The sequence below is a fragment of the Narcine bancroftii genome, chromosome 10 (assembly GCF_036971445.1).
Source record: "Narcine bancroftii isolate sNarBan1 chromosome 10, sNarBan1.hap1, whole genome shotgun sequence".
In the NCBI taxonomy this organism is placed as follows: Eukaryota; Metazoa; Chordata; class Chondrichthyes; order Torpediniformes; family Narcinidae; genus Narcine; species Narcine bancroftii.
In genome coordinates, this window is record NC_091478.1 from 76717146 (window position 1) to 76786328 (window position 69183).

Here is a 69183-nt window from a genome sequence, read left to right on the forward strand (position 1 = left end):
AGTAAAAGATCTCTTAATTCATGAAGCCCATCGGAAAGGAACTCTCTTCAATATCATGAACAACAGATCAAATTTGTAGATGATCTCTGTCCCGAAGTGATGAATCTGTGTTTAGAATATTAAAAGTCATGGCTGAAATGTATTAAAAAGGATTCAAGCCTGCTTTGTTATACCCAGCACTCCCATTTTGTCCAATCACCTTTTTCAGCCTTCCTTGCAGGATTCTGCTTTTACTAGTTGGAATAGATTGGATATTAAATGCTTTAAAGACCTTTTTATTGATAACTGTTTTGCATCTTTTCATCAATTGGTTGGAAAATTCAATTTACCAAACGCTCATTTTTTCCCCAGATATTTACAAATTAGGCATTTTTTTTCAATCTCAGATCGCCAATTTTCCTAGAGCTTCTGAGGTGAAGATTCTGGACACATTTTTTTTGGATCACAACCTTCCGGTAAAGGATTAATATCTATTATTTATGACAAGTTGACTGGTATAAGACATGCCCTGAACCACAGTCAATAATTCACGAGACAGGAGTTATGCGAATAACATGGGCTTTTATTAACAGGAACATGGGTGTGTTAACCATCTACAAGGCAAGGCCCAATCTGAGCTGAGAGCAGTGGACAGGAAAACATAAGCAAGCAAGGGGCCTATTTCCCCCTAGTCAGCCTATAGCACCGGTCCTCCATACCAGCTAGCAGCGAGCAACTACATTCTACATACAAGTATGCAATACCAAGGATCACCACACTCATCCTCCCTTTAAAAAATGAAAGCCAGCTGTGACAGACTGGTAAAATAATGAACAAAAAGCTAAATTAAGAGTACACAAGTGGAGTATTAGTAGTTACAATTACAGGTTGAGTCTGTCCGGCAGCTTGATGTGGCGTCTGGACCATCTCAGCTCTTGCAGTGGTGAGATTTGAGTTGGAGACTCTTGTAGTGGTGATACCCAAGTTGGAGAAGGTCCAATAGTCGGTGTCGTAGGGGATGGTGGAAATGATGGCGTCGTGGGTGGGTGTTTGGTGCTGTCTTTTGTAGGTGTAAGTTTAGATCTTGTGGAAGAAAATGGACATGGCAGGGTATAGAGCCCGTTAGTGGGGTCAACAATTGTTCATCCCTATGGCCACAAGAGTTAGGTGGATGGGTACCATTCGGTACTTGCGTGGGTGGGCTGGGTGTTTGAGGTAGTGGAGACTCAGGCACTCTAGCTAGTACGAGCTATCAGACAGACATTGTGTCCTCCCTCAAGTCTGGAAAAATGACAAGGCATAATGTGGGTTAGCATGAAGGAGTTGAACTCGTTTGACTAATGGATCTAATTTGCAGGTTCTCCCATGACACTTGAGTAGCACATTTCCAAGGGTTGTGAGCCAGCTAGGCATAGTCATTCCAGAAGTCAATTTTCTTGGGAAAGAAAACATGCATTCATGAGGTATCACATTGGTGGCTGTGCAAAGGATGGAGTGGATGGAATGTAACGCGGTGGGGAGAAGTTCCTACCAGCGGGAGACAGGGAGTCATTTAGTTTTGAGAGCAAGGAGTATGGCCTTCCAGATCGTGTTCTCTTTTTCTATTCGTCCGTTACCTTGTGGGTTGTATCTAGTGGTATGGCTGCTGGCGATGCCTCTGGCCATTAGGTAGTGGCAGAGTTCATCACTCATGAAGGAGGATCTCTGTCACTGTGTATATATTCTGGATAACCGAAGAGGGAGAAGAGGTGATTGAGGTACTTGATCACCGTAGCGGAGGATGTGTCTTTGCAGGGAATTGTGAAAGGGAAACAGGAAAATTCATCAATAATGGTGAGGATGTATATGTTGGCGTTGGTGGAAGGTAGGAGCTCTTTGAAGTCGATACTCAGGTGTTCGAAAGGACGGGTGCATTTGATGAGGTTGGTGCAAGGTGGTCAGTAAAACTGTGATTTGGATTTTGCACAGATTTGGCAAATTGCGAGTGACCACACGATCCTCCTGAACAGATTAAGAGAGGTTGCGCGTTTTCACAAAGTGGTAGAGCCTTGTCACTACAGAGTGGCATAATTGATTGTGCAATGTTTGGAGTTGAGTGAAATTTACAGAGGCACAAGTACTTCTAAATAGAGCGTCAGAGGGTTCATCGAATTTGCCCAGGCAATACAGAGCGTCATAGTTGAAGGTGGGTAGTTCCAATTTCCAGCATTTTGTCATTTCTAATTTTGCTACGAGCCTGGTTGTTGAATATGAAGACCACTGATCGTTGGTCAGGGACTAGGGTGAACCGTCTACCTGCTAGATAATGTTGCCAGTGTCTAATAGATTCGACAATTGCCTGAGCCTCTTTCTCAACTAACGAGTGTCAGCCACACGAGGATACATAAAACTTTCGGTGCTTCCACTGTCAAACAAGCAGTTCGTAGGGTGCCCACTTACTTCTATATTCACTGCGGAACAGCTTAAATCATGGCTGATTTAGTTCCAACAAGGCCAGTGTTGTCAATGTTGCATCATCCCGTTCTTCGTGTTGCTCGTCTCCAGAGGGCGCTGTCCAACTAGATTCGCATAAAGCATTGTGAGCTGGCGGGAGATTTTGAGATAAGCAGGCAGAAGGGATTGATGGCTTTCCTGCTCTTCTCCAGAGATAACAGCAGTTTTGGTGGTCCTTTTAGAGAGCCCTCTGCAGACCTTTTCATAGTGACCCCTCTCGCCACATTTAACACACACAGCCTCTCTAGCAGCGCATCGGGATCTCAGATGCTTAGCTTGTCCACAGAAGTAGCATTTCAGTTGATTTCATGAAGCCACAGCAACGACAGGGTTAATGGCCGAGTCTTGATTCAGGCATTCTCTTTCAGGCGGTTCGGAAAAGTATCGAGTAGGGGCACGCAGCCATAATTCAGCAGCCAGTTCAGACAAGTTCTTCTGTAGACACCACTCTCCTTCAGCATGGTCTCCCCAGTTCACAAAGGGTCATGATAAAGTCACTGATCAACTTCCCTGGCTGCTGTTAGCGTGTAGCCAGCAAGTGACTGGCATACATTTCATTCCACTGGCCCACATATTTTTAGCTGAACATCAATAGTAGCTAAATAAGTCTCTTTGTTCCTTATCAGTAAGAAGGCCTTGGTGCGCTATGCGGGACAGAAGTAGGAGTAGCTTCTGCTCGCTGTCTACTATCCCAGCCACATTTAAAAATGCTTCCAGGCACCGCAGCTAATCCTCAATGTGAGTTGCACCCTCTGGGTCTCGTGGGTCTAGCTCGAGCCTGTCAGGCTCCATTCTTATTCGAGGTCAAGTTCTGGGTGCAGAAATCTGTTCCAGCGGTGCGGCTTGAACCGGCTGTGGGGCTTGAATGTGCACCAGTGCTCCAGCCCCCAGAGATGGGAAGAGGCGGAGCAGGTTTTTGTTGAGCCTCTGGTTGGCGAGCCCGTGCTCTATCGACTACTCCATTGTCTTCATCCCCCAACTCTGTTTTCAGATCGGTCACTACTTTTGAAGTCATCTCAAATGAACTTTGCTAATAAAATTGAAATGCAGTCAATAACTCACGAGACAGGAGTTATGCGAAAATCATAGGTTTTTATTAGCAGGAACATGGTAGTGCTAGCTATCTACGAAGCTAATCCCAATCCGAGCTGAGAGCAGTGGACAGGAACACTTGTATGAAAGCAAAGGGGCTACTTCCCCCCGGTCAGCCTACAGCGCCAGTCCTCCATACCAGTTAGCAGTGAGCAACTACATTCTACATACAAGCATGCAATACTAAGGATCACCACATGCCTCTTTAGTCCAAATTAAGAAAGCCTGGGAGCAGGATTTGCCCAGTGAGGTTTGGGACCCTATTTTTAAATTGATTAAATCTCTCTGTGATCGCCACTGCCTGCTGCAATAGGGCTCACATATCTAAAGTCAAATCATCTCATTTTTACTTAGATACAAATCCTCATAGTGATAAATGCAAAATAAGTGATGTTTCTTTAATTCATGTGTTCTGGACGTGCCCCAGTTTGTAAAAATATTGAAGAGAAGTTTTTCCAAATATTATCAATGATTCTCAATTTAAAATCCTCTAGTTGCTCTGTTTGGAACTCAGAGTAGATGAGGTTTTATTAAATTAAATGTTGCAATTTATCCTTTACTTCATTGCTGGCCAGATGTGCTAATTTCATTAAGTGGAAAGATAATACCCCACCTATTCATGCACAATGGCTAAGGGACATAATCCTGTATAAATTTGGAAAAAAATTAGGAATGCAATTAATGATTCAGACATGAGATTCCATAGGTTTTGAGGCCTGTTCATGGGCTATTACCATAATCTCCAGATTCAGTGTTAATACAGAATTTTGTCCCACTTCAGAGTGAGCTACTTTGTTTCATTAACATTATCTTTCAACCTTGTTTAGGGTCAGGAGTTGGGAAAATTTAAATTTATTAAAATTATTATGTCCTTTTTTATTGTTATGGCTGTGCTTTGGGAATTCATATGTATGATTATTCTCGCAGTGATTTTCTGTCTTTTTTTCCTGTAGCACATTCCATAATTGTATTGCACAACTGTATTATTACTGAAAATCATAAAAAATATTTTAAAAATAAAAGAGAGGGACAAGATCCAGTTGAAAACTATTTGATTGCCAATTTGATTAGCAGACAGCAAGCTAGCATGCAAAGGTTATTGGTCACATCAGGCTAAATGTTTTTCAGTATTACTTCTACAATAAAACTGGGAAGACATTCAAGCATTACTCCAAAACAAAAGTTGAACTCCCATTATGTCCTTGAATACACAAAAATATTTTTCTTGTTAATCAGGATCATTAAGAAAGACATAAGATGGGGGGGGGGGGGGGGCATGCCAATCAAGGGTTGGGCACGCAAAGCAAGGCAGGATGCACCAAGGGAAGGTGGTGGATAAACAACTACAGATGTTCTTCAATGAAGAATTCAGAAGACATTTATATATTCACTAATTTTTCCCCACAATGTCATTCACATTTCTGGTTCAAAACAGACCAGTACAATAGGCAATAGGTGCTGGAGTAGGCCATTCAGCCCATCAAGCCAGCAACATTCATTTAAATCATGGCTAATCTTCCACTATCAGTACCCTGTCCCTGCTTTCTCCCCATAACCCTCAATTCCCCTCTCCACAAGAATCTTATCTCACTCCCTCTTGAATTTATCCTGAGAATCGACCGCTACCATCTCTGCGGCAGAGCATTCCACAGACCAACAACTCTGGGTAAAAAAAAAAATTCTCATCTGTCCTAAAGGACCTTCCCTGCATTCTATGACCTCTAGTCCTGATCTCCCCCAACATCAGGAACATGTAATCAGTTTCTATTGTGCCCAATCCCTTATTAATCTTATATACCTCAATCATATTTCCCTTCATCCTTCTAAATTCTAACGTATACAACCCCAGTTTATCCAATCTTTTGGCATACGTCAATCCCACCATCCCGGGAACGAACCTCGTGAATCTACACTGTAGATTCAATAGCGAGAATGTCCTTCCTCAAATTAGGAGACCAGAACTGGATACAATACTCCAGGTGTTGTCTCACCAGGGCCTGTACAACTGCAGGACATCTTTACTCTATTCCCCTTTTTATGAAGGCCAACATGCCATTTGCCTTTTTCCAGTTTGTTGAACCTTTAGAGACTGAAGTACTAGTACACCTAGACCACATTGCACTTCCCCACTCCCAACTTGACTCCATTTAAATAGTAATCTGCCTTGTTGTTCCTGCCACCAAAGTGGATAACCTCACATTTATCCACATTAAACTGTATCTTTCATGCATCCACCCACTCACCTAACCTATCCAAGTCCCCCTGTATTTTCCTGACATCCATATTGCCACCCAGTTTCATGTCATCTGCAAATTTGCTAATGCTATTTATAATCCCCTTATCTAAATCATTAATATATATGATAAACAACTGAGGGCCCAGCACCGAGCTCTGTGGGACCAAACTTGTCACATCCTGCCATCCCGTAAGTGACCCGTTAATCCCAACTCTTCGTTTCCTGTGTGTCAACCAATTTTCTATCCATGTCAGCACCCTACCCCCAATACCGTGCTCTCTGATTTTGCCTACTAATCTCCTGTGCAGGACCTTATCAAAAGCCTTCTGAAAGTCCAAATACACCACATCCACTGGCTCTCCCATGTCCACCCTCCTCGTCACATCCTCGAATAATTTCAGAAAATTATGCCGACTTGTAATGATACTATTATTTGTCTAAGTGTTCTGTTATTTCTTCTTTTATAATAGATTTTAATAACTTCCCTACTATTGACATCAGGCTAACCAATCTGTATTTGCCCATTCTCTCCCTCCCTCCCTTCTTGAAAAGCAGCACATTAGCCACCCTCCAATCCACAGGCACCTCTTCTGTATCTATAGAACATTGGAAAATGTTGAGCAATGCGTCCACAATTTAGAGAGCAACCTCCCTAAGACCCCTGGGATGCAGTCCATCAGGCCCTGGGGACTTATCAGCCTTCAGTCCATTCAATCTACTTAAGACCACATGCTTCCAAATCTGGATTTCCATCAATTCTTCCATTACCATTTGAATTTCTATCAATTCCTTCGATACCGCAGGACCTCTACCCCCTATCTGACCTTTACCTGAATCTTCCCTGGTGAAGACAGATTCAAAGTATCTGTTGAACTCGGCAGCCATTTCCTTGCTTCCCGTAATAATTTCGCCCGTTTCTGTTTTTAAGGGCCCAATTTTGGTTCTAATTTTTTCCGCTTTACATACCTCGAGAAGCTTTCACTATCTCCTTTTATATTATTAGCTAGTTTACTCTCATGTCTCTTTTTTTCTCCTATATAACTTTCTTAGTTATCTTCTGTTGCTCTTTGAAGGTTTCCCAATCCTCTAGCTTCCCACTCCTTTTTGCAATATTCTATTTCCTTTTCTTGGACTCGCTACTGTTCTTGGTTTCCTTTGTCAGCTACAGTTGCCCTTTGCTTACCTTTCTTCCTCTTTGGAATGAACTAGTCCTGTACCTTCTAAAAATTGCCCAGAAATATCCACCATTTTTGTTCCACAGTTCTCCCAGCTGGGTTATTGTATTTTGGTGAGCTCCACTCTCATGGCTGCATAATCCCCTTTATTCAACAGTAATACTGATACTTCAGATTTTCTTTCCTTCTCCCTTTCAAATTGCAAATTAAAACTCACCATATCAGGGTCATTATTACTTAATGGCTCCCCAACTTCAAGGTCCACATCGTTACACCACACCAAATCCAGTAGTGAATAAGTAATTCAATGTCACATCATATACAGAAGGCAGAAGGCACAAGTAAATACAAATGAAATGGAGGGCAAGAAATTAAAATCCAAAGGAATGAAAGCACTTTAGTGAGAAAATAAAGCTTTGGACATCAGCCATTTTACAAGCCCACTTCATGAATACCTAAGAGTAAAAGATTTGCTTTTCAGAAGTACAAGTTTCACAGAAATCATTTAAGCCACAGAGTTGAGAGCACAATTGCTGACAGGCTGGCCACCTCAGACTGGAGACAAATTTCCCCCAAGAGTTGTGAAACTCCAGAGTTTTGTTTTGCTCAAGTAGGTTGTGGATTGTAATTAACACTGAAGTAAAAAGATCAAAAGTAAATGCTGCTGGTGTGAACATCTAAAATAAATCCAATGGCTAAAAGTAATTAGCAGTGGTTTTGTAGAATTAAAAAATATCATCGCTGGAGATAAATGTTTGAACTCCAGGTGAATAACATGGCAGGACAATTGGCAGGAAAATGGACGAGGGCAAGGATCAACGACACAGCACTATGGCAGTGACTTTACTCCCATTTTTTATATATGTACACATTATTCAATGTGATTTACAGAAGACAAAGAATCAAATTAGTAGTTTAATTCAAGTGAATGGGATGGATGAACATCATGCACATAAATCGGAAACTTTCATAGACTCCAAGCTACAAATTTTTAACTGCAACATTCAAAAATGTTGCTTCAATAAATGCAAAGCCATAACATCTACAATAATTAGGAAAGATTTATTGACCTGCCTTCAGAGAAGCACATTTAAAATAACAAAGTGAAATGAAAAATATTACTGAACCAAATCTGGAACTGTTCAATGCACTTTTGAGCATCATGACCCAAATTGGTTTTACATTAAAATATTTAATTTTAACTAAATACATCTGAAATACAGCTATTGTTTTGTTAAAGGACTTCATCACATATACAATATATAGCCATCAACAAATCACAGGTTTAACTCTTAATTCCAGGTTAATCAGAATGCATCCTAATCATTACACAAAATACAGTTAGCACATGAATTAACAAACAGCACAGAAAGTACAAGTGTATAATCAAGAAGTTACCATTCATTTTCAAAATTTTCATTTTATACTTTGACATGAAAGTTGTTTGTGAACGCAAGTCAATCTAACAATTCTCTCTCAATGTAAACAGATTTGTGTGAATGCTGGGGTAATACTACAGTATCACATGCAGAAACAAGAGTCTGATGAACAATTCTGGAAAAACAAGATCACTCAATTGTCTTGAACAAAACAAAAAGATTTTAGTTCCCAAATGCTATTTAAGAGTATTTGCTAGAAATAGCACATTGCTCTACCATAGATCACAGGGAATTGGTCATGACTGAAATATTTAAAAAGGCATTGCTGACCTTCTGATCCTCTGTTCACCTTGATTTCACTGCAAGTAAGACACACAAATATTACTCCCACAAAGATTTTATGCATTCCAAGAGAACAGAAATATTGCCAGAAGATCAAAGCTAATTTGCCACATTTTGGGGGAAATTATGTTTTAAAAATCACTATAATTAAACAGAGAAAATAACAATAATCTTAAAATGTAGCAAATAAACTGCAAATGCTGCAGAAAGTACATTAACATTTGTGAACTATTAACTAGGATCTGGAGTTTCACTACCTTAATGTTATACAAAGGAGGAGATTTCATGTTAGATTGTCAGCAATGCCTTAAATAAAACTGAAATATGTGGAATTCATCCAGGAAACAATGTATGCTTTACAAATGAAAACATTCTCATCTGGAAACAGTGCAGGGATGTAGCAGCATCTGATCAGGATTTCAGAAGATAGGAATATAATTATCAATCTTGGCCCTGTGTCTCTGTGCAATGCACTCTGCAATCCATACAATATTCCTGCATTCCTGTTCTTTCAGTTTCACATATGCATAGAAGACCCCAAAGTGAAATTGGTTCAGGAATGCCAACTTATTCAGTTTAACCTGAAAAACATACCAAAAGTTAATGTCAGTCTTGTACAGGGGTTAGAATTCTTAAATGTTTCCCCCTCCATATTTTGTGAATGCAGAGCTGGAAGAAAGGCGACAGCCACTCCCCTCCTCCAATCAATTTGCACTTTTCCTCTCTTGTCCTATCCATGTTCAATGATCACCTTTTGCCTGTTGTTCTGTGCTCCTCCCCCTGCCCTTTCCTCCCTCCTCACCCAGCCATTTTATTTAGATGCCTGCTTGCTTTTTTCTCATAGTTTGAGGAAGGCCACAGGCCCTAAACATTAGTTATCAGACTTTACCTCCCATGGATGCTGCTGGCCTGCAGAGTTCTTCCAGCATTTTTGGGTTTTTACTACAATCATAGCATCTACAAACTTTTGTGTTTCACTCCTCTCTTAAGCTTTAAATTTCCACTTGAGTTATAAGCATTGTTTTTTTTTTGCATTACACATTTTGAACATCTGTAACAAGAGAAAGCCCTTTGCCCATCTCCAATAAATTTGACTGCAAATTATTCCTGTAGAGAATGTGTATTCAAAGCACCTTAGCCCTGACATGGATACACAATGACTCTGCAGGAGTCTCTCATGCCATTTTGATGTCAAATCCACATTTAGAAACCATGGACAGGATGATGCATTTGACACAAATTTTTTACTTATATTCAGGGCCATCCAGCAGGGAGGCAAGGCCTTTGGATTCATATCTGTGACAGCCACTAAGATTTTCATTTTTTCAACATGAAGCTTGTGGATCAGGGGAAGAGACTCACGACGAATGCCACAATTGGCAAAAAGCACATGTCTCCTTCATTGCAAGAGCATAACAGTGCAGAAGAACCTGACATGATGGATCTTGACTGGGTGGGGGGAGGGGGAGGGAGAGAGGAAAGTGAGTCAAGAATGACTGTCTCAAACTTTTCAAACCCATGTGTTTTCCTAAAGCATGCTTAGAGTCATGTATAAACTAAGATAACAGAGGAAAACACCATTTTCAAAATTTCAATGCCTGTCTCAACCCAGCAATAATTTGCATTCCATACCAAGCATTTTGTTTTAACAAAAGTGGTGCATTCACATCTTGCAAAGGAACTCAAGAATACAAAGAGTTCAATATATTCCACCACCATACACAACAATATTTTCTCTCAATAGTATTAACTTAGAGATAGAAGCCATCCAATAACTTTAATAATTTTATTTGGACCTCCAGTGATACCTTGCATGGTTTTATTTAAAAATTAAACTCATGATAAACACTGTGGGTCTTTTATACAAAAATTGATGAATTTATCAAATGATTGGGAACCTACCATAGATATTTCTTCTAAATGCATCAGTGCTGATTCACTTAATATGTACTACCAAAATAACTAAACTTATTGATTCTACTTCACTAGATCAATGTGCCGAAAACAAATGTGGAACAAGATCAACTGATTTCCAGAGTCTGGGTTAAGAACTCAAGGGAGCACCTCATGCAGTTCTCCACTTCTGAACCAGCATTTATTAAATAAAGTACCTCATGTTCAAAAAACCTATCCTCGAGGGTTTTGTCTCCAGGATTGCTGCCAGCTCCTTCAAAAAGTAGCTTGTATTCCTGAGGAACAGACAACAGTGCAGTCAGGAATCAGACACTCATCTACAGGAAAAGTACAGCCAAAGAATTTATTACTTCAATTAGCTATAAAAGTGGATCAATGTTACTTGTTAAATATTCTATACCCAAGACAATTTGGAAGTCATTGATTACAAGCTATGTATCATTCAAAAAAAAAATGAACATGTGCAACCCAAAAGTAACTGTGCTGTAAAACAATAGGACATGTTTCTTAAGAGAATATCAAAAGATGAAATTAATTGCATTCAACTGTAGAAATCAAAACTGTTAAAAAGGTACCAAATATTTATTAGAAAAATTATTTCCAATGAGGCAATTTTCACATGAATTATTCTAGACTTCTTCACAGCACAACTTCCCCACCAATACTTACTGGATAATAGTCTGCCACAGTCTTCACCTGTTCATAATCATCAGCTCTAGCTAATTGAGCAAGTCCTTCAGGATATAGTTTTCCACAATGAGGAAACAGTTTAGCTCTATCTTCTTTAGATAGTTCTGTCCCAAAAGAGTTTATGGTAATGATGAAAGCGCGTCTATCTGCTTCAAACTAAATGTTACAGGAAAGAAATTAATCCAATCAATTCTTATTCTACAAAGCGTCTTTTCAAAATTCTGCACATTTTTGAAATGTGTATAATGCACATTGATATAGTTAAATTAATAGGGTTCCAGCATTGAGAAATGTATTCAGATTCCCCAAATGTCATTATACAGCATTTCAAAATACTTCAACATCAGGTTAAACAAACAGCAGGATAATGGCAATAGAAATGAAGTTTCATTATTTAGATATTTTAACCATACAAATATCATTACATACTTTTATTGGACCTCCAGAAGCAGGGCAATGTATTGTCCGTAATGACCAGGAAAAGACACTTTCGAAGTGGACTTACAATATTTTGCTTGTAAACTTGAGTTAATATTGAAACTACAAAAACATTGCAGAACGTTGAGCAATGAATTCTGAAATCTTACCTCCAAAATCAGACACATCGCATCAGCAGTTGTGCCACCCAATGTCTTGCAGAATTTGTAAAATGATTCAAGATATGCCTTAAGGGTTTGGTGGTGGAAGGGAAAGAAAAGCAACCAAGTTGATTACACAGTACAAAACAACAAATGCTATGCAGAAAATGCTAATCATTTTCATCTTCTTTGAATTATAACAATCCCAATATAATCAGACAAAATGCCAGTAAAATGAAACTTTCTCATCAAAAGAAGTGTGACCAACAACAATCTTTTCAGTTGGCACTCAGTCACACACCAAATCACTCAAGATTTAGCACAATTGGCATCAAAACTGCTGGTGCAGAACTTTAGTTTGATATTTATGGCATGGTAGCCAACTGCTACAAAGAAACACATACACACTTGCAGTGTGGGAGGTTAAGATCTGAGATTTATTGAGGCTGGCAGGCTCCTTTTATATAGTTGGAGTTCCCGCCATTTGATTGGCTGACCTCAGCCGCATGAATAACAATAGTGGGCAGGAACATTCTTGCATGTGAATACCCTTCTTCCCCAGCCTGTTATTCATCTTGGCCAGCGCCATTTTAGGGCTGCTGGTCTTTTAATGCTCCAGCTTTCAACCGCACCGATTCGCTGTGTTAAGGGACATGTTATAGTGCGTTATGCTATTGTTTACTACCGTACGCGTCGCGCAATGATCTCCGTGGGCAGGCTGCTACAGAATATTATTAATGTTTTTGTTGATCTTGATTAATGGGGACTTTAGAGACTTTGTATGCTAACACTGGCCATGTCATGACACTTTTTAATGTGTTAAGCCCATTTAAGTTTTCAGAATAAGTGATTTCGCAATTACCTTGTAAAGTGTATTACGAATAATTTCAATATTCATTTCATCAAGGTCCTGTTCAGATATACAATCCTGGAAAAATGCAGCTGAAATGAAGACAAAAACTTTATAACGTTGATTATTTTACATTCTAAGTTGAAAATGCTCAATCAAATGCAATTTTCTTCTAAACAAAATTCTAAAAGACAGTCCGACAGCTATGTATTGGATTGATTTTAAAATACACAAACATTTCAACTGTATATTCTAATCCTTAGGATCCTACAGCAAACAAAAAAGTGGAATTTACAAGATATTTTCTGTATTCTGTCTCTATTCCCTGTTCCTTTCTTATTGGATGCACATTTAGAAACTAGTTCAGGATGGGAAGCAAATGAGTATTTGTACTAAAGCAAGAATATGATCAGTATCAACACCCAATTTACAGGTTAATTGGGTTTCAAAGATACACAGGGATTCAGTAGCTTTACAAAGAAAAAATGTATCATGTAATCCAGCACCTTGCTGGATTTAAACCTCCAGTTTGACAACAAAATAAAAATTTCAAAGCTTGTTGTTATGTGTACCCTCAGCAACAGCAAATCTCAAAGCTCTTGGCTTCATACTGCACAGATTGAAGTTTGCACATCTTCTGGGCTGATAGCATAGCAACAAAGATTTCATGGATTCAAGGATTAAGGAGGTCAACAGCCTTGCAAGTTTCAATGCAGCAAGTAGGATTCTTAAATACTGTCAATTTATCATTATTGTTCAATGGTTTCCAAGGATATTTTAAAATATAGCATTTTCTTGTAAGATTTTTTTAAAAATATACAATCAGCCAATCTTTGATCACCTAAACATTAACCTTAGCTTTGCAGCGGCGGCCCCGGCCCTGGTCCGGGCAGAGGGTAGGCGGCAGCGGCCCCGTTCCGGGTAGGAGCAAGGGGGAGGCGGCAGCGACCCCGGCCTCGGTCGAGTGAGGTAGGCGGAGGCCCCGGTCGGGCGGAAAGTTGGGGGCGGCGGCCCCGGTCCGGCCACAGGAAAAGCAGCAGCGGAGCCAGCCCCGGCCCGGGCAGAGGGTCGGCGGCGGCGGCCCCGATCCGGGCACGAGCAAGGGGGAGGCGGCGGCCCCGGCCTCGGTCGAGTGAGGGAGGCGGCGGCCCAGGTCCGGGCACAGGGAGAGGGGCGGCGGCCCCGGTCCGGGCAGTATGGACCGACCTAGGGGGGGGGGCAGTATGGACCGACCTAGGGGGGGGGGCAGTATGGACCGACCTAGGGGGGGGGCAGTATGGACCGACCTAGGAGGGGGGGCAGTATGGACCGACCTAGGAGGGGGGGCAGTATGGACCGACCTTGGAGGGGGGGCAGTATGGACCGACCTAGGAGGGGGGGGCAGTATGGACCGACCTAGCAGGGGGAGCAGTATGGACCGACCTAGCAGGGGGAGCAGTATGGACCGACCTAGGAGAGGGGGCAGTATGGACCGACCTAGGAGGGGGGGCAGTATGGACCGACCTAGGAGGGGGGGGCAGTATGGACCGACCTAGGAGGGGGGGGCAGTATGGACCGACCTAGGAGGGGGGGCAGTATGGACCGACCTAGGAGGGGGGGCAGTATGGACCGACCTAGGAGGGGGGGCAGTATGGACCGACCTAGGAGGGGGGGCAGTATGGACCGACCTAGGAGGGGGGGGAGTATGGACCGACCTAGGAGGGGGGGCAGTATGGACCGACCTAGGAGGGGGGGGGAAGTATGGACCGACCTAGGAGGGGGGGGGCAGTATGGACCGACCTAGGAGGGGGGGGCAGTATGGACCGACCTAGGAGGGGGGGCAGTATGGACCGACCTAGGAGGGGGGGCAGTATGGACCGACCTAGGAGGGGGGGCAGTATGGACCGACCTAGGAGGGGGGGCAGTATGGACCGACCTAGGAGGGGGGGGCAGTATGGACCGACCTAGGAGGGGGGGGCAGTATGGACCGACCTAGGAGGGGGGGCAGTATGGACCGACCTAGGAGGGGGGGCAGTATGGACCGACCTAGGAGGGGGGGCAGTATGGACCGACCTAGGAGGGGGGGCAGTATGGACCGACCTAGGAGGGGGGGCAGTATGGACCGGCCTAGGAGGGGGGGCAGTATGGACCGGCCTAGGAGGGGGGGCAGTATGGACCGACCTAGGAGGGGGGGCAGTATGGACCGACCTAGGAGGGGGGGCAGTATGGACCGACCTAGGAGGGGGGGCAGTATGGACCGACCTAGGAGGGGGGGCAGTATGGACCGACCTAGGAGGGGGGGCAGTATGGACCGACCTAGGAGGGGGGGCAGTATGGACCGACCTAGGAGGGGGGGGCAGTATGGACCGACCTAGGAGGGGGGGCAGTATGGACCGACCTAGGAGGGGGGGCAGGCCCCTCCAGCCCGGGTAAGAAACCTGCATAGGAGAAGGCCACTCCGATATAAAACCTACGACCCAAGGACCTCGCTGCCACGTCCCAGCTTGCTTGGCCACGGCACACGAACCATGGGTGTAAAGGGTGGGGCCAGTACTGCGCACACTGCATTCCACCTAAAAGCTCCTTTGCGCAGGCCCGAGGACAGGTCCACGTCCCCCCCCTCCACGTCCCCCCCCCTCCACGTCCCCCCCCCTCCACGTCCCCCCCCCTCCACGTCCCCCCCCTCCACGTCCCCCCCCCTCCACGTCCCCCCCCTCCACGTCCCCCCCCTCCACGTCCCCCCCCTCCACGTCCCCCCCCCTCCACGTCCCCCCCCTCCACGTCCCCCCCCCTCCACGTCCCCCCCCTCCACGTCCCCCCCCTCCACGTCCCCCCCCTCCACGTCCCCCCCCTCCACGTCCCCCCCCTCCACGTCCCCCCCCTCCACGTCCCCCCCCTCCACGTCCCCCCCCTCCACGTCCCCCCCCTCCACGTCCCCCCCCTCCACGTCCCCCCCCTCCACGTCCCCCCCCTCCACGTCCCCCCCCTCCACGTCCCCCCCCTCCACGTCCCCCCCCTCCACGTCCCCCCCCTCCACGTCCCCCCCTCCACGTCCCCCCCCTCCACGTCCCCCCCCTCCACGTCCCCCCCCTCCACGTCCCCCCCCTCCACGTCCCCCCCCTCCACGTCCCCCCCCTCCACGTCCCCCCCCTCCACGTCCCCCCCCTCCACGTCCCCCCCCTCCACGTCCCCCCCCTCCACGTCCCCCCCCTCCACGTCCCCCCCCTCCACGTCCCCCCCCTCCACGTCCCCCCCCTCCACGTCCCCCCCCTCCACGTCCCCCCCCTCCACGTCCTCCCCCTCCACGGCAAAAGATGCTCACAAACTCAAGCTAGCATGCTGGAACATCAGAACCATGCTAGACAAGGCTGACAGCCACCGACCTGAACGTCGGTCTGCCCTCATTGCACATGAACTCCTCAGACTTGACATCCTGGCAGATGTAGGCTGCCTCCAAGAACGCGGCGCGGGCTACACACTCTACGCCTATCTGGCGTAGGCTTCATGGTCAAGAACTCCATTGCCTCCAAACTCGAAAACCTCCCGACAGGCCACTCGGACCGAATCATGTCCATGCGACTCCCCCTTCAAAACAAGCGTCACATCACCCTCATCAGTGTCTATGCTCCAACCCTCCAGGCGGAACCAGCAGAAAAGGACAAGTTCTACACTGACCTGCGCAACCTCATTCAACGCACCCCTACAGCTGACAAGGTTGTCATCCTTGGCGACTTCAATGCTCGCGTCAGCAAAGACTCAGAAACCTGGCCAGGAATCCTGGGCAAGCATGGTGTCGGCAAGTGCAACGACAATGGGCGCCTCCTGTTGGAGCTCTGCGCAGAACAGCGGCTTGTCATTACAAACACCCTTTTTCAGCAGAGGGACAGCCTGAAGACTACCTGTATGCATCCCCGATCCAAACACTGGCACCTCCTGGACTACGTCCTGGTGCGAGAAAGAGACAAACGAGATGTGCTCCACACCAGGGTCATGTCCAGCGCGGAATGCCACACTGACCACCGGCTGGTTCGCTGCAAGCTCAACCTTCACTTCAAGCCAAAGCCCAGGAACAGTAAAGCCCCCAGAAAGAGGTTCAATGTTGGAAACCTGCAGTCAGACGAAGTGAGAGGAAACTTCCAGGCAAACCTCAAAGCAAAGCTCGACGGTGCAATCCGCCTCACGGACTCGTCCCCTGAAACCCTCTGGGATCAGCTGAAGACTACCATACTGCAATCCACTGAAGAGGTACTGGGCTTCTCCTCCAGGAAAAACAAGGACTGGTTCAACGATAACAGCCAGGAAATCCAGGAGCTGCTGGCAAAGAAGCGAGCTGCCCACCAGGCTCACCTTACAAAGCTGTCCTGTCCAGAGAAGAAACAAGCCTTCCGTCGCGCATGCAGCCATCTTCAGTGCAAACTCTGGGAGATCTAAAATGAGTGGTGGACTAGCCTCGCCAAGCGAACCCAGCTCAGTGCGGACATTGGCGACTTCAGGGGTTTCTACGAGGCTCTAAAGGCTGTGTACGGCCCCTCACCCCAAGTCCAAAGCCCGCTGCGCAGCTCAGATGGCAAAGTCCTCCTCAGCGACAAGATCTCCATCCTCAACCGATGGTCAAAACACTTCCAATCTCTTTTCAGTGCCAACCGCTCAGTCCAAGATTCCGCCCTGCTCCAGCTCCCTTAACAGCCCCTAAGGCTAGAGCTGGATGAGGTCCTCACCCAGGATGAGACATATAAGGCAATTGAACAACTGAAAAGTGGCAAAGCAGCAGGTATGGATGGAATCCCCCCAGAGGTCTGGAAGGCTGGCGGCAAAACTCTACATGTCAAACTGCATGAGTTTTTCAAGCTTTGTTGGGACCAAGGAAAACTGCCTCAGGACCTTTGTGATGCCATCATCATCACCCTGTACAAAAACAAAGGCGAGAAGTCAGACTGCTCAAACTACAGGGGAATCACGCTGCTCTCCATTGCAGGCAAAATCTTCGCTAGGATTCTCCTAAATAGATTAATATCTAGTGTCGCCGAGAATATTCTCCCAGAATCACAGTGCGGCTTTCGCGCAAACAGAGGAACTACTGACATGGTCTTTGCCCTCAGACAGCTCCAAGAAAAGTGCAGAGAACAAAACAAAGGACTCTACATCACCTTTGTTGACCTCACCAAAGCCTTCGACACCGTGAGCAGGAAAGGGCTTTCATACTAGAGCGCATCGGATGCCCCCCAAAGTTCCTCAACATGGTTATCCAACTGCACGAAAACCAACAAGGTCGGGTCAGATACAGCAATGAGCTCTCTGAACCCTTCTCCATTAACAATGGCGTGAAGCAAGGCTGTGTTCTCGCACCAACCCTCTTTTCAATCTTCTTCAGCATGATGCTGAACCAAGCCATGAAAGACCTCAACAATGAAGACGCTGTTTACATCCGGTACCGCACGGATGGCAGTCTCTTCAATCTGAGGCGCCTGCAAGCTCACACCAAGGCACAAGAGAAACTTGTCCGTGAACTATTCTTTGCAGACGATGCCGCTTTAGTTGCCCATTCAGAGCCAGCTTGACGTCCTGTTTTGCGGAAACTGCCAAAATGTTTGGCCTGGAAGTCAGCCTGAAGAAAACGGAGGTCCTCCATCAGCCAGCTCCCCACCATGACTACCAGCCCCACCACATCTCCATCGGGCACACAAAACTCAAAATGGTCAACCAGTTTACCTATCTCGGCTGCACCATTTCATTAGATGCAAGGATCGACAACGAGATAGACAACAGACTCGCCAAGGCAAATAGCGCCTTTGGAAGAGTCTGGAAAAACAACCAACTGAAAAACCTCACAAAGATAAGCGTATACAGAGCCATTGTCATACCCACACTCCTGTTTGGCTCCGAATTATGGGTCCTCAACTGGCATCACCTACGGCTCCTAGAACGCTTCCACCAGCGTTGTCTCCGCTCCATCCTCAACATCCATTGGAGCGCCTTCATCCCTAACATCGAAGTACTCGAGATGGCAGAGGCTGACAGCATCGAGTCCACGCTGCTGAAGATCCAGCTGCGCTGGGTGGGTCACGTCTCCAGAATGGAGGACCATCGCCTTCCAAAGATCGTGTTATATGGCGAGCTCTCCACTGGCCACCGTGACAGAGGTGCACCAAAGAAGAGGTACAATGACTGCCTAAAGAAATCTCTTGGTGCCTGCCACATTGACCACCGCCAGTGGGCTGATATCGCCTCAAACCGTGCATCTTGGCGCCTCACAGTTCGGCGGGCAGCAACCTCCTTTGAAGAAGACCGCAGAGCCCACCTCACTGACAAAGGACAAAGGAGGAAAAACCCAACACCCAACCCCGACCAACCAGTTTTCCCCTGCAACCGCTGCAACCGTGTCTGCCTGTCCCACATCGGACTTGTCAGCCACAAACGAGCCTGCAGCTGACGTGGACATTTACCCCCTCCATAAATCTTCGTCCGCGAAGCCAAGCCAAAGAGAAGAGATTCATGAGGGACAGACATGCCATACTCCTCTTTCAGAAAACACTGGAGAGTACATGGGTATGTGTTGATCCTCTGAAGGTAACCTGCTGACATATTGCAAGCCAAAGTGAACAATTTTTATTCAAAAGTAATTTCCAATCTACACTGCCAATCTATACACCCAACCATTAAAATTTAGGCTTCATCAATTGAAACTGAACCATTTTCTCTCCTCAGAACATGGTTGGCATAGCGATTAGCGCAATGCCTTTACAGTACCAGCAATTGGACCAGGGGTTTGAATTCCATGCTGTCTGTAAGGAGTTTGTACATTATCCCTGTGTATGTGTGTCAGGGAACTCTGGTTTCCCCCCACCGTTTGAAATGTACCAAGGTTTCAAGATTCAATTTATTGTCATAGTAATAAAACTGTAAATAAAATATCTTTTTGCCTGCTACAAGACAGACAGATTCACCACTGGCAAGAATTGCCTGTGCCTCTTACAGTCAGACTTCTTCAGAGAGATAGATAAGCAAGAGAGTCCCCCCCCCCCCAGAGTCACCAAGTGTCTGTAGATTCACCTCCAATGCTTCTGCAGCCCCCGCAGCCACACAGAGTCCAGTCACTGGCAACCCGAGCTCCAGATCCAAACCTCCAACTCGGTCAGGGACCTTCAACGCCCTCGGCACCTCCTTGCATCCCGGTTCCAATATCTGGTACCCCTCCAGCCAATTCGAGCTAGTCTCCAGCAGTCCGCAGCCCAGTGCGAATCTCCCGAGAGTAATCTCCAGCAGGCTGCAGCTTCCATGGATTCTTCGCCTCGAGTTGCCAGCAGCCTGCTGCATGCTCTGGCCCCTCAGTCGCAAAGCCCCCTCACTGGTTTGCCTCCATGGTCACCACCCCCACGGGTTGTCTCCTCTGCTTCTCCCTCTCAGGTGGCGAGTGATCCCATCCTCTGGTGCCCTGCTCCAGTCCTCTGCTTCCCCATAGTCTCCAGCCCCTCATACCTGTTGCTGATTAATAGGTGCTGGCATCTTGGGACACAGACCTGCAGTCGTGGGATTGCAAATAAAACCACCGTCGTCTCCCTCAACATAAAGCCTGCAAGGAGCTAAAGGCAGTTGACTGGACAGCTAGACCCCACGGGAGTGCTGCATCTCCACTCTGTTGCTCCCCTCGGATCCCCACTAGCAGCACCGCTGCCGCTATAGCAGTGCTGCCATCTTCACAAGCATAGAATACAGGTTAATTGGGTGTAAATTTGGCAGCATGGACTCATAGGCCAAAATGGCCCATTACCATGCTGTATATCTAAATTTAAAATTTAAAATACTGCCTGAATTGATGAATATTTCCAGCGTTATTTCCTTTAAATTTAAAATTAGAGAGTCTAATCACATAGTATCCAAGAAACGCAGCCATCTTTCCAGTTTCTGCAAGGCTAAAAATGAAAAAAGTATGTGGTTGTTGCTTTGAGTGGCCTAATTTATGCAATTTCTCTGAAAAGGTGAACCTGTTACCATATCCAATTGGATTGAAGATTACTGAACCCTTCAGAGAATCAAGATTCTAATCCCAGCCAAGTTTTTTAAATATTTGGGAAGTAATAAAAATAATCGCCTCACCTTTCCTATTCAAAGAGATCGCATAAAACAGAAGACTACATAAAGACCAAAAACCATAGTTTTCAGTTACTCCTTTCATTCTGATTAGCTTAGGTTGGCTGGATTTCAAAGACAGCTCCTTCATTATCAACAATCTTATTTTGATCTGTATTCATCACCTCTTTCCTAGCTCCAGTCTGTTAAAAGAATCCAGAAGAGATTTTCATAACAAACACCACCTTGGGCGGTCAAAACTTGAAATTGAGGAACTTGAATCATGGGCAAAACTTCAAAGATAAACAGGATTGGATCAATCATGTTAGAAAATGCAAAATGTGAGTGCTGGAGAAACTTAGCACTTCAAGGGCTTGATGAAGAGCTCAGGCCCAAAACATTGGTTATACATCTTTGCTGAGTTTCTCCGGACTTTTTGCATGAACTACAATCACAGTGTGTGCAAACTTCCTGGTTTTGTTTCATTTAGAAAGGCAAAACATTCTTTATTAGAACTAAAAACTCTTTAATGCTCACTGACGCATACCTTACCTAAGGGAGTGTCAACCAAGATGGCGTTATAAAGTTCTGCCGGTGTCTGAGCAATATTTACAGCCTCCATTTGCTCAAAGCTGCCCAAGGGATGACACTTTGGAACTAGTTCAGAAATGGATCGCTGGTGTAACGTTCCAGTAATCAGGAGAATTACATTATCAATCATGTAGCTGTACCTACACAAAATGAAAATGTATATTAAAATCTTAATAGAGATTAGTACTCAGCTGCACATCACAATCACAATATTAGAGCACACCATTATATTGCTGTAAAGTCTAAATGTAGCATCTTACTCAGCATGTTTTAACAGCATTATTTCAAGGCAGTAAAACAAAGAGCTTGCTCTCCAAAGATGCTGCTTTAACTGATGAGTACATCCAACATTTCATGTGCTTTTTACTTGCATTAAAAACTGGTATTTTCCCCCAATTTAGAACACTTTTTAGAACATTAAACTGAAAAGAACCGTATGTTTCTAAATTGAAATGAGTGCATTTTAAGTTCTCACTATTGCAGCTGGGACAAAACACAATGAAAGGATCATCTGTGCTCTGATGGACTACAAAAAATTAGATATTTACAGAATAAGCAACTTTTTTTGTGTCCAAAACATTTTAAAAGTAATTAGATGTGTAAATTTCATTATAATTTAGGACTTCAGTCATGGATTCACAGTTTTTATTTTTTTTTAAATTTAGACATACAGCACAGTAACAGTCCCTGCTGCTCAACTTATACCCAATTAACCTACATCCCTGGTACATTTCGAAAGGTGGGAAGAAACCGGAGACCCTGGGGAAAACCCACGCAGACACGGGAAGAACATACAAACTCCTTAATGACAGCGCAGGATTCAAACCTGATCGCTTGTGCTGTAAAGCCAATGCGCTAACCGTTACGCCAACCGAACCGCTCTCATCAAAAGTTGAAGATGCTCATCAAACAAGATGATGGTGATCTGGGGCAAGCCAGTAAGTAGGGAAGCAAGGGGCACAGGCAGAATTAGAAATTATTGAGCTACTCCAGCCACTAAAGGATATAACTAACAAAGTTATTGATAAAGTGAACAATGACAAAGATGTTGTCTGTACATCTTCTTGTCAGTAGTCCTACAACTAGAAGACCGTGGAGTCCCAAATTGGATATCAGACAACCACAACTGGGATCCCACTCTAACCATGTCCTGAGAGACTATGAAAAAGAGAGGAATCCACTGTACATTGCTGCAATCCTCCACATTCCCTGGACATACCCAGAAAATACCACGAGGAAACAAGGATATCTCTAAGCAACCCGTCGGCTTATGCAATTGAACTACATGGGGGGGGGGGGTGTGTGAACCTGATGCAATGTCAACAGAAGGGGCAATCATTAGGTGTTTCCAAAGGAGATTGCACATAAAGACCTGACTGAATGTGACAGGACTTGCCTAGCCATCTGCTGTATGGCCATTGGAGCTGGAGTTGACGGTTTGTGGTAGTGACACAAAAGATTCCACAAGCACGTCATTACAGGACTATCATCCATCCCACACTTTATTGCCGACTGGCAAAGAAATGAAACGCACTGTGAAAAAGGATCATTGATTATGAACATGGGGTCGAAGTGGCTCTGCAGCACTCTTCCTTTTGGGACAGTATTTGGAATTGGGGTTTGAACATACAAATTTATCCCTGGATCCAACTTATCTCTCACATAATCATTGATGTACTATTATTTTAGTGTGTGTATTGCAACAGCAGATAAAACCATATAACAATTACAGCACAGAAACAGGCCAGTTTGGCCCTTCTAGTCCATGCCAAACACCTTCTCCCACCAAATTCCATTGATCTGCACCCTGCCATAACCCTCCACACCTCCCTCATCCACATACCTATAAAACTTTTCCTTAAATATTAAAATTGAACCCATATCTACCACTTCGGCCGGAAGCTCATTCCTCATTCCCACCACCCTCTGAGCGAAGAAATTCCCCCTCATGTTTCCCCTAAACTTTTCCCCGTCAATCTCAATCCACGTCCTCTTGTTTGAATCTCCCCCACTCTCAATGGAAAAAGCACCTGTCCCTCCTCATAATTTTAAACACCTCTATCAAATCATCCCTCAATCTTCCACACTCCAATTGAAATATGGATGGTCAATAAGAGGCCAAACAAGATACCAATAGGGAACTAATCTTTAGGCCTAAAGGGGGGGGGGAGGGAACTGTTGTGGGGGAAAGAATTATGATGGTTATACCTAGTAAAGAGAAATCTGGATTGTTCTAAAGTGGTAACAGGGAACCAAAGACAGGCCCAAGAAAAGAGCCGTGAAATACAGCAGCGACGGCACCCAAGATTCAGAATCACAATTCTAGAACATGCACTCTTTGCTGTTAATAGGAAATTGGATTTCTTGTTGAGTAAGTTACAATCATAACATGTATTATTGTTGTAAACAGAAACTTAAATCCATTGTTATCCAAGTTAAACTTATAGATAAATAAGCATCTTATTTTGTAATCAACCTTCATCTTATCAGTCACTAATCTTTATAACTCCCTGATGTGCCAGATAATGAAGAGATCAAATGCAGTGTAGTTAAACACATATTAGTAGAAACTCAGTAGTACAATAATGAATGATAATGGGTGCGTACACAGTTATGGTCAAGGGGAGTGCCCTTGGTGGTAGAGTTAATCCATGTCCAATGCCAGTAGTACAGACTAAGCATAGTGAGAGATTGACAGCATGACAAAGATTTACAACACTCCCTTTCTGTAATCGAAGCAGTGAAACTGAGTTAATCAAGTTTCTATAATTGTGTTCATTGACACAAGAGCCATGTACAATAAACTTCTGGTGTTTGAGGGTCCCATGACATGAAAAAATAAATATACATTTTTACTCTTATGTGCACATTGTTACAAATTTTTAAGGACATTAAGAAATACATAGATGTAATAATATTTATTAATGTATGTCATTTTTAAACTGCAAATCTGTATTAGTTTCAATATTCAAAAAGTACACATATGCATACCAAATATTTTGTTTATATTGGTAAGTCCGCATTCAGGGCATTGGGAGCTCAGATGGGAGGCAGTTGGGGCATCAGGAGTTCAGATGGCTAGGCAGCTAGGGCCGAGGCAAGAGTCCGCGGTTGGGGTGTCGGGAGCTCTGGATGGCAGGTGGGAGGCGGCCAGCTGGGCCCAAAAATTGGGGGGGGGGTGGGGGGTGGGGGTGACTATTACACGTCCATATACGATATATATAGATCTCAAATATTTTAAATTGAAAACTGCACCCGCTAAAATTACCATTGTGAGCACCGGCTCATACGATTCCTGTCTCAGCCAATGTATTTCTGCGAGTCGCACATTATACGTCAAGACCCACATGTGGCCACCCCAGTATAATACCTATACCAAAATAATGCTCGGGAGATCAGCTTTAACTGGTCTGATGCACTTTAATTTTAATAAATCGCCCATTGTTTCAAACATCTACTCCACGTGATATTTCTATTTTGCTCCTCCAGTTAAAAAGGATACTGGTCAGATCCAAAAATGTTTAAATACAACCCAGCAAGATATAGATTATTTAATAGATTGTAAGGGTAGAATAAAGGAACTGGAGAATAATTTGCGACTCACGTGATAAAGTCAAGAAAGCTGGCCAGTGGCTCATATGCATGGTTCCTCATATGCCTGAATTCCACCACCATCTTTTCCTTCAATTTGTCATCAATTACAGACACAGTAAGTGGGGAGGCCTCATTTGCCAGAAAATTGCCATAGTCTGTGCTCTGGAGATGGAGCTTCAGATCTGTAAGATACAATTTGAGAAGGAAGCATAATGAACAAATAGTAGGAGGTAAACTGTCCTACCCTCAGTGCTACCGCACAATAAACAAGCTATAGCACATTCCAGTGTATTCTCCCACTGCTTTCCCCCACAATTCAGAGATTGTGAGCAGGTATCCCCAGATAAATATTGATCCTACTCCTGCCATTGAACTAAATCAAACTTTGCATTCAATTGGGAAAACCCAATTTGTAACCTCCGCTATTCAGAAAGGTTATAATATGCATCATTTATGGGTAATGTCTCTATTGGTTCCAACATTGGCTTCAGGTAAAATTTACTATGATTTAATCATTCAGTATATCCAAACATGTCAGCATGTACAGCTCTAGCGTAGCAGGGTGTGTTTTAATTTTCTACAAACAGTGCATTGAAAATGCCACAAAAGTGTGCATCAAACTCCACTGGCAGCAGAGGTCAGGAGTGAATCAGGTGTGCCACTGTGCTAGCCCAAATTCAGGTAGATTCCTCAACAAGGGCTCAAGGAACATCAATTTGGATTATTTACTCATCCTCCAACAAGTCTTCATTTATTAAACCTTGCTTTTTTCTCCTGGCCAAACTTTTTTTAAAAAGCCAAAAATAGACTTTATTCACAATAAATTATTTACAAAAATGAAAACCGTTTAATGTCTCTTCAAAACCTTACATTCCCATTAATATACATTTTAAAAACACTCTCTAATTTCACCATTGCCACCACTGTGGCACCTTGTCATTATTTCCATCCCCCCCCCCTATTGTTTGAGAGGCTCTCCCTCAGTCTCAGCCCCTCGATGCTTGGACTCTAGACAGTGATCTATCCCCACACTGTCCTTGTGTTAGCTGTGCCAAGCTTCAATGCATCCCTCAGCACATACTCCTGCAGCCTGGAATGTGCTGGTTGGCAGCATTCCCTCAGTAACACTTCCACATGCAATAACTCATGGGACCACCATCACAACCACATCCAATAGTTCCTGAGGTAATGGCAGCCCAAATTCTTGTACAAAAGTCACATCTGCCTTGATTTTGGCAAGGTAGTACAAGGAGTTTACACACCACCTGGTGCATTTTACACTGCACACATTGAGAGCAGCTCTTTTAATCTTCACTGTGATTTATTGGGGTTGCCAGTTCACAGCTTTACAGTCCAGTGTCAGTCAGCCTAAGCCCTCATGCACACCGCTTTGGTGAACTCCAGCACAGTTTTCAACTCAGGAACAGGAAGGCATCTTCCTCTGGGAGTGGGGTCTCCTCAGGTAAAGCTGATGGTGTCGCTGAGGGTAGATCCATCTGCTCTTGCTTCTTCACCTCTTGGCTGGCTTTATTTTCCTTCTCCGGGGTGGGGGTGACAGCCTCAGCACTGCTCCTGGTCTCCTAGAGATATGGGGCAATAGCCTTGGTGTTGCTTGGGCACTACTGTCAAAGATGTGTTGCATGCAAACTGATATGATTGTGCACGCTCTCAATGAAATGCAAAATAGTGTAATGTTTTCACTGGGAACTGCTGAAGGTTTTTAAGCTATTCACTTTGCTCTACTCTTCTAAAAGCACTTTCTGTAAACACTGAATTGTTATGGAAAACTCTTATCCATTCCTTCCAGCATCTGATGAAATCCACAAACTTATACTGTCCAATATAAACAGAATCTTTAAAGAGTGTAATGGTCAGAATAGAGAAATTTGGAAATATTTCAGCTGAACTATGTTGAGGACAATAGACAATAGAAGTTGAGGACAATAGTCAATAGAAGTTGAGGACAATAGACAATAGAAGTTGAGGACAATAGAAGATGAGGACAATAGAAGATGAGGACAATAGAAGTTGAGGACAATAGAAGATGAGGACAATAGAAGATGAGGACAATAGAAGATGAGGACAATAGAAGATGAGGACAATAGAAGATGAGGACAATAGACAATAGAAGATGAGGACAACAGACAATAGAAGTTGAGGACAACAGACAATAGAAGTTGAGGACAACAGACAATAGAAGTTGAGGACAATAGACAATAGAATATTGCCAGGCTAGTTACGATTGACACATTGAAATAAATTTGAGAGTCTCAAAAAAGTACAACTAGGGAATTTCACACCCCAGTGTTACTCGCGATTCTTCTAAAACACAAAAGTGATTTTCCAGTGACTTGTCTCATGGAGTCGTCACCAGTGCTCACACTGTTTTTTCCTCGCCTCCCTCAGCTTCTTCAATCCATCTTTATTTCTTTATTCATTAAATTTCATACACAAGTATCGTTACTGACAAAGGTTTCAACTTAAATATTTATGATTTCCAAGGCTTCAAAATAATAGCTATTCCATATAAACTTTTTCATTTATCAGAAAACAATTTAATGTTTGTATTCTATTGCCTTCTTACTGGAACTAGAATCAGAACAGGAGAACCAAACCCCTGTGGCCAGAGATGAGCAACTTTCAGTGTGAATTCAGCAGGATCCCAATAGCACAATGTACACTAATTGGAATCTCGAATAAGAAAGCTCATCTACATTTTTGTATGGATGTAGTAATTTTAATATAGTACTATTACATATCATGGAAAAGAAGAAATTGCTACACAATGACTAGGAAGTATCATATGGTCTTAGTTTCATGTGGAGATCAGTCTAGCCACAACTATTTCTGTGGGGCTGAAATTTTCAATAGGGCCTCATCTCTTTCCAGCCCTTTGCTTTCCTCAGCTCCATTTTGTATGTTCATTGCTGATATCTACTACAGAAAATATCTGAATCCAGATGCCAGAAATCCAGACTTCTCAAACTCTCAACCGTTTTAAATTTAGCAGGCTTTTGTGTGGGTGCGTGGGTCAGTGCCACAGATGCACAGAAGTCGCAGAAATGAACAAATAAATATGGTTTTTTGTACTTTGTATTTTATATGAAAAAAATGTCTCAATAATAAAGTATCAAAATTTACTTGTTCATCTCTTCTTTATTCTTCTTAATTTGAATTTTAAAAAATACTACCCGGCCCAATCCCCAATCAGCTGGATTTTAGGACTTTACTGAACAATCTGTACTGTGAGGCATACAGGTGGATCAGAAAGTCTCCACACTGCTGTTTAGTGTTAACTACTTGTTGGTAGATTCCAGGAAAACAGGTTCATAAACCAAATACTTTGAACTTATGCAAGCAAAGCACACTCTTTCATCCCAGCAACAGACCAAAATTAAGATAAGGTGCATGAACTTGGTTGAAATGGTAGTCTTCACATGTTAAACCAAAAGGTTCAGATTTAGTTTAGCCAGAATACATTTCCAAATTCATTTGCTGCGAGATGATATACTGCCTCATTTCCTCAGATGCAGGTTTGCCAGTTCAGTCATAAAAATCTGTTTAATATGTACATCTGATGTCTATGCAACATTATCATAGGTCAGTTTAGGCAATTATCAACAAATAATTGTAGTGAAGCAACAGCATTTAACTAAGTTAATGTATCCAATGTGGATTAAAGTTCAAATGGTAAATTGCATCACGGAATTGACCAGAAAATTTAAGCCAACATTCCAGTAATCCACAGAACACTATACACTGTTGGGAGTACTATACATAAAATGAGAGAAAGCGATGGCCTTTGTACCCTTTTCAAACAGATCTTAACAATCCTTTGCCATTAATTTGGAGAAAAGGAGAGTCTTCTATTTCCCAGCAAAATTATGGAAGTTTCCTTCACCAGCACTGCAATTATCGTTAAAATAATAAATATGTGCAAATATGTACTTTTAAAAACTTTTTTTAAAATCCTGGAATCTATAAAACTTTTGATTGTTGTAATTTTAAAGCCCCAAACATTATACTGCAATCCCTCACTGGACCATCAATTACTCTCACTTCTTGATCTTAATTTTGCTTGTAACATCCTTGTGCTGGAAATAATTAATAAATGCAGAGCCTTCAAGTTCAAGATTAGTCTTCATGCTCTCGAGCTGTGAACAGCATCAAATATCTACACAAGTTAAATGCAAGATTTCCATTAGTCTTGTTCCATGTTACAGTCAACTCAAATTCTAGGTTATAAGACACAAGATTTTTTTTAAATAAACATTTTTGAAAAGAGAACTTACAGAACATCTGGATAGCGTTTTTACTGGAAATGCATAACCATCTTCAGAGACTTCCACCTTAATTTCCATCATGCATTTTGAAATGAGAACATTAAATAAGAACAGAATGTTCTTCACATGTTAGTACTTTGCTTGATTGAATCCTCAGGGAAATAAGTTAAGGGAACTTGCAAATGATAACCTACAATTTGTTTTAAACTCCAAAATCAAATCACTTTCTCTCTTTAATAACAGCTTGTAAGCAAAACTCTCATTTGGCTGCCAGTCAATTAAATAATGACAAGCAACGTTCTACTGAGGCAACACAACTTACCAAAATGTAATATTAGTAATAAACTACATGCACCACTGCACAAAATCCCATTTTTTTAAAAAAAAAGAGTGAATTAGGCTAGATCAAAAACTGAAGAATTCCTACAGCTGTGTATCTTTCAATAGCTTTAGATGATGGTCCATACAATTTAGTGGCCACAATAAATTTACAATAAATAAAAAGTAAATACATCTGAACTACATCTTGAAAAGCAATGTCTTACTAACCAGCAGAATTCAAGATTTGGAAGACCAAGACAAGGCTATGAATAGGGAGGACAGATGGAGAGGCAAAATTGCTGAATATTCTACTCTGAATTATTTGTCACAAGACTGACACAGATAGACTTGTCAATAAAGCAGTTAACAGCTTCATTTTTACCCATTCAGCAAGAAAAGGTAATGTTATCTAGAATGGCATGCGGTGAGGATAGGTCAGAGTTGATTCACATAAACTTACTTGCAGTTTATGCACAAAATAGTGAAGAATTCTTTGGTCAGCTGAACAGGACAATGTTCATGACAATAAATTCTGATTCTGACAGGAGTTCAAGAATCACCCATCAACTATCTGTGCCAACATGCAAAACAAAAATTCAGTTAAGAATCCAATGCTGCCAATATCAGGACAATGCTCACACAAATGGCCAGCACAGTTCGCACTACGCTGTTACAGCGCCAGCAATCAGACCTGGGTTCGAACCCCGCGATGTAAGGAGTTTGTATATTCTCTGAGTTTGAGTAGGTTTTCCCTGACAGCTCCAGTTTCCTCCCACCATTAAAAACGTAGGTTGTAGGTTAATTAGATGTAATTGGGTAGCACAGACTCAAAGACCAAAATGGCCTGCTACCATGCTTTATGTCTACATTTTTTTTTAAAATAATTTTAAAGTTTGAAACGTTAGAAGGCTCTAGCCAACAATATACAATAAAGGATGGTTCACTGGGCTACGAATCCAGAGGCCCCCAAAACCCAGCAGCAATAGATATTCACCAAGACAAATGGTTACTTAAACAAAAGTTGTTTTTAATTATCTTTAAACATGAAAACAGGATCAAACTTTAACTTATTACTATTAACTTAACCCCCTTCTAATTCCAAGTGCACGTGTATGTAATATGTAAGTTCAGAAAAGTTCTTTGATTTACAGTCCAATCTCACTTCTCATTCCTCCAAGTTTACTGGTTGCATGCAATTCTAATATTGTGCACAGAATTTAACATATATGAAGTTCACCAGGCTTTGGTGCTAGAAAGGTAAATGGTTACCACTCAGGAAGGTTCTTGTCGGTTTTCAGAGAGAGATTTGTTGTTCGCTGGACACCCACAACTGATTCTTTTTTTTTAAAAAATCAGCCACTTCAGCGTCTTGCCGAAGAAACTTGCCCCCCTCAGGGTTCTCCAGATGATAACCTTTCTTTCAGATCACCACCGAGTTCCTTTTTGTTTCTCTTATTTCAAGTGAAATATTAGGCAGCCAGTCCTCTCCTCTTGCATGAGCCACAAGGGCTTTAACCAGGCTGAACTAAGCACTCACAATCCATCTTCCAAATGTTTTTTTTCCCCACAAGCCTGCCAACTTTTCCTGTTCCAGTCCCAGCTGCTGCTGCTAAATAAATTCTCTCTCTCTCTCTCTCTCTCTCTCTAGCTGCTTTCAGGTGTTCTGATAGAAGATTAGGCGCCTGCAGGCGTAGCTAGAAGAGTTCAGCTAACATGTTCAGCTAGCCTGCTGCCAGTCTCCCCCAACCCCGTCTGCCCGACTCCCGCTGCCGTGACGTCTCTTGGACACTCTCCAAAGCTTTTGCAAAGGCTCTTTGCGCCGGACTGTCTAACATGAGCAGAGCTCCAGTATTTTAAATAAGATCTGTTTTAAAGTGTTTGTATGTGACCTACACGAAAAAACCTGCCCAATTTACTCCCAAAAACATATCTATATACAATACAAACACAACATAATCTGTCACAACTGATAGATAAATGCTGTTTTAATTGTCCATCTAAGGGTGATGCCACAACACATGTACAATAGATCAATCTCTTTCTTGCCAATTGGCAAAATTGCACTTTATAAAACTGTCAAGTTTAATGTGAAGGAGGAATCATTCAACACGGCACATTTAGCAGAATAAATGCAAATAACTGACATATTTATATTTTTTTAAAAAACAGATGGTGAATCTTCAATAAAAGTAGTGAATGAATACTTCACCCAAGCAGCATTTACAGAAAGAATCAGTGGAGGTCATGATTCTGGAAAAGTGGGGGAATAAATAAACTTTAAAAGTGAAAATTCAGATTCAGAGTACATACATAGGAAAACATACATAATTGGCAAAAAATTAAAAATAGGGTTTTAGTGATATTAGAAGAGATCAAACGCGCTACAGTCAGGACAAATCAAAAACATGGTTAGATGCAGAGGTTCTTAGATTGCTCAGCACTCTTTTAGGTCAGGAGACAAGGTGGCATTAAGAACAATAAAGCCTGAACTCTCCCGTGCAATCAGGAAGATAAAATGTGGACACAAACAGAGAATCCACAGACACCTGTGTGATACCAGCAACAGGAGGCACACGTTATAGGGTATTCAAACCATTACTGACTACAAGTCAACCTTGCGGATCACTGACAATGATACATCCGTTCCCAACAGGTTAAATAACTTCCACATATGGCTTGATAAGAAAAACACTGTGACACCAAAGAAAGCGGAGGTGCCAGAGGATTGGAGGGTAGCTCATGTTAAAAAAGCCTTCAAAAGTAAACCAGGAAAATATAGGCCGGTGAGCCTGATGTCAGAAGTAGGTAAATTATTGCAGGGTGTTCTGAGAGATCGGATATACAAGCATTTGGACAGCCATAAGCTGATTAAGGATGGTCAGTGTGGTTTTGTGCGTGGTAGATCGTGTTAAATAAATAAATCTTATAAAGTTTTGAGGTTACCAAGAAAGTAGACGAAGTAAAGGCTATGGATGTTGTTTACATGCACTTTAGTAAGGCCTTCCCAAGATCGTGTTATATGGCGAGTTCTCCACTGGCCACCGTGACAGAGGTGCACCAGAGAAGAGGTACAAGGACTGCCTAAAGAAATCTCTTGGTGCCTGCCACATTGACCACCGCCAGTAGGCTGATATCGCCTCAAACCGTGCATCTTGGCGCCTCAGTTTGGCGGGCAGCAACCTCCTATGAAGAAGACCGCAGAGCCCACCTCACTGACAAAAGACAAAGGAGGAAAAACCCAACACCCAACCCCAACCAACCAATTTTCCCCTGCAACCGCTGCAACCGTGTCTGCCTGTCCCGCATCAGACTTGTCAGCCACAAACGAGCCTGCAGCTGACGTGGACATTTACCTCTCCATAAATCTTCGTCCGCGAAGCCAAGCCAAAGAAGAAGAGTAAGGCCTTTGATAAAGTCCCACAAGGTCAGAAGGTTCAGACACTAGGTATCCATGGAGAGGATGTAAAATGGATTTGAAATTGGCTGACTGGGAAAAGACAGAGAGTGGTAGTGGATGATGCTTCTCAGACTGGAGGCCTGTGATTAGTGGTGTGTCTCAAGGATCAGTACTGGGACCATTGTTGTTTGTTGATTATATCACTGATCTGGATGATAATATGGTGAATTGGATCAGCAAGTTTGCTGATGACACTAAGATTGGAGGTGTTGTGGACAGCGAGAAAGGCTTTTAAAGCTTGCAGAGAAATTTGACCAACTGGAAAAATGGGGCAGAAAATGGCAGATGAAATTCAAAGCAGACAAATGTGGGGTGTTGCATTTAGGAAGGACAAATTAAGGTAGGGTATACACAGTAAATGATAGGGTACTGAACTGAGAAGTGTGGAGGAACAAAGGGATTTGGAAATACAAATACACAATTCCCTGAAAGTGGTGTCACAGATAGATAGGGTTGTAAAGAGTGCTTTTGGCATTTTGGCCTTCATAAATCAAAGTACCAGTATTGAATATAGGAGTTGGGATGTTAAAGTGGTATAAGACATTGGTGAGGCCAAAATCGGAGTATTGCAAGTTATGACCTTGACCAGCGGTACAAACAATTGTAAAAAGAATCAATTTTTTTACAGTCAGTCAGTTTTGTCTTAAAACCAGATTCTTTACATTGTTGGTCAAAAGTAATTATGGAGTAGGTGTGAGGCACCAAACTTTTCAAAACTCACAAAATTCTTGTAGAGTTGTTTTTCAGAGAATTGTTTCTTCATATGAATGATTTCCCTCTCTTGCATGGAGGTTTTAGTAATTGTGATCTCTGCGCCATGATTTCAACAAACCCAGGCAAGGGTTACAGGAAGTGGTCATTTAAAAATGGACACAGTGAAACTGTCCTCTTTTCAAAGAGACAGCTGAAGTGGCTCTTCCTTACCACTGATTTTGTAAATCTCCCATGATAAAGTGAATACAAATAAGAACAGTACCTCTTTTTAAGAGGCTAATGTATTTCTAACTTCAGATGAAAACAAGTACAACATTAAAGAGGTCTCCTTGAAGTGTCTTTAATTACATGACCTCACTGCTAACTTTGTTTGAAGTTCTCCTCTTCCAAGAGTTAATGAGAAAATGCTTCCAAGTTGCCTGCCCAGGTCAAAAGCAGATGGTTTTGTGTGTACACAGATTATTGAAGCAAAAGCCTGCTTTGTGTACACAGGAGTAAACAACATTGTCTGCAATATTTCAATGGACAATCACCAGATTTTTTATTTTAATTTTTATATTTATTTATGTATTAAGATTGAAAGAGTGCAGATAAAATTTACTAGGATGTTGCCAGGTCTTCAGTTGAGTTACAGGAAAAGATTAAACAGGTTAGGATTTGCATAGAAGAATGAGGGGGAGATTTGATTGAGGTTAACAAAATTATAAGGGGAATAGACAGAGTGCATGCGAGTAGGCTTTTTCCACTAAGATTAGGATAGATAAATACGAGAGGAGATGGTTTTAGGGTGAAAGGGGAAAGGTTTAGGGGAAAATTAGGGGAACTTCTTCACTCAGAATGGTGAGAGTGTAGAACAAGCTGCCATCTGATGTGGTAAATGTGGGCTCACTCTTAAGTTTTAAGAATAAATTGGGTAGATACAAGGATTGGAGAGGTCTGGAGAGTAATGGACTGGGTGCAGATCAATGGGACTAGTGGAATAATATTTTGGCACAGACTAGAAGGACCAAGTGGCCTGTTTTCTGTGCTGTAGTGTTTGATAGTGAATCCACGCAAAGCAGTAGGACCAGAAAACGTACCTGGTCAGGTACTGAAGGACTGTGCAGCCCAGCTGACAGAGATCCTAACTGACATCTTCAACATCTCACTGCAGCAGTCCATTGTTCCCACAGGTTTCAAGGCAGCCACCATCATCCTGGTGCACAAGAGAGCTACGCTAACTGGACAAAGTGACGACCGCCCAGTGCCACCAACTTCTAAGATCATGAAGTGCATTGAACGACTGTTAAGTGAATGCATCAAGTCCCACCTTGTGACATTGGACCTGTTCCAGTTTGCCTACCATGCAAACCGGTCCACAGATGATGCAATAGCCTTGACCCTCCACCTCTGTTCTGACCCATGAGAGAATGATGCCTCAGACACCAGGCTGTTGTTTATTAACTTCAGCTCAGCATTGAACATGATTTTACCTCAGAGGCAGTGAATGAACTGTCCTCATGGGGAATCAACTATTTGCAACTGGATTCTGGACTTCTTGATGGAATGATCACAGTCTGTCTGGGTTGGTAGAAAATCCTCAAGCCCCATATACTGATCACTGATGCATCTCAGGGCTTGGTGTTCAGTTCACTACTGTTCACACTGCTGACTCGGGACTGCACTGCCAGATTCAGTTTGAGAATGATACAACAGCAACAACATCACCTTACCAAGAGAGAGGCTGAAAGACTTGTAAAATGGTGCAAGAATAGTATCCTGAATCTCAATATGGTCAAGATAAAGGAGATGACTGTAGATTTCAGGAGGACGTAGGTCAATCATTCTTCACTATACATCAATGGTTCTATTGTGAAGAGAATGGAGAGTGATGAAGTAAGAGTTTGCCTAGTATAGAATAATGTAGACTGATCAATTTTAATTAAGATCCACATGTGGTTTGCTGCTTTGTGAGAGAATGCAGGGAGGATTCTAAATACCTTGAGAGTAGTGTTGGGCCTCACAATGGGTAATCAAGCAAGCCTTTGCCTGCTAGTAAGTCTCCTATTAGCTTTGAGTTCCCCAGATTATGTGACTTGCAAAAACAGAGCTCAGGAAGATGAAATATACAAGCCAAATGTTGAGGAATGTGTCCCCTTAATGTCAAGAGTACATACATGACATCACATGCAACCCGAGATTCCCTTTTCCTGCAGGTACGGCAGAATTACCACTAAGTGATAGTGCAAAAATAAACAGTACACAGCATAAAACATGTAAACTTAACAAATGTAAGCAAACTGACTGCGCAATAAAGAGAGAACAAAAAGAAAAAAAAAATCACTGAAGGGTACAAGTAAGAGTCCTTAAATGAGTCTCTGATTGAGTTTTTCCATTGAGGAGTCTGATGGTGGAGGGATTGCAGCTGTTCCTGAACCCGGTGGTCCAAGTCTTATGGCACCTATAACTCTTTCCTGATGGGAGCAGTGAGAACAGAGCATGTGATGGGTGGCGAGGCTCTTCAATGATTGTTGCTGCCCTCTAACGGCAGTGTTCCCTGTAGATGTACTCAATAGTGGGGAGGGTTTTGCTTGTGATGTCCTTGGCTGTGTCCACTACCGTTTGGAGGACTTTATGCTCAGGGGTATTGGTGTTCCCATACCAGACTGTGATGCAGCTGGTCAGCACACTTTCCACCAGACTTCTGTAGAAATTTGCCAGAGTTTCTGGTGTGATACCAAACCTCCACAAACTCCTGAGGAGTAGAGGTACTATCGTGCTTTCTTCACAATGTCATTAGTGTGTTGGGTCCAGGAAAGATCCTCCAAGATAATGACTTCCAAAAACTTAAATTTGCTCACCCTCTCCACCTCTGATCCCCCCAATGATTTCTGGCTTTCCTTTCCTGAAATCAACAATCAGCTCCTTAGTTTGGTGACCATGAGTGCAAGGTTGTTGTGGGTGCACCATTCAGCCAGGTTTTCAATCTCCATCCTGAATACTGACTCTTCCTCTTCTTTTATACAACCTACTACCATGGTATCGTCAGTATATTTGTAGATGGTGTTATTTGTCGTACCAAGCTTCACAGTCGTAGGTGTAAAGTAAGTAGAGAAAGGAGTTAAGAACACAGCCCTGTGGTGCTGATGGAAATGGTGGAGGAGAAGTTCTTACCAATCTTTACTGCTTGTGGTCTGGAGGAGAGGAAATCCATGATCCAATTTCACAGTGGAGTGTTAACTCCCAAGTCTTGGGGGTTTGCTGAGTTTTGAGAAGATGATGGCCTTAATTGCTGAACTGTCGTCGATAAAGAGCATCCTGATCTATGCATCTTTGCTGTTCAGGTGTTCCAGGGCTTTGTGTAAAGCCTTTGAGATGGCATTTGCCGTAGACCTGTTACTACAATAGGCAAACTGGAAGGCATCCATGTCACTGCTCAAACAGGAGCTGATGAGTTTTATCACCAGCCTTTCAAAAAATTTCATCACTCTTGATGTAAGTGCTACTGGTTGACAGTCATTAAGGCAGGTCACTACACAGGTGACGTTCTATCTTTGGATCTCACAAGTCATTTCTTGGGCACAATGTAGTAGTGTGAAACTTGAGCATGACTCAATTTTACCAGGTTCCAAATGTTAATTTCTTATCCTATAGTAGTAAAAAGCTCACAGTGAACAGGAATTCTTCATCAAAACAAATGGTTTCAGAATGTTGGTGCCAGAGTTAGAGAAAAAAGGACAAAGGGACAGGAACCAGCCTGACCACTGACTGTGATCAAGGACAGAGAACTGGATAGAAGCAGAAGATTCTGACTGGGTGGCAAACTCTAACTGCACAACCAGCTGCTCGGTAGCAGTGTACCCTGTATTAACTAAGTTCCAAGTTCCTTGCTACATATACAAAGGACCACCAAATCAAAATTAATTGACATGAACAAGTCACAAAATTTGTTTTGCAGCAACATTCATACAAACCACCTTACAACAATAAAAGGTCAAAGTAAGGCAGTGTCTTGGTTCAATGATCATTCAGAAATCTGATGGCAGCAGGGCTGAAACTGCCCTTGTGCTGCTGGATGCTTGTCTTAAGGCTCCTGTACTTTTTTCCCCCGATAGTAGCAGAGTGAAGAGGGCATGGCCTGGGTGGTGGGGTCCTTGAGGATAGAGGCTGGCTTCTTAAAACACTGCCTCTTGTAGATATCCTCAACGAAGTGAAGTCTGGTGACCATGATATCGCAGGCTAAGTTAACAACCTTCTCGGTTTTTTTCTTATCCTGAGCATTGGCACCTCTGTACCAGTGATGTCACAAGAATGATCTCCACGGTACACCTGTAGAAGTTTTCAAAAGTCTTTGGTGACATACCGAATCTCCTCAAATACCTCACGAAGGGAAGACTCAGATAAACCTTCTTCGTGATCCAAACAGATCCTCAGAGATGTCGACACCCAGGAATTTGAAGTTCTTGACCATCATCACTACTGAGCCCTCAATGAGCACTATCCTGGACCCACAGCACCTCCTCATTAGTCAGAAAGGCACAGCAGCATCTACACTTCCAAACGAAGGCAAGGCTACCGGCCACCATCTTGACAACTTATTAAGGAGCATATTTGAGAGCATCTTGTCTGGCTACAGCATTGCGTGGCATGGTAACTACAAAGCATTGAACCGGAAGTCAATACAGAGGATCATCAGAATAGCTGAGATCACTGGAGTCTCCCTTTCCTCAATTTATGACATTTACCAGGTATGTTGTTTAAATAGTGCTCAAAATAATTAGGGAAGACCCTTTCATTCAGCACACAGTATATTTGACCCACTACCATCAAAGAAGTGATACAAGAGTATGAAAAATCAGGACTGCCAGGTTGGGAAATAGCTTCTTCCCTCAGGCTACGGGCGAACGAGAGCACAAGAACAAGATGTTTATTTTTGTAGGGCGTGTGAGTGCGCGAGGGATTGGGAGCGAGTGTGTGTGAATGTGAACTCACAAGGTCTCACAAATAAATTTTATAATATGGTAAATAAGTAATTGGAGAGAGAAATCCTCTGCTCTTTGAATTAATGGCAGTGGATTTTTAAACATTAATCTGGTTTAATATTTCATCCATGTAGTATTTTCAATATGGTAACTTTCCCTCAATACTGTATAGGGGTGTCAGTCATTTTGTGCTCATGTTTTCTAAGTGATAACTACATTCAGTGTCAAAATTGACAAGGTTAGCAAAGCCATGAGCTGACTTTGGGACAATTAATACTAATAAAAATGTTTCATACCAAACACGCTTTACTGCCTTTACAGATTGGTCTACCTGCATGCCACATGAGCAATGATAGCACACAAAACAGTATAGATCAGAAACAATTTATTTTCTGATTTTGTACTGAGCTGCAGTACTCCTGACCTCTGGAGGAAGGACAGTGAATTTGACATCTTGGAATTCAGTGACAGACTAACACAGATAAAATGTATTTCTTTGATTAAGAAAATGCTACCTCAATGATCAGCAAAATTATCATATTTCAGTTCTCAAGAAATTTCACTACACAAAAACATGCCCTATTTCTATTGCACATTTTGTATCTAAACAGGTTTTGACCCGAATGGACTTGGTTAAATGAAAATTGTCAACTGAATAAAAAATACTGTACTTTCAGTTCTATAAAACACATGAACTTGAGCAAGCCATATTTTCACATGGATAGTATTAATCAATGCACAAACGTAAACACATTTGAACATGTGTCAAGCATTTTACAGAATTCTTTTAAAATACCCCTCAAATGAAATAAACAACAAGACTGAGATCACAATTTAAAATGAAGCACAGATGTACTACCATATAAAATGCAAACCAAACCATGTTTAAAGCATTTGGTTCACAGTCTGCCAAAAGAGTGAAAACATATTTTTCAACTGAAAGTGAAAAAAATCCTTAATATATCCTTTATAGGTACAATGGAGACCAACCAGTATTCTAGTTTTTCTGCAATTTTTGTGACATCGCAGAATCAGAACCTTTTTGTTCCCAGCCAAGGTTCTTCTCAAACTATTAGGGACCCATTGAAGTTACAGGGAACAAAAACAAATATCACTTTTAGTGCACTGTTCAAGAATTTCGCAATGGATTGTTTTCCAACCAAACTTCAAATTATACTGCAAAATAAATACTAAACTCAGCAAGATTGGTCTCTTCATCACAGAGCAGCATTGAGATGTTCAATCTGACATAAATGCAAGTGGTATTGCAGCCCTCACTGTTTTCCAATGTTAGCATTATTTGCACCTCTTCCATTCACAGGAATTTGATCTTATTTTGTACTGTTGTTTGCTTTCTCCTTTCATTTCTTGCTGCTGCTGACCTTGTCAGGTATGCATACCTGTAGGTCAATCTGAATCACCCTTACAATCCAAAGTCATCTCAAAATAAATTAGCTGAACAATCAGGTCCCTTCAGTTGCTGAATTGCAATTACTATCGCCTTACTTTAAAAATCTGCTCCATTTCCCAGGATGTCAATTACTGAAAAATCTCATCGCAATGTGCAACTAATTGCATATCTGGTAGGGACAGTTCATTACAACATTTGACTCATCATCTATAGAATGGGTTCTCAATCACTTTTACTTGTAAATCATTCTTATGGTTTCAACAATGGCATTTTTAAACTTTTTTTTTTATTTTATTTTTCACACTGTGAATCATGTCAACCGAAAAATGTACAAACGTTTCTCATTAAATTTACAGTGACCTTTTCTCCCTTTTCCCCCCCACCTTTCTCTCCCTTCCCTCTACCCACCCCCCCAAAACCCATTAGTATTCAACATATACAATAAAACCATAAAACAATACCTTCACACAAAGGAAAATAAACAAGAAAAATGTGTCGTCTATTTATTACACACTAAATCTAGTCATTTTGTCTTCTTATCATTTTCATTTTAGGGGATGGAGGTCATAAGCAAGCTCTCTCTGATATGTTCCATGTATGGTTCCCAAATTTGTTCAAACATTGTGACTTTGTTTTTTAAATATGTTAATTTTTCCAATGGAATACATTTATTAATTTCCATGTGCCATTGGTGTATACTCATGCTCTCTTCCATTTTCCAAGTTGACATTATACATTTTTTTGCTACTACTAAGGCTATCATAATTAATTTTTTTGTGCTTTATTCAATTTAAGGCCTAATTCTTTACTTCTTATGTTATTTAAAAGAAATATCTCTGGTTCTTTTGGTATGTTATTTTTTATAATTTTATTTAGTATCTGATTTAGTTCTTCCCAAAACGTATTTACCTTCACGCATGTCTAAGTTCCCACAACAAAAACATCTATCTGACAATGTTGAGTCCCATTTTTTTAATTTTTGAGGAGCAATATATACCGTGTAACCAATTATACTGTATCATGCGTAACCTTGTGTTTATTGTATTCTTCATAGTTCCAGAACATAACTTTTCCCATACTTCATTTTTTATCTTTATGTTTAAATCCTTTTCCCATTTTTGTTTGGGTTTATAGCTTATTTCATCATTTTCCTTCTTTTGCAGCTTAATGTACATGTTCGTTATAAATCTTTTAATTATCATTGTGTCTGTAATCACATATTCAAAGTTGCTTCCTTCAGGTAATCTCGTTTCCCAATTTATCCTTTAAATAAGCTTTCAATTGATGATATGCAAACATTGTACCATGAGTTATTCCATATTTGTACTTCAACTGTTCAAACATTAATAAATTATTTCCCAAAAAACAATTTTCTATTCCTTTGATTCCTTTTATCTCCCATTCTCTAAAGGAAAGGTTATCTATTGTAAAAGGAATTAGTAGATTTTGCGTCAATAATAATTTTGTTATTTGGTAATTCGTTTTTTTTCTTTCTAAGTGGATCTTCTTCCATGTATTAAGTAAATGATGCAATACTGGTGAGTTTTTATATTGTACCGGTTTATCATCCCACTTATAAAGTATATGTTCTGGTACCTTCTCGCCTATTTTATCTAGTTCTATCTTAGTCCAGTCTGGTTTTTCCCTTGTCTGGTAAATATCTTAATTGGGCAGCTCTATAATAATTTCTAAAATTTGGTAACTGCAAGCACCTTGATTATACCTCTCTGTTAATTTATCTAACACTACCCTTGGTTCTTCCCTTTCCACAAGAATTTCGTTATTGTTCTCTTTAGTTCATTAAAAAAAAATTCTGTTAAGGGAATTGGTAACGTTTGAAATAAGTATTCTATGCTTGGAAACAAGTTCATTTTAATGCAGCTCACCCTCCCTATCAACGTTAACGGCAGTTCTTTCCAATGTTCTAAGTCTTCCTGCAATTTCTTTATTAGTGGCTGATAATTTAGTTTGTACAAATGGCTTAAATTATTATCTAACCTGATCCCTAGGTATCGGATTGTTGTGCTTGCCATTCTTTTTTTAAATTCTGTATAATCTGCATTACTCATTGGCATCACTTCACTTTTATTTGCGTTGATCTTGTACCCCGATATTTCTCCATATTCCTTCAATTTCTTATGTAATTCTTTTACTGATATCTCTGGTTCTGTTAAGTATACTATAATGTCATCTACAAACAAGCTAATTTTATACTCCTTCTCCTTTATTTTTATTCCTTTTATTTTATTTTCTATTCTTATCAGTTCTGCCAAACGTTCTATTGATAAGGCGAACAATAAGGGGGATAGTGGACATCCCTGTCTAGTTGAACTACTTAATTTAAATTGGTTCAATACATATCCATTTACTCCTAATTTCATCAACGGTCCATTATACAATACTTTAATCCAATTTATATATTTCTCTGGTTTACTGAACTTCTGTAATACTTTAAATAAGTAGTTCCACTCTACTCTGTCAAAAGCTTTTTCTGCGTTAAAAGCAACAGCCACTGTTGGTTTCTTATTTCCTTGACCTGCATGAATTAGATTAGTAAATTTAGATATTGTCTGCTGTTCGTCTTTTCTTAATAAATCCAGTTTGATCTTGTTTTACTATTTTTGGTACACAATCGGCCAATCTGTTTGCTAATAATTTCACTATAGTCTTATAATCTGAGTTGAGTAGAGATATTGGTCTATATGATGCTGGTGTTAATGGATCCAGTGGGCTGATATCGCCTCAAACCGTGCATCTTGGCGCCTCACAGTTTGGCGGGCAGCAACCTCCTTTGAAGAAGACTGCAGAGCCCACCTCACTGACAAAAGGCAAAGGAGGAAAAACCCAACACCCAACCCCAACCAACCAATTTTCCCTTGCAACCGCTGCAATCGTGTCTGCCTGTCCCGCATCGGACTTGTCAGCCACAAACGAGCCTGCAGCTGACGTGGTCTTTTACCCCCAGCATAAATCTTCGTCCGCGAAGCCAAGCCAAAGAATTATTGCTGTCTTACATGAATCTGGGAAGTTTTGTGTTTCTTCTACTTGGTTCATTACTTCCAGGAGAGGAGGAATTAATAATTCATTAAATGTTTTATAAAATTCTATTGTAAATCTATCCTCTCCTCGTGTTTTATTGTTCGGCAGCTTTTTTAATATATCTTGTACTTCCTCTATTTCAAATGGTTTTATCAGATTGTTTTTTTCCTCTTCTTGCAATTTCGGCAGTTCAATTTAGGTAAAAATTCCTCTTTTTTGTCATCTTTTCCCTCATTCTGAGTTTGGTAAAATTGTTCATAAAATTCCTTAAAGTTCTCATTAATCTCCATTGGATTATATGTAATTTGTTTGTCTTTTATCCTTGATGCCAATACCATTCTTTTAGCTTGTTCTGTTTTAAGTTGCCAGGCTATTATTTTGTTTTTTCTCTCAGTTCATAATACTTTTGCTTTGTTTTCATTATGTTCTTCTCCACCTTATACATTTGTAATGTTTCGTATTTTATTTTTTTGTCCGCCAATTCTCTCCTTTACGTTATATCATCCCTTATTACTAATTCCTTTTCTGTACTTACCATCTCCCTTTTCAACTGCTCTGTTTTCCGATTGTAATGCTTTTCCATTTTAGTCACATAACTTATTATCTGCCCTCTAATGAAGGCTTTCATTGCATCCCATAATATAAATTTATTTTTCACTAATCCTGTGTTTATTTCAAAATATGTTTTAATTTGGTGTTCAATAAACCCCCTAAATTCCTGCCTTTTAATTAGCATGGAGTTTAACCTCCATCTATATGTTCTTGGTGGGATGTCCTCCAGTTCTATTGCTAATAACAAGGGTGAATGATCTGATAGTAATCTAGCTTTATACTCAGTTTTCCTAACTCTCCCTTGAATATGGGCTGACAATAAAAACATATCAATCCTTGAGTAAGTTTTGTGCCTACTCGAATAATATGAATATTCCTTCTCTCTTGGGTGTTGCCTCCTCCATATATCCATTAATTTCATTTCCTGCATTGACTTAACCATAAATTTAGCTACTTTATTCTTATTACTTGTCTGTTGTCCAGTTTTATCCAACATTGGGTCCAAATTAAGGTTAAAACTTCCTCCTATCAATATATTTCCTTGTGTCTCTGCAATCTTCAAAAAAAAAATCCTGCATTAACTGTTGATCCTCCATGTTAGGCGCATATATATTGAGCAAATTCCAAAATTCTGAGTATAATCTGACATTTTATCATTACATACCTCCCTGCCGGATCTAGTATTTTCTCCTCTATTTTAATTGGTACATTTTTGTTAAATAGTATGGCTACACGTCTAGCTTTTGAATTATAAGATGTTGCCACTACGTGTCCTACCCAGTCTCTCTTTAATTTGTTATGTCCCGCTTCAGTTAGATATTTTCCTGCACAAATGCTATATCTATTTTTTCCTTCTTCAATTTAGTAGCGTCTTCCTTTTGATTTGGTTATGCATTCTATTAATGTTTATAGTCAAATAGTTCAACATGGCCATCTTAAATCTTGCTTATATTTCTTTTCCACCTCTTCACCACCTCCATCCCCCTTTTTCCCATTTTCATCTCTTAGCTTTCTCTTATTAAACTTGATGTACGACAACACATTTAAGACAAAGTACCCACGCAGTTCCCACACCCACTAATACCTTAACCCCAAAAGTTTCCTCCCTCTATGAGTTGCCCCTTATCCCTTGCCGGGCAACCACAACTCCCCTTTTCATTTGGATTGCGATCTTACTCGCAGCATCAACTGATATTGCAGTGACTGTTCTTCCCTTCCCCCCCAGTCCTCCCCAGAAAATACTTTTTTTTAAAATATAAACATATAACAAAGCTCTCTTTTTTTTCCACCCTTCCTTCCCTTCTATTTTCCCTCTTAAGTTCTTTACATATACATTGTTTTTACATATTTATATACACTTTATCGCCGTTCTTCATTCTTATTACACCTCTTCATCTCTTCTTCTGTCCTGCAAACATTTTGCAAATTCTAGCTCTTCCTCTGGATCCGAGAACAGTCTGTTTTGCTCCCCGGGTATAAATATTTTAAGCACAGATGGATGTCTTAACATGAATTTGTAACCTTTTTCCCATAAAATCATTTTCGCTGTATTAAACTCCTTCCTTCTCTTTAAGAGTTCAAAACTTGTGTCTGGGTGAAAAAATATTTTTTGACCCTTGTACTTCATTCCTTGCCCATTCCAGTATGTTTTCTCTTGTATATCTCAAAAATTTTACTAAGATGGATCTTGGTTTTTGATGTACCTGTGGTTTCGGAACTAGTGCTCTGTGAGCCCTTTCTATTTCCATTTCTTCCTGTATTTCTGTCGTTCCTAGGATCTTTGGGATCCATCCTTTTATAAATTCCTTCATGTCTGTGCCTTCTTCACCCTCCTTCAGGCCCACTATTTTTATGTTGTTTCGTCTACTATAATTTTCCAACATATCAATTTTCTGAGGTAACAACTCTTGCGTCTCTTTAATTTTTTTTGTTACTTTCTTCCAATTTTTCTCTTGTCATATACTTCCATTTCTACAGCTGTTTCCTGCTCTAACACATTCTCTACTCTTTAACCTATTTCTGTCTTTACCAGTTCTAACCTTTGCATTTTATCTTCTGTTCTTTTCATTTTCCTTTTAATTGCATTAAATTCTAATAACTATTCTTTTAATGACCTCATTCGTTCTTCAAAAAAAAAACTCTCTCTCTATTCTGTCCATCAGTTTTTCCTTGTTTCTCTGTGAAGATCTTGTTCTTCTTCCTCTTCTTCAGTGTCTGTACCTGTGTTTGTGTCTTCTCTTCTTTGTGTCTGTGTCTCTTCTGTTTTTCCTGTGGATCTGCTTTCATCTCTTTGTCGGGCCTCTTCTTGCTGGTCCTCCCCTCTTGGGCTACTTCCCTGCAGTGCCTCCTGCCATTGCTCTTCTTGCCGGTCGTATCTCTGACGTTGCTCCCTTCTCTGCTGCCTTTCTTGTCCTCCAGCTGAGCGCCCTGGTGTCGGGCATCCCTCAGCTGTTCGCGCTGCAGCTGCCCGCTCCTCTGCTGAGCCCCCCCCCTCCCACCGGTGTCCTCTTTTTCCCTTTATTTCCGTTAGTTGCGCACTTTTGTTTGGCTCCGAGAGCCATTTTTGAAGTCCACCGGCAGGTGAGTCCCGACTCCGCAGGGCAGGCACTGACCTCAGGGGTTAGGCACTCTCCACCACCACATCGTCCTGTTCCTTTGTGCAGGTAATTTATTTCTTATAAATTATTTTTGTTGCGCTTTGTCTTTTTCTAACTTTTTTCCTGTTTTCCTGGAGAGGGATGGTTTTCCCGAACGGACACTACTGCATCACATGACTCCTCCCGACATTTTTAACTGTTAAGGATTTTGGCTGATGTTGGGGATCTCACTTGCAAAACAAACAAATTACATTTTCCAAGATAAGTATTCTTTTGGGATTACATCCACAGATACTATTACATTCAAAAACAGATTTCATGACCAGATATTCTCCTCAAACATTAATGTACTCAATGCATTTTTATTCCTTCTTGTAGTGTTCCTTCCTTTGGCAACTCGATCCTAAATTTCTTCAACAGCAGACACCAGTCAGTGCAGATTGGCAACAAAACCTCCTCCTCTCCACCAATCAAAACAAGAGCACCTCAAGGCTGCAGCTTTGCCCTCTGCTCTGTTCTCCATACATTCATGTTTGGCTCCAACACGATCTATAAATTTGCTAACAACATCACTGTTGTTAACTCAATTACAGGAAACGACAAGCCAGAATATTGGATGGAGAACGAGGATCCAGTTGAATGGTGCCAAAACAACAATCTTGATCTCAATGTCAGCAAAACCAAGGAACTTATTGTCGACTTTATTAAAGGGAGACAGAGGGACCACATTCCAGACTCCGTTGATGGGATGGAGTTACTAACTTCAAGTTCATGGGTGTCCACATAACAGATAGCCTCTCTTCTTGAAGCTAACACATTGAGACAAGTGAGAGAAAAGCACAACAATGCCACCATATACTAACAATCGGAGGAGGAGATTTGGCTTATCATCGAATCCTCTACCGAATTTCTACAGATATACTATGGCTGCACCATGACCTGCTTTGGAACCTCAAGAGCCCAGAAATGCAGGAGGCTGCAGAAAGTGTCCGAGTCAAGTCCATCATAGGCACCGACTTCCTGCCCATTGAAAATATGTCTGCGAGAGGCTGGCACAAGAAGGCAGCCAACATCAAAGGATTTCCACCACGCTGGTCAAAATTCATGCTTGCTGCTACCTTCACACAGAAGGTACAGAAGCCCAAAGTCCAGCACGTCTAGGTTCAAGAGCAGATTCCATCCCACCCCCGAACCCAACAGCTATCAAGCTTTTGAACCTTCCTGTACTATCCTTACCCTAGCCATAAACTCTGAGGGGGAAAAAAAACTGAAATGTCACTTTTTTTCCTTGCACTGTGAATATTTATTTATCTATCTTTTATACTTCTCTTTTTCTGTCTTGGCATACTGTAGCAAATTATAATATTATAATTGGTGTATCTCATAGTTATTTAACTGCAGCAAGCAATAATTTCAGAGCATCTGTACACTGTACATATCTTTCTTTCTTTCTTTGGCTTGGCTTCGCGGACGAAGATTTATGGAGGGGGTAAAAAGTCCACGTCAGCTGCAGGCTCGTTTGTGGCTGACAAGTCCGATGCGGGACAGGCAGACACGATTGCAGCAGTTGCAAGGGAAAATTGGTTGGTTGGGGTTGGGTGTTGGGTTTTTCCTCCTTTGCCTTTTGTCAGTGAGGTGGGCTCTGCGGTCTTCTTCAAAGGAGGTTGCTGCCCGCCAAACTGTGAGGCGCCAAGATGCACGGTTTGAGGCGTTATCAGCCCACTGGCGGTGGTCAATGTGGCAGGCACCAAGAGATTTCTTTAGGCAGTCCTTGTACCTTTTCTTTGGTGCACCTCTGTCATGGTGGCCAGTGGAGAGCTCGCCATATAACACGATCTTGGGAAGGCGATGGTCCTCCATTCTGGAGACGTGACCCATCCAGCGCAGCTGGATCTTCAGCAGCGTGGACTCGATGCTGTCGACCTCTGCCATCTCGAGTACTTCGACGTTAGGGGTGTAAGCGCTCCAAAGGATGTTGAGGATGGAGCGGAGACAACGCTGGTGGAAGCGTTCTAGGAGCCGTAGGTGGTGCCAGTAGAGGACCCATGTACACTGTACATATACATGACAATAAACTCTCACCTCTCAATAAGAATGAATTAAAAATACAGGAGTACATTAAAAAAATCCTCTTACTATTTATTCTTTGCTCCCAATATTAATGCTATGAAACATTCATCATGTGTGCAAAGGTTCTGCACAAATTGAAGAATTTTAAAAGTAACTCGTTCTTCAAAAGAAAATCAAATTGAGGCGCATGATAGCAGCTTTATTTTTCAAGTAATTTAGAAATTGCCCAAGGTGACACCATATCAAACCTTATTTTTTCTTTTACTCTATTTTATTCAGGGTCAGCTCTCAAGTCAGAGTTATTTACTTGTGTTTGAACTATCTTCATATGGTCTATAGTTTTTTTTTAGAAAAAGAAACACTTAAATAATAATAATTAACCAAAAGTACTTTAACTCGTGGGTGAACACAGAATCTTTTGCCTGGAGTAGGGAAATTAGTAACAAAAGGACATCGGCTTCTGTGAGTGGAGGCGGTGCTGGAGATTTAATAGACACCTGAGAGGTAACTTTTATTGTACACACAAGGTATTGGGTGTACGGAATGGGCTACCAGATAAGGTAGATGAGGCAGGTACTACTACAATGTTTAAGAAAAAAAAAATTTGGACAGGCACATATATAGAATGGCTTTAGAGGGATATAGGCTGCAGGCAGGTGGGACTAGTGTGGGTGGGATATTTTGGTTGGTGTGAAGTGGGCTCTACAACTCCATGACACTTCCATTTTAACTGAAAGGTTTTAAATATAATTTCATAAGACTGAGTTAATCAGAAATTCTTTTCTACCAGATTCACCATGAAATTCTCATATTTTAAGATCAGTCAAAACCTATATAACTTACTAAACAAAACGCAGATCAAATGAACTAATTTATCCTGTTCCTTTAACAAAGATTTATAATTTTTAAAAAATTTACTTCCAAACTTCTAAGCATTCCCATTTGTGAAGTTAAACATGCAAGTGATTTTGGAGAGAGGTGGCACCACGGGCATTGGTGTTCAGGAAAAACCTAATTTTACTGTTACACTTAAGCAGTAAATACTTAATCTAACTATTCCTTTATCATTCATGCACTGTGAGAAACTCAATATAGAGCCATCAAACCTCTACTGCAGTACCGTAAGCCTTCAATTTATGTCAAAGGCTGACAGTTAGTATAGTAGAGGTCAAATAATATGTTTTACCCCACATTCATAATAATAAAGATACTACCCAAGCCTAGTCTCCATTGAGGTTAAGCACTCTTGCTCAAAATATTCCGACAAAACAGGTCTTGTGGAAAGGTTACAGTAACCAATGAAATATGGATACCAAGAAATGGCAGATTATTTATTTTACCCATCATTCACAAAGGAGCCATACAGGCTAATCAAGAACAAGAGAAGCATTAACGGATTGATTAAGAATTTCAGGATGCCGATTATTCATCAAAAGTAACTAGACAAATCAATAAAACACCTGTAAGTGTAACAATATCTTGTATTCCATCTTGGCAGACTCCGAGACAGCAATGTCAACTTCTCCAATTTCCATCATCCCCCTCCCTCAGTCCCTCTCTTTTCCTACCCCTCAGTCTTCCTTCCTCCAGCTCCCCAACCCCTTCCCTTCCATCTCTATCAGGGAGCTATGCTTGCCTCACTTACCAGCTTCTTTCTCATATACCCTCCCACCTACGTTCATTTAGGTTCCTCCTCCTTCCTCCCACCTTTTTCATTCAGGCATCTGCCTATTTTTTGACACTCCTGATAGAGAGCTCAGGCCCAAAACGTTGACTATCTTTTGTTTCCTAAAGATGCTGTGTGACCTGCCGAGTTTCTTCAGCACTTTTGTGTACTGCAAATCAAATTAATAAAATTCTTCAAATAAAACAATTACATGCTTAATCAGACACAGCTTGCGATTGCTATGCATCTGACAGATTTCAATTACAACATCAGTTGGCATTTTCAGAAGAGGAAATGAAAATAAATTTCATACGGGAAAAAGGCAGATTAACAGTTGAATAACATACTTCACTTTTGCTGACATCATTTTGGAATAAGGCACCTACACTTATGGTTTCAAGCAACAAAGGAAAGATTTTAACATCTACTTATGGCTATAATTCCATTAACCCATCAATTCCAGTATAAATTACTTTCCTAAAACTGGAACATTCTCTTAATTCTTCACTTCAATATCTACAAACTTGGAAAAAAAATGATCACTGAGGATCAGAAACCCATCCAAATTAGTCCAAGATACAGCTGCCTCCTGCACTTTTAATATCGTCCCATATAATCAGCACATTATGTAACAACATATTTGGAAAAAAATGTTATTTTACTGAGCCATATATCTTTACATTTTTATCCCTTCTTCTACAGTTTATTACCTTCAATACAACTATTCATATCATGCTGCTATCATCTGTGGATCAAGACGAAATTCTTATTTATTATCATTCCTTCTTTCCCTACCTCTTCAGATTCCTTTGGTTAACCCTGGACTGAAATGTGCTATTTAAAATTTAATACTTCTTCAAAGTCTTCCCAAACACGGTCTGCTAAGGGGACACTGATACACTGGAGTATAAATCCCTCCAAAAGGTAGTGGACACAGACCAGGACATCACAGGCAAAACCCTCCCCACTATTGAATACCTCTAACCTCTATGCTGCCATCACAGTACAGCTTTTGGCTTTGGCTTCACGGACGAAGATTTATGAAGGGGTATGTCCACGTCTGCTGCAGGCTCGTTGGTGACTGACAAGTCCGATGCGGGACAGGCAGTCACGGTTGCAAGGGAAAATTGGTGGGTTGGGTGTTGGGTTTTTCCTCCTTTGTCAGTGAGGTGGGCACACAACACACACACACACACACTGTTCTCACTGCTGCCATCAGGAGAGAGGTATAGGTGCCATAAGACTCACACAAGATTCAGAAACAGTTGCTACCCCTCCACTATCAGACTCCAAGGAACAATGACAAACTCAATCAGAGACTCATCTAAGGACTCTTACTTGATCACTTTATTGATTTTCTTTTTGTTCTCTCTGTATTGCAGTTTGTTTACATTCATTATCAGTTTACATTTCATTGTTTGTTTACATGTTTACCTGTGTAGTTTTCTTTGCACTACCAATTAGTGGTAATTCTGCTGCACCCACAGGGAAAAAAGTATCTTTGAGCTGCATGTGATGTCACGTATGTATTCTGACAATAAATCTGAATCTGAAACAATAGAAGCTGAATTTGAGGTTGAACGTTAACTGACCAAATTTGCAGTCTTAACATGGGCAAATGTCATAATTATTCTGTCGCTTCATCGAAATTCATATTGGCTGGAGCTGACAGACCGACAAGCTTTATGTGGAGGCCCAAGAGCGAGGCACAATCCCATACATTACCTGTACCACATGGTGGGGGAGGAGAGACGCAGCGGTTTGCGCGATCTCTGCAGGGGGAAAGGACGTTCTTGCCACACACATGGACATGGTGTTCACCACAGGGGACCAGGCCCCACCAACTGCCTCACCTTCCAAGGTCTCACACTGCACCAGGTTCAGGTAGTCGCCCTGCGACAAGATGCCGGCCTTGAACCCTCGCACCAACCCCTCCAGGTACCCATCGTTCACATTGAAGTACAGTTCGTTGAAAGAGCCCATGTCGCTGGACGAAGCTTCCGCCCCAAGGAACAGTGACACGGCCGCCCCAGCAGCCACCTGATCAGTCAGCTGATTCACGCTTTACCAAGCATGCGCCGTGGTGCGATGCGATCGGAGACGGCTGTCAGACGCGACGCATGCGCGATGGTGCTATTCAATGGAGACGGCAGTCGACGCGACGCCTGCGCGATTTTACCAGGCGCTCGGAGACGACTGTCAGATACTACGCATGCGTAATGGTCCTGCATAGTCGCGCAAGCATCCACTGAGCATGCGCAGCCGCTTCTCCTCACTTCGCAACCCTGTCATTGCAGTAATCGAGTTGATGTCCGGGTTTGGTGCGGTTTTGCTGCAACTATTCATTTAATTTCTCTTTGTTGATGTGACTCTGATGTGATAGCAGCTGTTTCCTTGGAAATAGGATTAGCTTGCAATGTAAGTAATGAAAGTTTTGGTTTTGTGAAAGTCAATGAATCAAGTTAAACTGCAAATCTCAGATTCAGATTTATTGTCCGAGTACATACATGACATCACTTACAACCCTGAGATTCATTTTCTGCCGTGATAGTGCAAAACAAAAACAGTACACAACATACATACAACATGTAACAAATAAAGAAATGTAAACAACCTGGCTGCAGTACAGAGAGGAGAAATAATAATAAACTGCTAATGGTGGAGTAGCAGCTGTGCCTGAACCTGGTGTTGCGAGTCTTGTGGCGCCTATACCTCTTTCCTGATGGCAGCAGCGAGAACAGAGGGTGTGGTGGGTGGTGTGGGTCTTTGATGATTGCTTCTGCTCTCCGACACAACATTCCCCATAGATGTTCTTGATGGTGGGGTGGTGTTATATGTAGATTGTGGAGGAGCACGTGACCTCCTTGTCTGAAACTTATTTGGACATCACATCACCTGCCAATCAAGGTTGGACTTCTGCCACTCATTAGTGCACACCTTACTGTTGGCTCATTTAAATGACTCAGGGTTATCATTGGTCAGACACCCAGTCCAGGACAATATAAAACATCGATGCACACTCTACCTCTTGGTCCAAGTCCCACACATCGCTCCATGTCAGGTCGCTACTATGGTCATCGCTGGAGGAGTCACAATTAAGGTGTGCCTGAGTTGGACCGTAGTACTGTGATAGATCAATGTTTGCAGAGAACAGCGCCCCCGTTGCTGCAGCAAATCAGGTGTGTATTTGAAAGTCCCTGTCTGTGAAGTGTGTACACATGTGGGAGAGTGGGTAAGGTAAGGTATCAGAGACCGGTGTGCCTTCTTGCACCTTTATAGTTTTGTCTTGTAACATGTAGAAGATAGGTGGCTACTGGTATCAGAGTCCAATATGGGTCCAATGGTCTGTGAACCCACCAAACCTTTCCAAACACAATGTGATGTCCTGAACTGTGTCCACGACCTTCTGCAAGGATTTATGCTCAGGGACATTAGTGTCCCCATATCAGACCGTGATGCAGTCAGTCAGCACACTTTCCACCATACATCTATAGAAATTTGCCAGGGTTTTCGATGTCATACCAAACCTCCACAGACTGCAGAGGAAGTAGAGGCGCTGACATGATTTCTTCACAATGCCATTAGTGTGTTGGGTCCAGGAAAGATTCTCTGAAATCTGGAACAGAACATACAAAATTAAATGGGTCTGGCAGTCATTGGAAACAAGATAAATGTTGGAATTCATCCTCAAAATGGAATTAATACAATTTCAAGAATTCAATTGCAGACAGAGGTGTCTAGACCCAGCAGGCTTAAATTCCTTTCAACAGAATCCTACCACAGTACCTGATAATGCTGAGATGAAGTCAATAAACTGCATTTGAACATACGAGTCCTTGTTTTCCAGGTGGGTGAGGGCTAGATGGAAGGCAGTGGCAATGGCATCGTCTGTAGAACAGTTGAGTCTATATGCAGTTGGGTCTTTTGCAGGGAGTTACCCTCAGAGGTATCAACAGCACAATGGATTGAAATATATAACAAGTCAGACAACATTTGGAAAGAAGAAGATTTACAGTATTAGAATAATGACTTTTCATTGTAGCCCTATTTCTTTCTCCACAGCTGCTTGTCTGGCCTGCTAAATATCTTCAGCTCTTCAGATTTCCAGCAATCTATGGTGTTTTGATTCAATTACAGTTGTCCATGATTTGTTCTAAAACATGAAAGTCTGCAGGCACCGTCGTTGAAGTAAAAACACAATGCAGGAGAAACTCGGCAGGTCAAGCGGTGTCCTTTACATAGCAAAAATAAAGATACATAAACAACATTTTGGGCTTGAGCCCATGATTTCCTGTCCAGTTTTTCTCACAGCACAACTCTCAAACTTGTAGTTCAGGAGGTTTCTAAATTTAAATTTAGACAGGTAGGTTACGTCTTGGTGTCCCAGTTTCCTCCCACCCTTCAAAGTGTAAGTGGGGGAGCAGGTCACTTGGGTGTGTTTGGGTGGCAGGGGCTGAAGGGCCTGTACTGTGCTGTTACGTTCTATGTTTTTTTTTTGTATCACTCTCAGCCAATAATAAAAAGATGAGACCAATCCTAATAAGTGTGAGTTGATGCATTTTGGAAAGACTAATATATGTGCTGAATTGTATGACTCTAAGGAGTATTGAGGTGCCTTAATACGCAAGTCCATGATTCCATTTCGTTGGAGAAGGAAAACTCAATACTTGCCTTCGAAAACTGGGGCACACACTGGTCCACAAATATTTCAAAAGGTTTGCTTCCTGAAAAATAGAACCATAGAACGCAACAGCACAGAAAAGAGGCCATTCAGACCCTCTAGTCTGTGCCAATCATCAACTCCCTAGTCCCACTGACCTGCTCCCATTCCATGACCCTCCAGGCCTCTCTCATACATGTAATTATCTAATTTATTATGTTCAAGCCCGCATTCACCACATCAGCACATCACCTCAGCTCCTCAGTATCTCTACTTCCTCAAGGGTTTGCAGAGGTTTGGTAAGACATCGAAAACCCTGGCAATTTTCCACAGATGTGTGGTGAAAAGTGTGCTGACTGGTTGCATCATGATCTGGTATGGGGACATCGATACCCCTGAGGGTAACTCCCTGCAAAAGACCCAACTGCATATAGACTCAACTGTTCTACAGACGATGCCATTGCCACTGCCTTCCATCTAGCCCTCACCCACCTGGAAAACAAGGACTCATATGTTCAAATGCAGTTTATTGACTTCATCTCAGCATTATCAGGTACTGTGGTAGGATTCTGTTGAAAGGAATTTAAGCCTGCTGGGTCTAGACACCTCTGTCTGCAATTGGATTCTTGACTTCCTGTCAGGGAGACCTCAGGCAGTCCAGATCAGTAACAGCATCTCCAAGACCATCACACTGAGGACGGACACCCCCCACTCCCCCCCCCCCCACGCCGTGTGGTGAGTCTACTGTTGTTCACTCTGCTGACCCACAACAGTGCAGCTAAACACAGCTTGAACCACATCAAGTTCGCTGATGACACAACCATGGTGGGTCTGATCAGTAAGAATGATGAGTCAGCTTACAGGGATGAGGTGCAGTTGCTACACACTGGCGCAGAGCCAACAACCTGTACCTGGTACCTGAACATCAAAAAACAAAAGAGATGGTTGTCGACTTCAAGCAGGTCCAGGAGACTAAGTGCTGCTGACCATTGACGGCTGCACTGTTGAGGTTGTCAAGAGCACCAAGTTCCTTGGAGTGCACTTGGTGAAGAACCTCACATGGTCCCTTAACACAAGCTCCATAGCCAAGAAACCCCAGCAGCGCCTCTACTTCTTACAAAAGCTGAGGAAGTTCATCTTGAACCCTCCATCCTCACTACATTCTACAGACGATTCATCTAGAGCATCCTGTGCAACTGCATCACCGCCTGGTTTGAAAGCTGTACCTCCTCGGTCCACAAGACCCTGCAGAGGATAGAGAAATCAATGGAAGAGATCATTGGGGGCTCTCTTCATACCATGAAGGACATCTACAACACTCAATGCAGGTGAAAGGCAATAAACATTGTGAAGGACTCCACACACCCCTAACATAAACTGTTCTCCTTCCTACCATCTGGTAGGAGGTTCTGCAGCACTCGGGCCTGTACGAGGCATCAGACTCCTGAACTCCCAGAACATTTGAGGATTGGGTACTGTGGAATGTTGATGTATGTTTTAATATTTTAAATGTGTTGAACTTCTATTCTAACATATTTATGTAAATATGCTCCGTGGTCCTGGAGAAACATTATCTTGTCTTTACCTTGCGAGCATGGTATGGACAGCAAATAAAGGTGACGACTTGAGATGGCAGCTCATTCTACACTCACACCACTCTCTGAATGAAGAACATCCCCTTAATGTTCCCCCTAAAACCTTTCCCCTTCATCTTAAACTATGACCTCTCATATTTATCTCCCCCAGTCTAAGTAGAAAAAGCCTATTCACACCCATTCTGTCTATACCTCTCAAAATCGTGTAAGCCTCTATCAAATCTCCCCTTCATTCTGAGGAATAAAGTCCTATCTGTTTAATCTTTTCCTGTAAACTTAACTCCTGAAGACTTTGCAACATCCTAATAGATCTTCTCTTCACTCTTTCAATCTTATTGATATCTTTCCTGTAGTTAGGTGCCCAGAGCTGGACACAATATTCCATATTTGGCCTCACCAATGTCTTAAAAAACTTCAACATAACATCCCATCTCCTATACTCAATACTTTGATTTATAAAAGCTAAGACACCAAAAGCCTTCTTTTACCTGCCGTTTTTTGGCCCATTCTCCTAAATGGTCCAGATCCCTCTGCAAACTTTGAAAACCATACTTGCTAACCACAACCCCTCCTATCTTTGTGTCATCAGCAAATTTGGGGATTATGATAGACAATTTCAACCTGAACACAAAGATAATTTCAGATTGGCTGTATGTGGGAAGTTGGAGAAACATTAAATTAACTTTCATTGAATTTAGCATGTTTGATCATATAATGATGCAAACACATTGCATTAGTTCAACTGACTGAAAAATGTTTTACCGCTGATTTTCATTTGTACTCAACATCTGATGCCTCTCATGTCAGAATCAACAATCGTCGACCAGGATTGATGGATTCCAGTTGCCCTGATACTGCTTTTCCATGGTCGCAATGTTCTGGTGAAAACTTCTATCATGTCCGTCGCTGACTGCACCAAGATCATCAGGGAAGATGTCCAAGTGCGAATGCAGAAAATAAATTTTCAGTGACACATTGCACTTCATGGTTTTGTTGCTTAAGGCACTTTAAAAATATGACAGGAAGTCACAAAGATAGGTTTTAGCTTAAAAAAAAGATTTGTGATATGAAAATGTTGAGGTAATTTTTGTGATGAACAGCCCAAACTCCATAAAATACACCCAAAGTATCTTTGTTGTCCAATGTTATTAGAGAAGAAGGTTTGTGTAATGGAAAATGCAGATTCACCAATCTCTCCTCATAACAAATATTGTCCAGGCCTGGCTATAATTTTGTGCTCCCCTCTCTACTAAACTCTCTGATAGAATGTTTTCTGTAATGAAGTGACCAGCCGTCTTCCTGATATCTGAAATCATGGTATCAGTCTTCCTGAAATCAGAAGTATTCTAGATAAAGCCTAACTATTGTCTTGTGGTATTCCAACATAGCTTAATTTCCTTTAAATTTTCAGCTTTGATCAACGAAGTGAGGTCCATGTGCCTTCCAAAGTATCATTTTTATTTGTCAAGCTATCTTCAGGTGTACATGAGCATGCATTCCAAGTAACTTCTGTTCTTACATACTTTTCAGTATTCTACCACATACATTGTGTTCCCTATTATCACATACAGTACCTTGCCAGGCATCTCCAAATTACATTCCTTTCTTCTTTCTTTTCTTTGGCTTGGCTTCGCGGACGAAGATTTATGGAGGGGTAATGTCCACGTCAGCTGCAGGCTCGTTTGTGGCTGACAAGTCCAATGCAGGACAGGCAGACACGGTTGCAGCGGTTGCAAGGGAAAATTGGTTGGTTGGGGTTGGGTGTTGGGTTTTTCTTGTCTTTTGACAGTGAGGTGGGCTCTGCGGTCTTCTTCAAAGGAGGTTACTGCCCGCCGAACTGTGAGGCGCCAAGATGCACGGTTTGAGGCGATATCAGCCCACTGGCGATGGTCAATGTGGCAGGCACCAAGAACTTTCTTTAGGCAGTCCTTGTACCTCTTCTTTGGTGCACCTCTGTCTCGGTGGCCAGTGGAGAGCTCGCCATATAACACGATCGTGGGAAGGCGATGGTCCTCCATTCTGGAGACGTGACCTACCGAGCGCAGTTGGATCTTCAGCAGCATGAATTTGATGCTGTCGGCCTCTGCCATCTCGAGTACTTCGATGTTGGAGATGAAGTCGCTCCAATGAATGTTGAGGATGGAGCGGAGACAACGCTGGTGGAAGCGTTCTAGGAGCTGTAGGTTCCTTTACAATCGGCAAAAATAACCTGAAGGATAAAAAGCAACAAGATGGCAATTTTCCTGTTTAGCTAATATATGATCACATTGCACTGACATATGGATGATAAAGACAGAACAAAATTAATCTTCCAACAAAATTAATTCCAATTTGAATGTTAATAGAAAATTGACAAGTGATTCACTTTTTATTAATAATGAGCTAATTGATATATTTAATCAGGCATGTATTTGGAATGTTCCATGGAAATTATGTATTACTATCTTGGGATAGTTTTCAAGAAGCTGGAAGATAAAGAATCAAGTCATCTCTCATGAAGATTGGGGTGGCACAGTTAGCATGGTGGTTCGCATAATGCTGTTACAGCGCCAGCAATTGGGACTGGGGTTCGAATCCCACACTGTCTATAAGGAGTTTGTACATTCCTCCTGTGTCTGGTGGATTTTCCCCGGGGAATCCGGTTTCGTCCCACCATTCGAAATGCACTAGGGGTGTAGGTTAATTGGTTGTAGTTGGGTGGTACGGACACGTGGCCCGAAAAAGCCTTTTACTGTGCTGTATGTCTAAATTTAAATTTAAGAAATCATAGAATAGAATACTACTATAATGAATATTATTTACAGGAAGACATTTCAAGTGGATATTTTAATGTACTGAATATAATCGTGTAATCGTCAATAGCATGTAATAGTTGCCCCATCCCTCTTTTGGCCCAAATATCAGGTGTATTTTTATGACCCATGTATAAGTCAACCTCCCCCCCGCCCCCATTTTTGACCTCAACTGCCATCCCATCCAAGCTCTTGATGCCCTGATAGCAGACCCTCACCCCAGCCGCCCACCTACCAGAGCTCCCAACGCCCCAGCTGCCTGCTTTCTGGAACTTCCGACGTTATGGCCACCTGCCTATTTGAGCTCCTGACCATTGATCCTCACCCAAGCCGCCTGCCCATCCAAGCTCTCGATCACAGATCTTCGGCTTGGGCTCCCAACACCCTGGTTGCCTGCCCATCCAAGCTCCCAACACCCCAACTGCAGATTTACCACCCAGTCCCGGCCATCTAAGCTCCCAAGCCTTGATGGCACAGGTACTTACTGAGGTCAAAAGTTTGACCCATATAAAAGTTGACCCCTTTCTTTTGGCCTGAAAAATTGCTCTAAAAATTCGAAAATTACACGAGTATATACTGTCCCAGGAATTGGGGAAGTCAGGTGTTATAATTTTCTCAGTGTAATAGTGAATAAGATGTTGATTATAACTCCAAAGGTTACAATATGACAAATCATACTTGTGTTATCCAGATCTCCTCTGAGAGGCTGGAGACATACAATCTAGAATCTCGCTCAACACTTTGTTGGAGGAACTCAGCAGATCTAACAGCATCAGTGAGAGAAAAGGAGTGATCAGTGTTTCAAGGCAGAACATTTCATTAAAAAAATCACATTGCAACTGTTTTGTAGATTCTTTAATGTGTAAAGATAAATATGCATACTGTGAACCAAGACTGTAATCCTTCATCATTTAATTAGTAAAGCAATCTCATTGATTTACCATCTTATATAATAGTTTATCCGTCCATCTCTCCTCAGTCAACTCATTCCTTACCTTTATAAAATTCACTCCAGAGAAATAGAGAAAAGAGTAAATTACTGTCCATTCTGTCAACTGTTTCAATAGCAGCCTTACCTAAAAGCAACATAACCATATACATGGTATTCAGGCATAATAGCTTAATTTTGTGAACCAATTTTTATGGTAAAATTTAAGAGGTTGACTATTACACTCACACTACTTTTGACTCTGGTAAGTACCTGTGTTTATTGAGGCATCAGGGGTTCCAATGGGTGGGTAGGCGGTCGACTGGGTGGTGAATCTGCGTTCAGGGCATCAGGACTCAGATGGGTGAGTGCAGGGTCTTAGGCAAGAGTCCACGGTCGAAATGTTGGGAGCTCCGGTGGGCATGTGGCTAGAGCCAAAAATAGGGATGGGGGGGTTGACTTCTATGCACGTTATATGTAAAATACCAGATTTTGGGGCAAAAAATAGGTCAACTTTCACACAGTATCGACTATTACATGTCTGTAATACATACTGTACTGTAACTCAAAATATATTGGCCCATTTTAACCATGTGGATCAATTTGCTGCATCAATTAATACTCTCAAGATCAACTGCATCCTTATCAAATAGGCCTGATGTTTTTTTGGGGTTCAGGTGGACCATTTTCTATAAAGTCAGCAAAATTCATTGATGTATGGCTAAACTGGACTTGTATGACCATCTATTGCCAACATGGCAGCTGCAGTCAAGTAATTCTGACATTTAAGAGCAAAACACTGGTTGATAGCATTCAGTTCCTGTGTCAATTAAAATGAAAGCACATCCTAATTTAGCAACATTTTGGCTTTTTGCAAGAAATAAAAGCATGCCTTCAAGGTTTTTTCTATTACATTTATAAATTAAGTTCGTGCATCTATGCAGCCAGTTTAATAAAAAGGCCAAGAACTCAATGTTCACTGTGAATTAGCAGTTCATTAGTATCAAATGTCAGCAAAAGTTGAATGTGTTTTGATGTAGTGTTGACATGCCAACCATCTATAATGATTCAATATGTTCTGGAACTACAGCATTATTCTCTTCTCAAAGACTCAAATAAATTCAGGCAACACTACATTTTATTACAACACTTATGTATAATGTACTGAGCCCATTTTTCCCCTCCTCTCCCTCCCCCACCATGCCCCAATACAACCAAGAATAAAATTATACAAATTAAATAAATACAAAGAAAAAAAACAAGAGCACTTCTTTGATCCCAATCATTTCCCTGCTGGGTGAAAATTATGGGGTGAAAATAGGGTTGCCATACTCTAACATTTCTTCCTTCAATCATACGTGATTTTCTCCAGGGGAATACAACTCTGCATTTCCATATTCCATCATGTAATATTTAGTTGGGAATCACACATGACCGCTATACACTTCCTGGCTACTGACAAGGCAACCTTCACAAACTGAATTTGGTACTTGGACAGTTTAAAACTCGTGTCCATAATATTTCACAGAAGGTACAATTCCGGATCCTGTGGAATATCCATCTTTGTAATTTTTTTCAGAATGTCCCCCAGGTCCTCCCAGAAGGATCTCACCTTTGTGCACAGCCAAATGAATAAAAGTTCCAATCTCCACACCACACATAAAGCACATTAATGAGATTTCTGATTTGGATTCATGTAATTTTTTTTTGTAGTGTGAGGTACAGTTGATGCAGGAAATTGTATTGCACCAACCTGTACCTGGCATTAATAACTGCTGTCATGCTGTGCAGATACAGATCTTGTGGATTAACTAGAGCATTATTTTGGATGTACCAGCTCTCTGTGATGCACAAATGCACAAAAAGAACATCTTGATCTGTTACCAATAAGATTATCTGCCTCAATTCAATAAAATACAGCTAAACTATTTATATATACAGTAACAACCCCGGTATCTAGCACTTATGGGAAATTGGTAAATACTGGAGAAGTGAATTTTCCAGGTGGTTGCGATTGCATGTTGCGCGATTGGCAAACTTAGAATCAGAATCTATTGTCATGAACAAGTCATGAATTTAGTTGTTTTGCAGAAAATTACAGTGTAAACATTTACCAAAATAAATAAAATAATGCACAAAAAGTCAAAGTAACGCAATGTTGTATTTGGAGGAGTACTTTGTTTTGTTTGGAAGAGTATCAGGTTTAATGGATTCACAGGGAGACGAGTCTGGACACATGCATTACAATCACAGGTAACTTTAATGAAAACTCTGGACAAACGGGAGAACGTCAAGCAATGCTGAATTACTATATTACTGAACTAATATATAGATATTCATATCTAACCCAGGTTGGACTCTGATACCAGTGGCCACCTATATTCTACATGCTCACACATCCCCTACAGACAGGGACTTTCACACATACTCCCGGTTCTCTGAACCGACAGGTGCGGCTCTCTGCAAGCATTGATCTATCACAGTACTATATCTCAGCTTAAGTGTAGTGTATATCTTACCCACAACACTACTGATGTCCACAGTAGCGACCTGACATGGAGCAATATCTGGGTCTTGGACCAAGAATGTGCTATGCATCGATATTTTATACAGTTCTGAGCTGGCTGTCTAACCAATAATGACCTTAGGTAGTTCAAATGAGCCAACGGCACTTACAAGTGGTGCACTTATGGGTGGCCGGAGTCCAACCTTGATTGACAGGTGATGTGACCTCCAAATAAGTTTCAGGCAGGAAGGACATGTGACTGCCTGCTACCCACAATATTCCTGACAGGCAGGGAGGTCATGTGTTTCTCCACAATCCTAAGTATCCTTAAGAAAACAGCCTTTATCCTCAATGTCTCCCACCACCCAGGCCATGCCCTCTTCACTCTGGTACCATCAGGAAACAGGTACCGGAGCCTGAAGACGAGCACTCAGCGGCACAAGGACAGCTTCTTCCCGCTACCATCAGATTCCTGAATGATCAATGAACCAAAGAACTGTCTGTTATATGAGGATTGTGGAGAAACACATGGCCTCCCTACCTGTCTCTTAAAGTTTTAAGAGCATGTTTTATCCAGCAGGTATATAGCTCTTAGTCCTCTCTATATTACTATTAATGAACCATAAACTGCCTAGGGCCACTAGCTTTTTAATATTCCACTAATTGCAATTTATTTATCTGCCCTTTTATAATTATTATCATTTTTGTTTTGTATTTGTGGTCATTTAATTTTTTACTATCATAGTTGGTGTATCTTCAGATTCAGAGTTCAGATTTATTATCAGAGTACATACATCACATACAGCCCTGAGATTCTTTTTCCTGTGGGCGTGGCAGAATTATTGGTAATGCAAAAAAAAACCTGTACACAGAGTATACACATAAATAATGATCTGTAAACAGATAACGAATGTGAACAAACTGTGCAATACAGAGAGAATTTTTAAAAAATCAATAAAGTGAACTTGTCTGTTTGTGGCTTTTTGTTTAACATGTTTTTAGGCTGTTTCCTCCTAGCAACATCTTTGCTTAAGGAACATAATTAGTTTCCTTCGCTTGCTTGGGAGATAAGATTTTAGTTTTCTTTTGTTCTATTGAATGGATGGTAAAAGCTACTTCCGACATTTTGTATTGAATGTTTAAGAACTTATAATAACATTAAAAATGTTTAATATTGTTTAATAAACTTTGGAAAACTCAACTTTAGTACAAATTTGTTTTAATGAGTCGTAGACAACAGGATTGTTTTAGCATCCAAGCGACTATAATGGAAAGTAGTCACTACAGCTTGAGTTGGTAAGGCAGCAACATTAACTCCTATTCCACCAGGCTCCCCTTATGAGCAGATCAATCCTGGTATCTTTAGTATTATAAAACTTTTGACTTATCAATTGTTCTTTGCACTGGAACAAGAGATATAGTTTGTGGAGGATAAACATATAATAAAAGTAACAAGGCACTTAATGTTCACTCAGATGAAGACTTGTATGTGTGTGGAGCCCTTCTTTGAGAGGTAAATTTTGCAGTAAGAAAGCTGTTAGGTGATTGGGGTAGGCTGATATCACACAGTGACTTCTTCAGTTTATGGCTGTGATGAAATCTGACTTCAAATGCAATAAAACTCTCATAATCTGAGGCTGCACTTAGAGCACTGTGAACAGTTCTGGTCTCCTTGTGTGAGAAAGGATATGCTGGTTTTGGTAGCGGTACAGATGATGCTCACCAGGCTTTCTGGAAATGAAGGAGTTAGCCTATGAGAAGAGATTGAATACCCTGGGATTATAATCATTTAAGTTTTGAATAATGTGGAGAGGAATCTTATGGAGACATATGAAATTATGAAAGAAATAGATAAGCAAGAAGCGGGGAGGTTTTTTCCACTGGAAAGTGATACTAGAACTAGGGACATAGTCTCAAAATTTGAGGGATATAGCAGTAACGTGGAAATTGGAATCCCACCTAGGTCTAGAGCGATGGAACGCAGAAATGCATAGCTGTATTCCCCTTGAGATTATTTATAAACTGAGAAATAAATATGATGTATTTTTGAAAATGTTGTGCCCATACTTACAAATGGAGGGAATTCATTTATAGATGTTTTCCCTAAGCTTTGAACCTTGTTACCCTCCTTAGAAGCATTAAAAAATATAAATGATTAGTACTGTGTGGTGAGGGGTATCCTTCGGCAACCAGGTTTCTATTCTTGTTTTCCTACCTTTCTTTATCTTTTCTTTCTGTGCTTTTTTTCTTATTTTCATTTTTTTTCTTGGGGTTTTGTTTAGGAGGAGGGAGTTGAGGGGTTGGGTTTTTACTTCCATCATGTATAATGGATTTGATATTAATATTTGTCTACTGTATTTTGCATATGGATATGAATGCATGTATGGGAAAAAAAATTAAATAAAATTTTTAAAAAAAGATTTGAGGGAGTAGATTTAAGACAGAAACATGATGGAACTGCTTCTCCCATCTCCTCACTTGTCTGGAAGGTACAACAGCGATGGCACCTCTTGAGTAGACTGAAGTGGGCAAGGCTTCCGGCCACCATCATGTGAATTTTCTACAGGAGCTCTATCGTGAGTGCCTTGGCCAGCTGCATCACAGTGCGGTACAGTTACTGCAGAGAAATTGATCTGAGGTCAATCCACAGGACTATAAAAGTGGCAAAGAGGATTACTGGAGTCTTCCCCAACCAATCGGTGTTATCTACCGTGATTATCGTCTGAAGAGGGTGCACAAAATTGTTGAGGACCCCTCCCACCCTGCACACAGCATCTTTCAGCTGCTCCCTTCTGGAAAGAGGTACAGGAGGATCAGAGCCATCAGTCCCCAGGTTAAGGAACAGTTTCTTCCTGCGGGCAGTAAGATTGCTGAACAACTAAATGAAATGCTCACACTAACCATCTGACACTCTACCATTTATTTAACAATATTGATTTATTTTTATACATGTATATTTGTTCTGCATGTGTATCACTTGTCTCTATGTGTGTTCCATCTGGTTCCGTGTTTGTATGTTTTGCAATGAAGATCGGAGAACACTGTTTCATCAGGTTGTACTTGAGCAATTGGATGATAAATGAGCTTAAACACTCATGAGAAGCTTCTTCCTGACAGGAATAGGATGAAGACAATGAAGTCAGGATGGGATGTGTATTTTAATGCATTGGCTCGTTCAAGGCAGTGGGAGATCAGATTTCAGATTTATTGTCAGAGTACAGAAATTACATCACATACAACCCTGAGATTCCTTTTTCCTGTGGGCATGGCAGAATTACCCCTAATTGGTAGTGCACAAAAAACATGCAAACAAATAAAAGAACTGTAAACAGATAACAAATGTAAATAACATTAACTCTGCAATACAGAGAGAACAAAGAAAATCAATAAAGTGCACAAGTAAGAGTCCTTAAATGAGTCTCTGAATGAGTTTTTCGTTGAGGAGTCTGATGGTGGAGGGGTAGCAGCTGTTCCTGAACCTGCTGTGTGATTTTTGTGACATCTATACCTCTTTCCTGATGGCAGCAGCGAGAACAGAGCGTGTGCTGGGGAGTGTGGGTCTTTGATGATTGCTGCTGCCCTCTGACAGCAGCTTTCCCTGTAAATCAGTGGTTCTCAACCTTTTACTTTCCACTCACATATCACTTTAAGTATTCCCTATGCCACAGGTGCTCTGTGATAGGTAAGGGTTGCTTAAGGTGGTCTGTAGGTGGAAAGAAAAAGTTTGAAAACCACTGTTTTAATCGTACCTAATTGACTCGTCATGTGCACAGTTTCATAAATCCAAAGGAAATGGGCCAATGACCATTTTTCTCAGACAAAATATTTCAGTAACAATTGGGTCTAGAGCAGTGATTCTCAACCTTACCTTCCCACTCACAGACCACCTTAAGCAATCCCTTACTAATCACAGAGCACATATGACAAAAGGATTACATAAAGTGATAGGTGTGTGGAAAGAAAAAGGTTGAGAACCACTTCTGTAGATGTTCTCAGTAGTGGGGAAGGTTTTGCCTGTAACGTCCTGGGCTGTGTTCACTACATTTTGGAGGGCTTTACGCTCAGGGGTATTGGTCTTCCTATACCAGACCGTGGTGCAGCTGGTCAGCACACGTTCCACAACACCTCTGTAGAAATTTGCCAGGGTTTCTGGTGTCATACCAAACCTCCGCAAACTCCTAAGGAAGTAGAGACGCTGGCGTGCTTTCTTCATGATGCCATTGGTGTGTTGGGTCTAGGAAAGAACCTCCAAGATAGTGACTCCCAAGAACCTAAATTTGCTCACCCTCTCCACCTCTGATCCCCCAATGATCATTGGATTATCTACCTCTGGCTTTCTTTTCCTGAAATCAACAATTATCTCCTTAGTTTTGCTGACATTGAGTGGAAGGTTGTAGGTGGTGCAATATTCAGCCAAGTTTTCAATCTCCATCCTGTACGCTGACTCATCCCCTTCCTTTATAAAACCCACTACCGTGGTATCATCGGCAAATTTGTAGATGGTGTTACTGTCATACCGAGCTACACAGATTTAGATGGACGATGGAGGGGGGTTGATGGGGGGGGAGGGGTTTGTGTGATGGACTGAGCCATGTTCACAACACTCTGCAATTTCTTGCAATCTTGGATGGAGAATTCCTGTACTACACAGTGATGCACCCTGATCAGATACTTTCAATGGTGTATCTGTAGAAGTTGTTACGGGATGCAGGACACATGCCAACTTTCCTCAGGATTCTGAGGCATTAGAGGCACTGATATCCTTCCTTAGCCATTGCTGGAGATATTTACCCCTAGGAACTTACTTCAACACCATCGATGAGGACTTGGAATGAGCCACATTCCTCTTCTGTATGTCTATAACTAGCTCCCTGGTCTTGCCAACACTGAGGGAGAGATTGATTTCTAGTGAATAATTTTTCTGTCTTCCTTCTTTACTCTGACTCTTTATTCTTAGAAATCCAGCCTCCAACTGTGGTGTCATCCATGAATTTATACATGGAGTTGGAATGATATTTGGCCATGGTTGTATATTGCAGGGGACTGAGTGCACAGGTCTGTGGGGTCCTGGTGTTGAGGATGCTTGTGGAGGAGGTTATGTCACCAGTCCTCACTGATTGCAGCCTGTGAGATTGGAACCCATGGATCCATTTGCAGAGGAGGGGTACTGAAGCTATAGTCACGTTCTTTGAGGCTGAATTTGTTTGGTACCATTGTGTTGCAGGCATAGCTATGGTCAATGAATAGTTATCTGATATAGGTGTCCTTGTTGCCCTGGTGTTCCAAGGATAAGTGTGGGGCCATGGAGTTGGTATCTACATGGACCTGTTTTGGCAGGATGCCAACTCCCTGGAGTGGGTCAGGGTAACTGGTAAGCTGGAGTTAATGTGAGCCATGGCCATCTTCTGGAAGCACATCATGATAGCAGGTGCCAGGCCTACTTGCCCACAGTCACTGAGGCCCATCATTACATTCTTCTTCAGCACCAGGATGATGGTGGCCTTCTTGAATCAGGTATATAATTCAGGCTGAAGCAGTGAGAGGTTGGCGTTGTCTGTAAATAATCTCACCAGCTGATCTGCACAGGCATGGAGTGCACATCCAAGTATTCCATCTGGTGCAGTCTCCAGAAGGTATTACTCTCCAGAAGGCTGACATAATATCTGCACTAATGCGTATGAGTGCAGGCGTTCCTAAGGTTGTAGAGGTATCTACCACTGGTTCACTCTCCTCCTGCTTGAGGTGAACATTGAATGCATTGAACTACTTCCATTCAGATGTGCAGTTGTATGCTCTTTTGCCTAGTTTTGATTTATAGCCAGTTAATGGCACACATACTCTGCCACAAGCTCATGGTGTCAAGTCTGTACTGAAAAAAATAAGCCTGTTATCCTTCGAGAAGAGAAGGTTGAGAGTGGATTTTATCAGGGTCTGTAAAATCATGAGGGCATAGATAAGGTGATTAGTGACAATCTGTTCCTTAGAGTCGGAGAATCTAGGACGATAGTGCTTAACTATAAGATAAAGGGTTGGATTTAGAAAGGATATGGGGATAGTTTTTGATTCAGAGAGTAGTGGGCATGTGCCAGACAAAATGATGGAAGCAGGTACATTAGCTTACTTTAAAAAAACATTTTGATGACTACATGGATCAGAGGAAATAGGAGGGATATGGCTCATGTGCCTGTTTTGCTGTAGGACTCTGTGACTATAGCCCTACTGCCTCTAGAGCAGGGATGGCCAACCTTTTAATTTAGACATACAGCACGGTAACAGGTCATTTTGGCCCACGTGTCCATGCCACCTAATTAATCTACATCCCTGGTATGTATTCGTGGGGGAAAATGGCCTGTTACCGTGCTGTATGCCTAAATTAAAAGGTTGGCCACCCCTGCTCCAGAGCCTTGACGTTCCCAATGGCCTTGCGCAGGTCATGCATGCACAGGCCTATTTGCCTGACTTGTCCTGGCCTGTGGTAGTGAGTGGATGTTGCTGTTCAACTATGGAACACCATCACCTACAAATTCCTTCCCAGGTTACATATCATACTCGAAATATATTGCTTTTCCTTTATGGTTACATCTCCATCGGGCACACAAAACTCAAAACGGTCAACCAGTTTACCTATCTCGGCTGCACCATTTCATCAGATGCAAGGATCGACAATGAGAT

The 69183-nt window shown here is 41.8% G+C and overlaps 1 protein-coding gene across 3 annotated transcripts; it reads right to left on the bottom strand.

Annotated features, from left to right (window-relative positions):
- Positions 1-8018: 8018 nt before the first annotated feature.
- Positions 8019-52103, bottom strand: atp6v0d1 (ATPase H+ transporting V0 subunit d1). 3 transcript variants are annotated; one of them, XM_069901455.1, is made up of 8 exons: positions 51884-52103; positions 24970-25141; positions 21327-21505; positions 12741-12820; positions 11888-11965; positions 11280-11456; positions 10808-10885; positions 8019-8713 (listed from the first exon to the last, which is right to left on the bottom strand). In XM_069901455.1, exons 1-8 carry the CDS (start codon positions 52011-52013, stop codon positions 8711-8713), a joined length of 897 nt encoding a protein of 298 aa, XP_069757556.1. In that variant the 5' UTR covers positions 52014-52103; the 3' UTR covers positions 8019-8710. The 3 variants fall into 3 exon arrangements, with proteins under 3 accessions (XP_069757556.1, XP_069757554.1, XP_069757555.1); XM_069901453.1 differs by having other exon boundaries at positions 8019-9277; positions 51884-52100; XM_069901454.1 differs by lacking the exon at positions 51884-52103 and adding an exon at positions 35447-35574 and having other exon boundaries at positions 8019-9277.
- Between the last annotated feature and the right edge of the window lie 17080 nt (positions 52104-69183).

Excerpts from the sequence above, each read along its gene's own strand:
- atp6v0d1 (XM_069901453.1), bottom strand. The coding sequence starts at position 52,013 with ATGGGCTCTTTCAACGAACTGTACTTCAATGTGAACGATGGGTACCTG. Across the intron at positions 11,966-12,740 it reads TTCGTAATACACTTTACAAG|GCATATCTTGAATCATTTTA; the intron begins GTAATTGCGAAA and ends CAAACCCTTAAG. Across the intron at positions 11,457-11,887 it reads CGATGTGTCTGATTTTGGAG|TTTGAAGCAGATAGACGCGC; the intron begins GTAAGATTTCAG and ends TGTAACATTTAG.